This window comes from Mesoplodon mirus (assembly GCF_964341445.2).
Source record: "Mesoplodon mirus genome assembly, chromosome: 2".
Lineage (NCBI taxonomy): Eukaryota > Metazoa > Chordata > Mammalia > Artiodactyla > Ziphiidae > Mesoplodon > Mesoplodon mirus.
In genome coordinates, this window is record NC_138977.1 from 148319716 (window position 1) to 148391804 (window position 72089).

Below are 72089 nucleotides of genomic sequence, written 5' to 3' on the forward strand. Positions count from 1 at the left end.
CATGGGCCCAGCCCCTCCGCAGCATGTGGGATCTTCCCAGACCGGGGCACGAACCCGCTTCCCCTGCATCGGCAGGCGGATTCTCAACCACTGCGCCACCAGGGAAGCCCTAGGTTGATGATTATTGGTTGTCAGCTTGAATTTGCGTTAGAGAATACCTATTCCCTGTATGTGGGTGCAATTTCTAACAGAGAGGACTGCCTCCAGTGATTGTAGGTGAGGGAGCATAAAATCCTTCTGGAAAGGGTGTAACTATAGTTTATCTTTAGAGAATGATTATGTGCAACCCATTGAGAATGGAAGAATTCTCCTCAATAGAGACTCAGCCCTCCCCCATCCCCAGGATTCACACTCACTGCTTTATGCTAGAAGTGAACACAGCAGCTGTCTGTGCCTTGGCAGCAGAGCGGGAGAGAGAGGGGACTGTCAGATTCTGATTTTTCTATATAAAAAAATTACCCAATTATTATTTATCTCAGTCAGCTGTTTATGACGTGCATTAAAGTTACTAAAATCTATAATTATTTCTTTACTGCATTAATTCTAAGCACTATAATGGAATACGTTTCCTTAAGGGAATGATCATGGCTACCTTGTTCAAAATTCTACCTTCATTACCATGCACGTTGCAAGAAGTCATCACAAAACAGATTTTCCAGAAACACAAGTTATATGAGAATGAATTTATGTACAAGTGAGAAATCAGTAATGTTGCGAAGAAAGCAGGACAGGAAACAGGTCAAAGCCCAGCATGGGGGTGATTTGAGTTCAAGTCCCATGAGATATAGCATCACACTGATTTTGCAGAACTCTTCGATTTAGGTTAAGACCCAAAGTTTTTACTCACTCAACCCAAGGAAATGGGCTTTCACACTGCCACAATTGTCAGCCATCTATTAAGAGCCAGATATAAATTCTGGGGGATAAAAAATTCCCAGACACTTTCAGCTTTCTGCACATGGGGACAGAGCACTTCCAAGATGCTAAGGTCAGTCCCTAAGGTGAATCACAGGTACTGGCAATCTGAAGCAGAGCAACAGTTTAAGAGTTTGGAAGGTACCTGGACAAAGTACTTCAGATATCCCCTATATCCCTCCCCTGCACTGGTTGGATCCACTTGAATTTATTTTAAGTTTATTCCATCCTGCTATATTTCCTTTAAGATGTTGGATGATCATAATTTGAGGGGGAGCAATATGGAAGGAGAAGTTATTGGGATGCACTAAATCTCTGCTAGCTGCCTATAGTCCCAAGGTAATGTCCATTTTTCCTCCATCTACCATCCATTTTAGACTTTCCTCACCCTCAGCTAGCATTTCTTCCCTTCTAAGTAGCTTATCTGGTTGCATGATGCCCTGGTTTCCATGCCTTCTTCAGACCATGGCTATTGTAATTTCTCACTTAAGAGTTAAAATAGGTCATGAGATTACCATAATTGACCCTAATATATATCAGTCAATATATCAATTGGTCTCATTCATCTTCATGATGAACAGGGTCAATAATCCTACCAGTAATGCAACTCCCTTCTTTCCCTATTGGTTCTTGGCATGGGGATCACAAAATAACCAAGTGAGACTACTTCTGTGCCCCTGGTTCCTATATTGGGATGAAGATTTCTAGACTGATAGAATTTAAGGTTGCAAAATCAGGAAGCACAAATCCTGGGAGTAATGGTGAGTGGGCCACTGCTATGTCCACCCACCTATGGTTTCTCGATCTGTGTGTTCTACCTCCTAAGGACTCAGCATCATTAGTGTAAGATATACACTGGCTCCAAAAGGACAGTACCCGAAACTCACAGGGTTTCTCTCCAAATTGACACTTAGCCAAGCGATCAAGGAGCTAGTCCACTGATCTATAAAATCAGATTGTGGATAGTGTAATTATGTGGAAGGGTAAGTACTTCTCATTGTTATGTGTTCATTTTCACATCTCCTTTCCCATATAGTGAATCACTTGATCAGAGGCCATGTCATGTGGGATCCAATGTCAGTAAATCAGATACTCTGTGAGCATAGTGGTGTTAGTAAAGATACTGAGTCAAAGAAGTGAACTCACATTGGGAAAATTCGCTAGTCCCAGTAAAGACTAAATAAAATGATTTTTAGTTGTATGAGGTTTGATGTAACCAATTTGCCACCAATGTTCTAGTTGATCTCCTTGAGGGATTAAATTATACTAAGGCTCGACAATATCTCTGCTGCTGATATATCAGACACTCAGTAGTAGCAGTCACTAAATAAGCACTGGTGAGAAGAAGCTTATGGTATTGGACCCATGCACAGTTTTTTTCTCTACCACCATTTACTGTGGATCCACCATCCACCACCATGCATGGAGATCTGTGGACTCATTGTATAAAAACTAGGATGGCAGAAGCTGAAAGCTACTGAATCAATCAACCTGTTCACCTGGTTTAGTGCATCTTCTGTAAGGGATGTTTTCTAGTGGTCATTAATGAGACACATAGTGATCCTCATATTATACTTTAAAACCGCTCCCAAGGTTTGTTATAACAATTCTTCTCCATGTCCTCCTTACTTCTTCATCAAAATCTACCAATTTTTCTCCTTCCAGGCCCCTGACCAAATAGCCATACCATTCATCACAGTATAGGAATCCATTTGTAACCTAACTTCAGGCAGTTCTTTCTCCAATGCAGTGAATCATCATTGTTGCACACTAGAAGAATTTACCCTGACCACATTTTTTTTAGAACCAACAATGTATGAGGCTATTGTGTAATAGAAATTAACTGTCAACTTGTACAAACACATTGAATTGATCTATGCATAAATCAGACTGGGTTTATTTTCCTCCTGTAACAGCTGGTCATAGAGTACTCTTCATGATATCACAGGTGTGATTTTATGCAAAGACAACCTTATCTACCACAGATTTCTCTAGCAGTGTAAGATCATGCAAAGCCATATCAGCATCTATTTGTCTCATACCTACTCAAAAATTTCTTTCTTTCATTTTATCTGTTAAGTGCATCAGAACAGTATAATGTATCCTGAATCCATAAGCCAAAGAGACCTGCCAATCACTGTTCTTTCTTAGTGGTAAAAGATGGAAGTACAATAACTTGTTCATTATAAGGGATATCTAGTGGGTTAGTCCTGGACTTCTGTGACATAGAAGCCAAAATGGGATTAGAAGAACACAATATTTACTAGAAAAAATGCTGAGGAGGAAAATATAGGGAAAGAGGAACTAGACGGGGCTATGAGAGCTGTCAGATTGAAATGAAGATTTGACTCCTGTGAAGTAGAGTGAGAAGGAAAAGAAAAGAAAGGAAAAAGTGGATCAAACTATATATAAATGTATACCAGTTCAGTAACTGGATGCATAATACCCTAATATCATAAAATTAGAGTAACATCAACTGGTATTATAACACCTAGCTCTACATTAGGGATTAGGAGGAAGCAATTATATGATACCTACAGAGAGAAATAAGAGCAACTTTCTCCCATTAAAAAGGAATTTATAAATTAAGTCCCATCTAATGAAAAAAAATCTAATGTTAAGAAAGCCAACAATGTAAATAATCAACACATAATTTCAACATAGATTATGAATTATTTATATCTAACAATTTTAAAAGAAATTCATTTAAGATGTTCAAAAATATAAATTAGAGACAATGAGTAAGACAGAGAAAGGCTTCATGAAATAAAAACAAGTAAAAGTAACATGAGAACAGATGTCTATGAAAAATATCTCATTGGAAACATTGGAAGATATAGCTGTATATATCTATGTCTGTGTCTTTGTTTATACCTATATTTATATCTTTCTATATTTATATGTTTTGCAAATTAAAAACATACTGTCTCATTACAAAGACAGTAGAGTGGATGAAACACACAACTAAAAGAAACATAAATTTGAAGAAATGTATACATTTCAAAGGTCACATAGACACAACTATAAAGGGTGAGTTAAGAAACAGGGAAGAGAGCTTAAGATCATCTAATATAATTATCTTTGTTTTGAAAATGAAAAGAAAACAAACAAAGTAAAGAGACCTTGAGCACTATACCCTCTGGTCATAAAGCTAGTAAATGATCAAGCCAGACTCAGTGCAGGGCCACATTTTAACTATGACTAAAATATGGAATGTAGCTTACCACTCTAAAACCCTCAAAATAAAATACTGACTGCATCTTTCAATAAAAAGGAAACAAAAACATTGAGAAGACACCTGAGATACAAGAAAAAATAGGGCACTCAAATTGTTAAAATTGACATATTATTAATATTAATTGTAAAAGCAATTATAAATTTGTTAGAATATTCACAGTTAAATATTTGTTTTAAACTTTAAAGATTAAAAAAAAGAAAAATAAAATCAATGACCTCAAAATAGCAAAAAAAAAAAATAGTGAAATGGTAAAAACTTTATTCCAATAGAAATCAGGAAGGGAGAAAATATAAAAAGAGACATTTTTATTTTTATTTATTTAATTTATTATTATTATTAGTTTCTGCTTTATAATAATGTGAATCAGTCATACATATACATCTGTTCCCACATCCCTTCCCTCTTGTGTCTCCCTCCCTCCCACCCTCCCTATCCCACCCCTCCAGGCGGTCACAAAGCACCGAGCTGATCTCCCTGTGCTATGCGGCTGCTTCCCACTATCTATCTACCTTACGTTTGGTAGTGTATATATGTCCATGCCTCTCTCTCGCTTTGTCACAGCTTACCCTTCCCCCTCCCCATATCCTCAAGTCCATTCTCAAGTAGGTCTGTGTCTTTATTCCTGTTTTACCCCTAGGTTCTTCATGACATTTCTTTTTCTTAAATTCCATATATATGTGTTAGCATACGGTATTTGACTTTCTTTTTCTGACTTACTTCACTCTGTATGACAGAATCTAGGTCTATCCACCTCATTACAAATAGCTCAGTTTCGTTTCTTTATATGGCTGAGTAATATTCCATTGTATATATGTGCCACATCTTCTTTATCCATTCATCTGATGATGGACACTTAGGTTGTTTCCATCTCCGCGCTATTGTGAATAGAGCTGCAATGAACATAATTCTTTTTGAATTATGGTTTTCTCAGGGTATATGCCTAGTAGTGGGATTGCTGGGTCATATGGTAGTTCTATTTTTAGATTTTTAAGTAACCTCCATACTGTTCTCCATAGTGGCTGTACCAATTCACATTTCCACCAGCAGTGCAAGAGTGTTCCCTTTTCTCCACACCCTCTCCAGCATTTATTGCTTCTAGATTTTTTAATGATGGCCACTCTGACTGGTGTGAGATGATATCTCATTGTAGTTTTGATTTGCATTTCTCTAATGATTAATGATGTTGAGCATTCTTTCATGTGTTTGTTGACAGTCTGTATATCTTCTTTGGAGAAATGCTTATTTAAGTCTTGTGCCCATTTTGGATTGGGTTGTTTGTTTTTTTGCTATTGAGCTGCAAGAGCTGTTTATAAATTTTGGAGATCAATCCTTTGTCAGTTGCTTCATTTGCAAATATTTTCTTCCATTCTGAGGGTTGTCTTTTGGTCTTGTTTATGGTTTCCTTTGCTGTGCAAAAGCTTTGAAGTTTCATTAGGTCCCATGTGTTTATTTTTGTCTTTATTTCCATTTCTCTAGGAGGTGGGTCCAAGAGGATCTTGCTGTGATTTATGTCATAGAGCGTTCTGCCTATGTTTTCCTCTAAGAGTTTGATAGTTTCTGGCCTTACATTTAGGTCTTTAATCCATTTTGAGCTTATTTTTGTGTATGGTGTTAGGGAATGATCTAATCTCATACTTTTACATGTCCCTGTCCAGTTTTCCCAGCACCACTTATTGAAGAGACTGTCCTTTCTCCACTGTACATTGCTGCCTCCTTTATCAAAGATAAGTTGACCATATGTGTGTGGGTTCATCTCTGGGCTTTCTATCCTGTTCCATTGATCTATCTTTCTGTTTTTGTGCCAGAACCACACTGTCTTGATTACTGTAGCTTTGTAGTATAGTCTGAAATCAAGAAGCCTGATTCCTCCAGCTCCGTTTTTCATTCTCAAGATTGCTTTGCCTATTCGGGGTCTTTTGTTTTGCAAAACAAATTTTGAAATGTTTTGTTCTAGTTCTGTGAAAAATGCCAGTGGTAGTTTGATAGGGATTGCATTGAATCTGCAGATTGCTTTGGGTAGTAGAGTCATTTTCACAATATTGATTCTTCCAATCCAGGAACATGGTATATCTCTCCATCAATTTGTATCATCTTTAATTTCTTTCATCAGTGTCTTATAATTTTCTGCATACAGGTCTTTTGTCTCCTTAGGTAGGTTTATTCCTAGATATTTTATTCTTTTTGTTGCAATGGTAAATGGGAGTGTTTTCTTGATTTCATTTTCAGATTTTTCATCATTAGTGTACAGGAATGCCAGAGATTTCTGTGCATTAATTTTGTATCCTGCTACTTTACCAAATTCATTGATTAGCTCTAGTAGTTTTCTGGTAGCATCTTTAGGATTCTCTATGTATAGTATCATGTCATCTGCAAATAGTGACAGCTTTACTTCTTCTTTTCCAATTTGGATTCCTTTTATTTCCTTTTCTTCTCTGATTGCTGTGGCTATAACTTCCAAAACTAAGTTGAATAAGAGTGGTGAGAGTGGGCAGCCTTGTCTTGTTCCTGATCTTAGTGGAAATGGTTTCAGTTTTTCACCATTGAGGACGATGTTGGCTGTGGGTTTGTCGTATATGGCCTTTATTATGTTGAGGAAAGTTCCCTCTATGCCTACTTTCTGCAGGGTTTTTATCATAAATGGGTGTTGAATTTCGTTGAAAGCTTTCTCTGCATCTATTGAGATGATCATATGGTTTTTCTCCCTCAATTTGTTAATATGGTGTATCACGTTGATTGATTTACATATATTGAAGAATCCTTGCATTCCTGGAATAAATCCCACTTGATCATGGTGTATGATCCTTTTAATTTGCTGTTGGATTCTGTTTGCTAGTATTTTGTTGAGGATTTTTGCATCTATGTTCATCAGTGATATTGGCCTGTAGTTTTCTTTGTGACATCCGTGCCTGGTTTTGGTATCAAGGTGATGGTGGCCTCGTAGAATGGGTTTGGGAGTGTTCCTCCCTCTGCTATATTTTGGAAGAGTTTGAGAAGGATACGTGTTAGCTCTTCTCTAAATGTTTGATAGAATTTGCCTGTGAAGCCATCTGGTCCTGGGCTTTTGTTTGTTGGAAGATTTTTAATCACAGTTTCAATTTCAGTGCTTGTGACTGGTCTATTCATATTTTCTATTTCTTCCTGATTCAGTCTTGGCAGGTTGTGCATTTCTAAGAATTTGTCCATTTCTTCCAGGTTGTCCATTTTATTGGCATAGAGTTGCTTGTAGTAATCTCTCATGATCTTTTGTATTTCTGCAGTGTCAGTTGTTACTTCTCCTTTTTCATTTCTAATTCTATTGATTTGAGTCTTCTCCCTTTTTTTCTTGATGAGTCTGGCTAATGGTTTATCAATTTTGTTTATCTTCTCAAAGAACCAGCTTTTAGTTTTATTGATCTTTGCTATTGTTTCCTTCATTTCTTTTTCATTTATTTCTGATCTGATCTTTATGATTTCTTTCCTTCTGCTAACTTTGGGGTTTTTTTGTTCTTTCTCTAATTGCTTTAGGTGCAGGGTCAGATTGTTTACTCGAGATGTTTCCTGTTTCTTAAGGTGGGATTGTATTGCTATAAACTTCCCTCTTAGAACTACTTTTGCTGCGTCCCATAGGTTTTGGGTCATCGTGTCTCCATTGTCATTTGTTTCTAGGTATTTTTTTACTTCCTCTTTGATTTCTTCAGTGATCACTTCGTTATTAAGTAGTTTATAGTTTAGCCTCCATGTGTTTGTATTTTTTACAGATCTTTTTCTGTAATTGATATCTAGTCTCATAGCATTGTGGTCGGAAAAGATACTTGATACAATTTCAATTTTCTTAAATTTACCAAGTCTTGATTTGTGACCCAAGATATGATCTATCCTGGAGAATGTTCCATGAGCACCTGAGAAAAATGTGTATTCTGTTGTATTTGGATGGAATGTCCTACAAATATCAATTAAGTCCATCTTGTTTAATGTATCATTTAAAGCTTGTGTTTCCTTATTTATTTTCATTTTGGATGATCTGTCCATTGGTGAAAGTGGGGTGTTAAAGTCTCCTACACTGATTGTGTTAATGTCAATTTCCCCTTTTATGGCTGTTAGTATTTGCCTTATGTATTGAGGTGCTCCTATGTTGGGTGCATAAATATTTACAATTGTTATATCCTCTTCTTGGATCGATCCCTTGATCATTATGTAGTGTCCTTCTTTGTCTCTTCTAATAGTCTTTATTTTAAAGTCTATTTTGTCTGATATAATAATTGCTACTCTAGGTTTCTTTTGATTTCCATTTGCATGGAATATCTTTTTCCATCCCCTTACTTTCAATCTGTTTGTGAAAGAGACATTTTTAAATGATTTTAAACAAAAAATATAAATAGGTTTGTAGAAGTAAGTTCCTTCTCTGCCTAACTCTTAATTTTTAATATTTTTGTTTTTATTTTTAAGTTGCTTGGTTAATTATTTTGAGTTTATATAATGGAGTTAAATTTCTTTTATTTACTTTAACAAATCTATATAATTTGTATTAATTTCTAAATAAGAAAAATGAGATTATGGTACTGACACTCCTTGTTGCCTCTAACTTACAAGTGTTAATTCTCAAATTGCTATTTTTATGCTTACATGATTTGCACCATTTATATTTTTAGACCATTGTTTAGGCAGAATTTTATTTGTGAGACTAGATACTTTTACTAAAGTTGTTTTATTCTATTAGATGGCTAGATTTTATGAGTAGAGTTTCTTCTCTTTATAAGTAATTTTAGGTACTATGTTCCCTGAATTCTAGTATGATTGAAACTATTTGCTGTAGTTGTATTTTAAAGTCAGTATGATATGGTATAAAATTGTGTATTTAACTTTTATGAATTTTCGTAAATATTTCTGTTTTTACCTGCAATTGAATGATGTTGTAAAGGAAAAAGTATCAATTTGAATTTCCCCACCACTGGCTGAGAAACAGCTAGATTTATTTATTTGTCTGCCCCCTCCTCTGTCCTAGATGCCTTGAGATGACAAGATAACTTGAGAGTACAAGTCAGAAAATATTGGGTGAAAAATGCAAAACAAAAAAGAGTCCATATTGTATAACTCCCTATATAGAAAATCAAACACAGGCTAAATAAATTGATAGTTAGCTGTCAGGACATTCATTACCCTTGCTGGGGTAGTGACTCCAAGAAAGTAATAAAGGTTTAGGGAAAAAGTAATTTCCATTTCAACATTCCATGAAAGTACTAGGAATATTTGCTGTTCTGATCTGAATGTTGATTATGTGGCTGATTACATGAAGTTCATTTGGTCAAAATATATTGAGCTTTTTCATTATAAATTCAATATTTTCAAAATGAATATTACACTTCAATAAAAATTTATATTAAAAAGCCATATGTAGATTTTACTCCTTTCCAAGCAGTATATGCTAAGCTCATGGCATGCTGAAGCACTTTCAATACCCACAAAACTCCCATGTGCTATTTGCCATTATTATCCTCATCCTGTATGGTAAATACACACAGACACAGACAGACACCCAGACACATACACACACACAAACCGAGAGTTATTTCAATAGAGTGAGTTGCCCAATGTCACCAGTCAGGGAGTAGTGCATATGAGGTATGAGCCTGGACTGTCTGTTATTGGACTCTAAGCTTGCTCCTGCTGTGCTGGATATTGGACCATTTCTATGGCAAGAGAGGACAACTTCACTGTCCACAGAGTTCCATAGTCCCTCGGCATCTCCTCATTGGTACGTTCTTCAACTTAACATAATTCCTTTATCTGTCATGAGATCCTTAATACATATATATATATATATATATATATATATATATATATATATATATATAGTCTAGTGGGAAGGAGGACACTTAACTACCTAAGGAAAGTTTTATCTGAAATTTCTATAGTCAGTGTGTATCTTTTTATGGAAGTATGACTTTTTCTTTTTTAAGTATAATAATTGGGTTTTATAAGGAATGTAAACCCAAAGAGTTAAATTATTAGCTTCTGACACAAAAAAACTATCATTCAAGAATAAAGTAAAAGTTCCAATCTTTAGATCTTCAAGTTTTGCAGAGAGAAAGCATGTGTTGTCTCAATAGACAGTGTATTTCATAAGGGACAGTTTCTTAATGCAGATGAGACAATCTGTCTTTGCAAGGAATGTTCTCTTTGGGGAAAAAAAAGGTTCCATTTCAACACGCCACAAGTGATAAGTGAAGCATTTCAAAAATAGAAGCTCCTAGATGTGTTGATGAGACAATATGTCATTGCAAAAAAAAAAAAAAAAGAATCTGCTTGAAAAGGCTAAATTTCACCCTGTCCCCACATGCCAGTTATTTAAATTTCTACAGCTGTGCAGAGTTAGCAAACCTTATGGTCCAGGAGATGGAAGAAGAGGTGTTCATTTTCATACAGTTATTGATATTTAGTGAAAAATATGCGTTTTTAAAAAATACATTGAATTAAAATTTTCCTTTTAATATAATAATATAAATCACACTTCATAAAGAGGCTTGGGTATTAGAATGTATAAGGAAAAAGATTTAAGTCACCTGCGCACAGGTGTGCAAAACATAGGTCACCTGCAATCTTCACCTTGGTGAGAGTATAAAGATATTAGCCTCAGAGTCAAGAAACTTGAACATAGTTATAGTTGTTTTTCTGTATTGCCTATGTGTTATACGGAAGAATTCTTAACTGTCTGATTGTCAGTCTTCCCACTGAGGAAAATTGGGAAGTTAGCATAAATTCTCAAGTTTTTTCTAGCTCTGAAAATTTGGGATTCTATGATATGCAAAATTTTCCCACTATAACCTCCTTTCTGTTTAAGGAAGTCTACCTGTCAGAGAGTTTTTTCTATGTTGTTTCCATTAATTTAAATGCCTTGCTTATACTCTTGATCTAATTAGAGTCTAGTTATACTTCAAGCATCACATCTGTATGAAAGTATTCCCCCCAAATTAACGATGATCAATTTTCTTAATATAGTTTTTCATTGCTTTTATACCCACCTATGTAGTGCTATGAAAAATATAAAACAGGTTCCAAATGAAAATGTTAGAATAAAACCTGTGGATCCACGTTCAGCAATATAAGGAGGGACATGGGGTTTCTAATAAAATGTGATGGATAATATCTATTTCTATTCTCTTCATTTAGAGTAGGAACCACTGGATCGATCTGGACCGTGCTTCATTACTTACATCTGAAGAAAAGGACGGAAAACAACAAATTCTTTAGCTTTGTTTTTATATTTTTCCTTAGCCAGAGTTTTTATTTTTTTCAGCTCTGTATGTATCACATTCAAAATCTGACTGTTTAGATAAAACTTTGGTAATAATATTTCCCCTTACATTCTCTACAATTTGCTCCATTTTCATTTATTCATTTACTTTGGTACAGAAGCCACAAACTAATCATATGTATTACTTTGTACTAACCTCATGCATGCCACAGATATTTTTCTCTCTACTTGTAAGTTCTCATGAGATCACATTTATTTGTATATGTTTTTATATACAATTTCATATAAATTGATTTTAATTGTTTTTCTTCTCTGTTTGGAATTGTTATTTTATTTTTTTTGGATGTCATAAATGTGCTGACATTTCATCAGATCAACCTGTCTTTTGAGGGTTTTTTTATTGAGGGTTCCTGTATTCTAAGTCTTCTTATGTGTTAGGGTTCCATCCCTATACAAATATATCTACTATTATATGTAGTATCATAATTTTAAAATTCAACTATTCAAAATTAGGTGAAATCATTGTCAAAATTCAGGCTTTACAGAATAAAGAACTTTAAAGAATACATAGCAACAAAATGATTAAATCAGTCCCCTTTTACATTAGTTTAAGTAACCCTTCAACTATACTAAAAGCTCATATATTTAGTTTTCTTTTCAAGTTTCATTGAAGTATCAGGCTGTCAAAGAATTTGTATTTAGTTTAATACATTTGTTTAAAATGTAGATAACTTAAACTTGTTATTTTTAAGTGTTTAGATGTATTTATCAGTTGCTTATTTGTTTGGCAATTATGATAATAGAGTATGAAAACTGAGTTTATTTCTTAAAATAGATTTTTTATCCAGATTAGTAAAAACACAATTTGTGACAAAAGTAACATCTTTCCAAACATATAATTCCACATATTTCAGGACTAATAATTGAAAATTCAGGTTGTTGGGTTGTGGTCACTCCATAGATTACTGAAACTTTGGAAAGAAACATTCTGCCAGGCAGAATGTTTCTGTCTGGCATTCTTTCAATCAAATCACAAAAGGCTTTGATTAATTGTCACAAACCTTTATTCATCAAATTACCATTTTCATAATTACTAACCATATTCATCTTTAGAACTAGAATAATGGTTTCTTTATTTTCAATTTTTACTGATTAACTATGGTAGAAGAACAGACATTCAATAAATGTTTGCTGAGTAAATGAATATAAATAATTATGTGTCAGAACCATACTGGTGATTTTAAAAACATTATGTCATATAATCTCAGAACAATCCCATGAGTGAAATAGGATTATTTGTTCTATTGACCTGATGATACAGCAAAGAATTTTTCAAGGTTCATACAATGTTAAGAGCCAGGATTCACACTTTAAATGTTCTAACTCTAGAGCATGATCTTTGTTCCCGTACAATAATGTTTATCTGAACTATGTTACCCTACCTTCATATTTTATTTTACATCATCCAGGAAATTCCTACACTTACACACTATACAAACACAGTATTTTAAAATAATAGACACATTAAAAATAATTTTTGAATGTAAAACATATACATTATGTACTACCTAATTTTTGTGGAAATTAGTTTGATTCATAATAGCATATTTTTTGCATGGTGATATTGTTATTTAGTACATGAATTTATCTGATACTATCTTTCATATTTCAGTAATCAACATTTTTCTAACTAGAAGGAAACTATCAAATTTTATTATAGATGAACATAGATGTAAAGATTCTTAACAAAATATTATCAAATCAAATCAAATCAAATGTAGAAGACATATATCATGACCATGTGTGGTTTATTTCAGGAATAGGAGGCTGGTTCAACATTAATAAATAAATAAATGCAATTTGTGAGGTTAGCAGATTGTGTAAGAAAAATCATAAGATGCATAGAAAGTATTCAGCAAAATTCAACACGTATTTGTGATTAAAAACTCCCAAAATACTAGGAATAGACCTCCCTTACCAGAAAAACAGGTTATACACAAAAACCTATAGATACATGATACTAAATGGTGAGAGACAACTACTTTCCTTCTAAGAGTGGGAGAAAGGCAAGGATGCCTTCCTTCCTACTCCTGTTCAACATCATATTAGAAGGCCTAACTAGGGCAACAAAGGAAGAAAAAGAAATAAAAGGATGCAGACACGAAAGAAAATAAAATTGTGTTCATTTGCAGATGAAATTATTTTCAATTCATTTTCAGTGATTTCAGGGTAGAAAAACCTCAGAGAATATACAGAAAACAAAAAAACAAACAAAAAACACCTCTCCAAGTACTCTAATAAGCTTGTTTGGCAAGGTTGCAAAATATAATGCTAATATGTAAAAATGAATTGCTTTCCTATACAGTAGCAATAAACTACTGAATTTGCAACTTTTAAAAATAACATTCACAATAGCACCATGATAATGAAGTTTTTATGTACAAATCTAAGAAGTGTGCACAGGAATTACACATGGAAAACTACAAATCACTGAAAAAAAGAAATAAAAAAAGATCTAAATAAATGGAGGTATATTTTGCATAGATTGGAGCATAGATTGGAAACATAGATTGGAAGATTTGATATTTTTAGATGTCAATTCCCCCAAATTTGATCTATAAATTCAATGCAATGGAAAAATCCCAGGAAACTATTTTGTGGATATCCACAGACTGATTCTAAAATGTACACGGGAAGGCAAAGGACACAGTATAGTCAAAATCATATAAAAGAACAAAATTGAGGAACTTACTATCCAATTTCAAGACTATACAACTAGTGCAGTCAAGAGCACATGATATTGGTAAAAAAATAAACAAACAGATCAAAAAAACATGATAGAGACCCAGATATATACCCATATAAACATAGTCAACTGATTTTTGACAAAAGAACAGAGGGATTCAATGGAAAAAAGGAGATATTTCAACCAATGGAACTAGAACAATTGGATGCCTATGTATAACAATTGAACCTAGATACCTTACACCTTACATAAAAAATAACTTAAAATGCATTATAGTCCTAAATTCAAAATGTAAAACCATAAGCTTCTGGATAAAAACATTGCAGAAAATATGCATGACATTTGGTTGGCTGGTGAATTTTTGCACCACCAAAAATATTATCCATGAAGGAAAATTTGATAAGTTAAACTTTGTTAAAATTAAAATTGAAATAAGCCTCTTTCCTTCCTTCATTCCTGAGGGTATGGACCAATAACAGTTCTACCAGAATTGGGTTGTTGTAGTTTCCCACTGATTTTAATCACAAGGCATGGTAATGATAAGAGACACCCTAGGGGATTTCAAATATCCTAGACATATTCTTCCTTACCTCCATTGTGGAGTAACAGTTCAATTTCCCCTTGGTAGTCATCATCAATTACCCAGACTGTATAATAACTCCTTTTATCTACTGATCTAGAGGCATGAGAAGTCCAAAATTGCCTTGTGGCAGTCTTAACTTCCAGTTTATTGAAATAATTGCTCGTGGAATGCATTCCTGGTGGAAGCATTTCTCCCTTTGGAACTAAGACCTTTATGCCAGCAGAGCATAAGGTCACAGTGACAGGAAGCAAACATTTTGTTAGTGAGTCATTAGGGGTAATAGTGAATGGTGGCAATCCTTTTCTCACACCTTGATTCCTGAACCTCTGTATCTTGGCTATGGGAGAAACAGTACCATATATTGGACACTGCTTCAGAGCCTATACAGCCTCCTGATAACATTGCCCCAGGCTTGTAAGACATTGCCCCCTAGCTACCACTGTGACTGAGTCTTCAAAAAGCCCTTCCACAGTGCTATCAAGCCAGCTGCTTCAGGATAGTAATATGGTAAGACCAATAAATTCCACGAGCATGGGTCCATTCCTACACTTCACTTGCTTTGAAGTGAGTTCTTTGATTAGAAGCCAGGCTGTGTAGTGTTTTATAATGGTAAATAAGACATTGCGTAATTCCACGTACAGCAGTTTTGTTAGAAGTATTGCATGTAGGAAAGGAAAATCTATGTCCACAGTAAATATCTATTCCACTAAGAACAAAAGACTTCTCCTATGACAGAAGCAGTCCAATGTAATCAACTTGCCATTAGGTAGCTGGTGGTTATCCTGCGGAATGGTGTCAAATCAAGGACTTAGTGTTGGTCCTAATGCTGGCATATTGGGCACTCAGCAGCACCTGTGTCCAGGTACATGGAAGTCTACCTTCCTGAGTCCATGCATAACCTCCATCCCTGACACCATGGCCAATTTTGTCATCTGAGCAATGACAAGCGTGACTGGGGAAAAACTCACTGGTATCTAGAGAACAAGTCATCCTATTTACTTTATGATTAAAATCTTTCTCTGCTGAACTTACCTTTTGGTGAGCAATGACATGGGGCACAAATATCTTCACAATTTTTTCCATTAAGAGAAGTCTATCTACACACCTATTCCCCAGAATTCTTTGTCACCAAATATTCAGTCATGTTCCTTCCAAGTCTCTGACCATCCAGCTGAAACACTGGCCACAGCCCACGAAATTGTATTTAATCACACATCTGCCATTTCTCCTTTCAGGCAAAGTAAACTGTTTGAATTTCTGTCCACTTGCAGGAGGTCCTTTTACCGCTGTCCTTCAGGGAAGTCAGAAAAAGTGGCTATAGTGTTGAGGCTATTCACTTTTGTGTCATGCCTGCACATCATGCAGAACCATCTGTAAACCAAGCCCAAGTTTTTTCTTCCCTGTCAACTGATGGAAGGAATTCCTCATGAGGGAATAGGTGCAGGCTGTGTATTATGGACTGAATGTTTGTGTCCCACCAAAATTCATATGTTGAAATCCTATACCACGTTGTGATAGTATTAGGAGGTGGGCCCTTTGGGAGGTAAATAGATCTTGAGGGTGGAGCCCTCATATAAATGGGGTTAGTGCCCAAATAAGAAGAGACAGGACAGTTTAACCTTGCTTTCTGTTCTCTGCCACGTGAGGACAAAATGAGAAGGTGGCCATCTGCAAATCAGGAAGCAGGCTCTCACCAGAATCAAATCTGCCTATACCTTGATCTTGGACATCCCAGCCTCCAGAACTATGAGAATTACATGTTTGTTGTTTAAGCTACCCATTCTATGGTAATTTGTTATAGTAATCCAAGCTGATGAACACATTGGAGTAGAGAAGATGGTATGGCAAGCATGGAGACTATGGGCATTTAGGCCACTTTTTCATATAACTTACTTGTACCTTCAGTGTCTGCTTGGGCCCAGTCTCATATAGCTGACTTCCATTTGATGATGGGATGCTGCTATGCATGGTCAAATTTATGGCTTAGTGGGTCAGATAACACCTAGTTCATGAGGGGCAGCTCAAGTTTCATGGTAACTTGGTGGCCCACTGTTTAAGCATTTAGTCTCTACTGATGCCCACTAGCAGGCCAAAAGCTATTTCTCAAAAGGAGAATAATTATATGCAGAGGATTGTACAGCATTGCTCTCAAATCCTAAGGACTTGCACTCTGATTTACCTATAAGGGTTGGCCAAAGACTCCAAATAGCATTCCAGTCTGCCAATGACACTTCCAGCACCATTGGATGCACTATATCTTATGGCCGAAGTGGAGATCTGCTTGCATAGCAGCCTGGAACTTTTGCAAAGCTCTCTTATCCTGGGCCCCACTCAAAACTAGAAGCTTTTTATGTCACTTCGATAATGGGCAAAAAAAACCACATCCAAATAAAGAATACATTGTCTCTAAAACTGAAAGAGGCCCACTAGAGGAGTTCCAAGAAAAAGGAACTTTTGGTTGTAGGAGGGCCATCTAGAAATTTCGTTGAGGTAGAACACCCTCGAATTTTTGTCAGATTTATTTCCCACTCTCTTGGGTGCCTTAATAAGTCTGTAGCAGTTGCTGCTTCTAGCTCACTAGGTCTATTCAGCATAATATCATTCATGTAATGAATCACTCACGGTGATACCAGGGAAAGGTGGTCAAGATCCCTATGAATTAAATATGATATAGGACTGGAGAATTAATATACCCCTAATATAGGACAGTGAAGGTGTATTATTGACTTTTTCAGCTGAAAGCAAACTACCTCTAGCAGTCTTTACTAGAATCACTAGAGACTCAGGAGAGTCAATGGTGCAGTTTTACTATCATGCCCAGCAGGCAGAGACCCAAGAGAGTTGATGGTGCAAATGAAGGCTAAAATCCATCTGCTAAAGAACTCCTTCTTGCTCAGGGAGGCAGATCTTTTTGTTCTACAGGCCTTCAATTTACTGGAAGAATCCTTCCATATTATAGAAAGCAATCTGCTTACTAGTAGTCTACTGATTTAAATGTTAATCTCATTCAAAAATATTCTTCAAGTTGACACATAAAATTAACCACCACACTGCTGCATCTCTCTCTTCCTCTCTTTCAGAGACTCAATTACACTCATACTATGTCTTTGGAATTTCTACCAAAACTCACTAATAGTCTTTTTATTGTTTTTTATTTTCATTTTTTTGAAACTGTGTGTTTGATTCTGGATATTTTATATTACTGTCTTCAGGTTACTCATCTTTTCTTCTAAATTTCTAATGTACTGTTAATTCCAGCCTGAATATTTTTCATCTGCGACATTGTAGTTTTCACGTTTAGATGCCTGACTGGTGTGATTCTAACTACATTATTAAGGTAAAGCCAACAGAATGTATTGATGGATTCAATATGGGTGTAAAAGAAAAGTCAATGACATGTTTTTTACAGAGATGAGTAAGTAGCTAAACTGGACAACATTTTTTGTGTTTTGGTTTTTTAAGGAGACTGATAATCAGAGTTATTTGGACATTTTTTTCCAGATATCTACTAGACACTCAGAGAATCAAAAATCAAGAAAGATCTAAAGAAATAAGTTTGAGCTTGGAATAACTTAGCATACAAACAGTATTTAAAGTCATGAGCCTGAAAAACATCATCAAGAGAATAAACCTATATAGAAATCAGTAGCAGAGATTTAATCCTTATGTTGGGAAGAAGAGGAGAAACAATCAAAGAAGATTGTAAAGGATCAGAGTCTGTGGTACAAAGAAAATGAGAAAATGGTGGTATCTTATAAGCAAAGATAAGATATAAAAGAGTGAGTGAATTGCCCTGTTAATTTCAGAATACAACAGGACTGAAATTTTGCCATTAAGTTTGCCAACGCATAAGTCAATTATTAACTTAACTTTAGAGTTTCTGTTCATTACTTGAAAGGAGAGCCTGATTAGTGTGGACTTCAGAAAAAGTGGGTGATAAGGAATTGGAGACAATGTATATAGCAATGATGTTTGAGGAGCTTTGTAACATAAAGAACAAAGAAATAGAATTGTATATAATAAGGAGACAGTGTCAAGAGTATCCTAAGATCATGAAAAAAAACCTTTTTTTTTAATGTTGATAGGAATGCTCTAGCAGATAGGAAAAAAAAAAAAAACACATAGAAGAAACAACCTGATGATGGAGGAGACAAAGAAGGTAAGTGTTGGTAAGATGATTTGATTAGGTAAGAGGAAGTGGAATGGTATATATACATGGAAATCCTGCACAGAGGAATGGTGGGAAAATGTTGCTATCCATTTAAGAGATGAAGATAAGGTGTTTGCCTGTAATTGTACTTTATTATAAAATTGTTACCTTAAATATTTTAAGGCTATTTTGCCACATTTATATTTGCTCTTTATTGCAGTATTATGTGAGCTATTATTTTATTACAGATTATATCCCTCCCCCAACCACTTGCACTTTAGAGATATTTTTTTCCTAACATTTAATTTTCTTATTTTATGATACTGACATCAGTAACTTAGTCTTTTTTTAGGTCATCTGTCCTTGTTATATCTTGTCCATTCCTTCATATTTGAACCCCCCTATATCTTTTTTTTTTCTTTTTTTAAAGGAAGACTTCATTTTATTTATTTATTTATTTATTTTTACTTTTTTTTAGTTATTTCTGAGATATACATTTTAAAGTGATAACTAGAATTATGACTTATAACATTATACCAGAACATATAAGATTTTTTAGAAATTTCATGCAATGTCTGAAACATTTATATTAACATATTTCCATACAAATAAGCCAAAGAAAGATTAGTATTAGTTGTTTTTGTTTGTTTGTTTTATACGAAAAGTGCTTATTAGTCATCAATTTTATACACATCAGAGTATACATGTCAATCCCAATCGCCCAGTTCAGCACACCATCATCCCCACTCCACTGCAGTTTTCCCCCTTGGTGTCCATACGTTTGTTCTCTACATTTGTGTCACAACTTCTGCCCTGCAAACTGGTTCATCTGTACCATTTTTCTAGGTTCCACATACATGCATTAATATATGTTATTTGTTTTTCTCTTTCTGACTTCACTCTGTATGACAGTCTCCAGATCCATCCACGTCTCAACAAATGACCCAATTTTGTTCCTTTCTATGGCTGAGCAATATTCCATTGTATATATGTATCACATCTTCTTTATCCATTCATCTTTTGATGGGCATTTAGGTTGCTTCCAAGACCTGGCTAATGTAAATACTGCTGCAGTGAACATTGGGTTGCATGTGTCTTTTTGAATTATGCTTTTCTCTGGGTATATGCCCAGTAATGGGATTGATGGATCATATGGTAATTCTATTTGTAGTTTTTTTTTTTTTTTTTGCTATACGTGGGCCTCTCACTGCTGTGGCTTCTCCCGTTGCGGAGCCCAGGCTCCAGACGCGCAGGCTCGGCGGCCATGGCCCACGGGCCCAGCCGCTCCGCGGCATGCGGGATCTTCCCGGACCGGGGCACGAACCCGTGTCCCCTGCATCGGCAGGCGGACTCTCAACCACTGCGCCACCAGGGAAGCCCCTATTTGTAGTTTTTTAAGGAACCTCCATAATGTTCTCCATAGTGGCTGTATCAATTTACATTCCCACCAACAGTGCAAGAGGGTTCCCTTTTCTCCACACCTTCTCCGGCATTAGTTGTTTGTAGATTTTCTGATGATGCCCATTCTAACTAGTGTGAGGTGACAACTCATTGTAGTTTTGATTTATATTTCTCTAATAATTAGTGATGTTGAGCAGCTTTTCATGTGCTTCTTGGCCATCTGTATGTCTTCTTTGGAGAAATGTCTATTTAGGTCTTCTGCCCATTTTTGAATTGGGTTGTTGTTTTTCAATATTGAGCTGCATGAGCTGTTTATATATTTTGGAGATTAATCATTTGTCCATTGATTCGTTTGCAAATATTTTCTACCATTGTGAGGGTTGTCTTTTCGTCCTGTTTATGGTTTCCTTTGAAGTTTCATTAGGTCCCGTTTGTTTATTTTTCTTTTCATTTCCATTACTCTAGAAGGTGGATCAAAAAAGACCTTGCTGTGATTTATGTCAAAGAGTGTTCTTCCTATGTTTTCCTCTAAGAGTTTTACAGTGTCCGGTCTTACATTTAGGTCTCGAATCCATTTTGAGTTTATTTTTGTGTATGGTGTTAGGGAGTGTTCTAATTTCATTATTTTACATGTAGCTGTCCAGTTTTCCCAGCACCAGTTATTGAAAAGACTGTTTTTTCTCCATTGTATATCTTTGCCTCCTTTGTCATAGATTAGTTGACCATAGCTGCATGGGTTTCCCTCTGGGCTTTCTATCTTGTTGTATTGATCTATGTTTCTATTTTTGTGCCAGTACCATATTGTCTTGATCACTGTAGCTTTGTAGTATAGTCTGAAGTCAGGGAGTCTGATTCCTCCAGCTCTGTTTCTTCCCTCAAGTCTGCTTTGGCTGTTCGGGGTCTTTTGTGTCTCCATACAAATTTTAAGATGATTTGTTCTAGTTCCATAAAAAATGCCATTGGTAATTTGATAGGGATTGCATTGAATCTATAGATTGCATTGGGTAGTATAGTCATTTTCACAATATTGATTCTTCCAATCCAAGAACATGGTATATCTCTCCATCTGTTGGTATCCTCTTTAATTTCTTTCATCAGTGTCTTATAGTTTTCTGCATATAGGTCTTTTGTCTCCATAGGTAGGTTTATTCCTAGGTATTTTACTCTTTTTGTTGCAATGGTAAATGGGAGTGTTTCCATAATTTCTCTTTCAGATTTTTCATCATTAGTGTATAGGAATGCAAGAGATTTCTGTGCATTAATTTTGTATCCTGCAACTTAACCAAATTCATTGATTAGCTCTAGTTGCTTTCTGGTGGCACTTTTAGGATTCTCTATGTATAGTATCATGTCATCAGCAAACAGTGACAGCTTTACTTCTTCTTTTCCAATTTGTATTCCTTTTATTTCTTTTTCCTCTCTGATTGCCATGGCTAGGACTTCCAAAACTATGTTGAATAATAGTGGTGAGAGTAGACATACTTATCTTGTTCCTGATCTTAGAGGAAATGCTTTCAGTTTTTCACCATTGAGGTTGATGTTTGCTGTGGGTTTGCACTATATGGCCTTTATTATGTTGAGATAGGTTCCCTCTATGCCCACTTTCTGTAGAGTTTTTATCATAAATCGGTGTTGAATTTTGTCAAAGGCTTTTTCTGCATCTATTGAGATGATCATATGTTTTTTATTATTCAATTTGTTAAATGATGCATCACATTGATTGATTTGCATATACTGAAGAATCCTTGCATCCCTTGGATAAACCCCACTTCATCATGGTGTATGATCCTTTTAATGTGTTGTTGGATTCTGTTTGCTAGTATTTTGTTGAGGATTTTTGCATGTATATTCATCAGTGATATTGGTCTGTAATTTAATTTTTTTGTAGTATCTTTGTCTGGTTTTGGTATCGGGGTGATGGTGGCCTCATAGAATGACTTTGGGAGTGTTCCTTCCTCTGTAATTTTTTGGAAGAGTTTGAGAAGGATGGGTGTTAGCTCTTCTCTAAATGTTTCATAGAATACACCTGCGAAGGCATCTGTTCCTGGACTTTTGTTTCTTGGGTAATTTTTAATCACAGTTTCAATTTCATTACCTGTGATTGGTCTGTTCATATTTTCTGTTTCTTCCTGGTTCAGTCTTGGAAGGCTGTACCTTTCTAAGAATTTGTCCATTTCTACCAGGTTGTCCATTTTATAGGCATAGAGTTGCTTGTAGTAGTCTCTTAGGATGCTTTGTATTTCTGCAGTGTCCATTGTAACTTCTCCTTTATAATTTCTAATTTTATTGATTTGAGTCCTCTCCCTCTTTTTCTTCATGAGTCTTGCTAATGGTTTATCAATTTTGTTTATCTTCTCAAAGAACCAGCTTTTAGTTTTATTGATCTTTGCTATTGTTTTCTTTGTTTCTATTTCATTTATTTCTGCTCTGATGTGTATGATTTCTTTCCTTCTGCTAACTTTGGGTTTTGTTTGTTCTCCTTTCTCTAGTTCCTTTATGTGTAAGGTTAGATTGTTTACTTGAGATTGTTCTTGTTTCTTGAGGTAGGCTTGTATAGTTATAAATTTCCTGCTTAGAACTGGTTTTGCTGCACCCCATAGGTTTTGGATCATCATGTTTTCATTGTCATTTGTCTCTAGGTATTTTTTGATTTCCTCTTTGATTTCTTCAGTGATCTCTTGGTTATTTAGTAACGTGTTTTTTAGCCTCCATGTATTTGTGTGTTTTACATTTTTTTCCATGTAATTCACTTCTAATCTCATAGCATTGTGATCAGAAAAGATGCTTGATATGATTTCAATTTTCTTAAATTTATTGAGGCTTAATTTGTGACCCAAGATGTGATCTATCCTGGATAATGTTCTGTGCACACTTGAGAGGAAAGTGTAATCTGCGGTTTGGGGATTGAATGTCCTATAAATCTCAATTAAATCTATCTGGTCTTCTGTGTCATTTAAGGATTCTGTTTCCTTATTTATTTTCATTTTGGATGATCTGTCCATTGGTGTAAGTGAGGTGTTAAAGTCTCCCAGTATTATTGTGTTACCGCCAATTTCCTCTTTTATAGCTGTTAGCAGTTGCCTTATGCATTGAGGTGCTCCTATGTTGGGTGCATATATATTTATAATTGTTATAACTTCTTGGATTGATCCCTTGATCATGATGTAGTGTTCTTCCTTGTCTCTTGTAACATTCTTTATTTTAAAGTCTATTTTATCTGATATGAGTATAGCTATTCCAGCTTTCTTTTGATTTCCATTTGCATGGAATATCTTTTTCCATCCCCTCACTTTCAGTCTGCATGTGTCCCTAGGTCTGAAGTGGGTCTCTTGCAGATAGCATATATATGGGTCTTGTTTTTGTATCCATTCAGCAAGCCTGTGTCTTTTGGTTGGAGCATTTAATCCATTCATGTTTAGGGTAATTATCGATATGTATGTTCCTATGACCATTTTCTTAATTGTTTTGGGTTTGTTTTTGTAGGTCATTTTCTTCTCTTGTGTTTCCCACTCTGAGAAGTTCCTTTAGCATTTGTTGTAGAGCCGGTTTGGTGGTGCTGAATTCTCTTAGCTTTTGCTTGTCTGTAAAGCTATTGATCTCTCCTTCAAACCTGAATGAGATCCTTGCCAGGTAGAGTAATCTTGGTTGTAGGTTCTTCCCTTTCATCACTTTAAGTATATCATGCCACTCCCTTCTGGCTTGTAGAGTTTCTGCTGAGAAATCAGCTGTTAACCTTATGGGAGTTCCCTTGTATGTTATTTGTCATTTTTCCCTTGCTGCTTTCAATAATTTTTCTTTGTCTTTAATTTTTTCAAATTTGGTTACTATGTGTCTTGTCACGTTTCTCCTTGGGTTTATCCTGTATGGGACTCGCTGTGCTTCCTGGACTTGGGTGGCTCTTTCCTTTCCCATGTTAGGGTAGTCTTCAACTATAATCTCTTCAAATATTTTCTCTGGTCCTTTCTCTTTCTCTTCTCCTTCTGGGACCCCTATAATGTGAATGTTGTTTCATTTAATGTTGTTCCAGAGGTCTCTTAAGCTGTCTTCATTTATTTTCATTCTTTTTTCTTTATTCTGTTCTGCAGCAGTGAATTCCACCATTCTGTATTCCAGGTCACTTATCCATTCTTCTGCCTCAGTTATTCTGCTATTGATTCCTTCTAGTGTAGTTTTCATTTCAGTTATTGTATTGTTTATCTCTGTTTGTTTTTTCTTTAATTCTTCTAGGTCTTTGTTAAACATTTCTTGCATCTTCTCAATATTTGCCTCCATTCTTTTTCCGAGGTCCTGGATCATCTTCACTATCATTATTCTTAATTCTTTTTCTGGAAGGTTGTCTATCTCTACTTCTTTTAGTTGTTTTTCTGGGGTTTTATGTTGTTCCTTCATCTGGTACATATCCCTCTGCCTTTTCATCTTGTCTGTCTTTCTGTGAATGTGGTTTTTGTTCCACAGGCTGCAGGATTGTAGTTCTTCTTGTTTCTGCTGTGTGCCCTCTGGTGGATGAGGCTATCTAACCCCCCTATATCTTTTAAGTTTAAATGATTCTTTATTGCTGCAGCAACTTCTTGTATCATCAATCTGAGATTTTCTTTTCTTTTGTAAGTTTTATCACATCAATATTTATTATTAGAATTAATTTAGGATTAATGTCAACTATCATATATGGCATTTTTTATAAAATTTCCTGCTTTGTTCCTTTTTTCCTGTCTTCCATTTGATAGATTGAAGGTTCTTTCAATTATATGTTTAGATAACTTATGTACTATGTTATTTTTTTCTTGTGTTTAACTATAAGTTTTTTAAGATCTGTATTTATGTTTGCTGTTTCTTGTTCCCAAATGCATTAATACTCATATTCTTCTTTGAAAAATACAATACCCCTCTTCTTCTCTAAGTTCCATAGTACTGTATATGTGGATATTTTGTGAAACATAAGTTATATATTTTAATTTTTATTATTATTTCTGGATTCTGTTTTCATCACAGTAGATTTGGGGAGGAGAATTTGGCACTTGAGGTATATAGTGGCTAAGAATGCATTTCACTTTATCACTTTTTTGGTCCTATTTAAATTTTTACATCATGGGATTTACTATCAATTCATAAATTACAACAATTTCAAAAAAATATTTGTGTATGAAATGATTAAGATATATAAAAACTTGTTACCTAATTACAATTATTTTCTCATTTTAATTATAGACACTTCACTTTTCTATTCTAGGTAAACTTCTGTCTTTTGTGCATTTGTAGTGCAAAGAATAGTGTCTAAGTGTAGCCAGATCAAAATTATTAATTTTTATTTTATATTAGAAAATTAAGTTTATTTACATTTCTATAAATAAATTTCTTCTTTAAAAATATTTTATTGAAAACATTTTTTAGCTATTTCTTGGTGTAGATCTTACTATTACTAATGAATTTAGTTACATGTAATATTTAGTTAATAGCAAGAGTTATAGTTATTTTAAATACTTTTGTTGAAGTTTAAGAATAATTTTGGAAAAGAAGTATGAATTCCACATTGTTAGAATGTTGTTTAGGCACAAGTTAATCTGTTAAGGAGGGGTGAACTTTCCAATATCATATTATCTAAATTTAATAGACAAAAAAGGTTTATTCTCTCTAAGACTTTGTTTCAAAATTGATTTCCTTATTTTTTTTTTTTTTTTTTTTTTTTTTTTTTCCGTACGCGGGCCTCTCACTGTTGTGGCCTCTCCCGTTGCGGAGCACAGGCTCCGGACGCGCAGGCTCAGCGGCCATGGCTCACGGGCCCAGCCGCTCCGCGGCATATGGGATCCTCCCAGACCGGGGCACGAACCCGCATCCCCTGCATCGGCAGGCGGACTCTCAACCACTGCGCCACCAGGGAGGCCCTGATTTCCTTATTGATTCACATTATAATCAAAGCAAAAACTGTATAGAGCTATACCCTGCTGCACACACTAAAAGCTGTCATGTAGATTTCTCACCTCAAATACATACTCTGAGTTTCTGAAGAATTTTCCCCCAATGCATTAGCTAATTAAGTAACTTTACCTCATATATTTCACTTTTATAAAATTAATTATTAAGCTATAAAACCAAATTGTTACTGATAATCATTTTCCAAACCTTCTTTGCTTGTGTTTAACTTTAAGGGAAGATTTAGATTGAATTGCAACTACATTTTTGTGATTTAATTCACCATTTATAACTTTGCTAGTATTAAGGAGACTTCAATAAATAAAAGAATGAGCTATGAATATCATATTATGGTTGTAAATTCTCACAAAGGCAATATTTCACTGTTGTATGAGCTGAACCAGAAAGGTGTCCATGTGATAAATATATCAATGTCTAAACTCCCTGTTGAAATATGGCTGTTTTTGCCCTTAAAAATGTGGTTCAATCAATGTTATTGAGGACTTTTCACCGCTGAAAAATTTTTATTTATACTTGAGACATTGATGAAGTTTCAAAATAATTTAGTCTTCTTAGATTATTGTTGTAGTCAGAATTTCTTTCTCTACTAAATTTTAGAAATAAGAACTTACATCTATATGTCCTATTTGGTATATTATTTTTGTCATAAGTTCTTTCTGTTTTGAGTTTACAATCATTAAAGAATCACTAAAAATAAATTCAAACAATTGTTAAATAGCAATACATGACTCTCATCCCGATTTGCTGTGGTTATGTGTAATCAGTGCTAAGACATAAATGTCAATAGTATGACGTGTAAAATAAATGTCCTGCTTAAATAATTCTAGCTTTATAAGGAAAACATATGTAAGTGTACTGACAAGTGTTTGCCACAGACTCTAGAGTACACATCTGTGTAAAGTAGCAGAACAGACTACTCTGATAACTATATATTGAGAAAGTAGGAATTTATGAATATACTTAACATTTTTAAAGATTTTAAACTTGCTGGATTCTTTCTGCTTTTACAAAGACCTGGTAAGAATGAATTTGTAAAACATTTTTTTTCTGTAATTCCATTTCATGTACAAACATGGAGTATATATTTTTTAAAATCATATTTGGGGTAGAAACAAATGTAAAAGCTAAACTCCGATTTTTTTTCTACATTAATTTTGTCTTATACCTTAAACACTTTCATAGTCAAATGGAATGTGAAAAAAAGTATGTGAGGCCTTGAAAGCGTATATATATATATATATATATATATATATATATATATATCCATAATTAGACAAATATTAAGTGCTAATTTATATTCTTGTTCAAAATATTCATCCTCTTTTGTTTGAGGTCCAAATTTTACTTTGCAATTTTTATGTAGCTATGATAACACTTGATAATAAATATAATACGTGATAAAAATTCATGAAAAATAGAAAGAGTGACTTAATACAGGCACCATCCTGCATTGCATGGACAGCTAAATAATGGTTACACTAGACCAAAAGGGAGAAAACGTAGAAATTGTCCACTTTCACCGAAGAGTCCAGGGTAATCTTTTACATTATTCCCTCCTCTACTCTTTAGTTCATTTTTTTTTTTTTTTTTTAGCTCTGCACCTAACTGATGATGGAGCTGACTTCATCAGTGCCCAACATCATGTCCCTCAGTCTTTAATTTGGGCTGCAGCTGTTATGGACAGGTCCATTCTCTCACTGACAATGTGTCAGGAATGCCATGCATCTTTCTACATTCTCCCTCAAAGCATTCTGTATCAACAACAGAACTATTTCTCCTTGTGTATGAGTGCAGCTTAAAAACGTGGAGCAGTTAATCCCGCCTCCCCAACTGTAATTCTCAAGATTGGAGAATGAAAAATTATTCAGCTTCCAATACATCAATTGAGCCCCTGTTGCCTACAGCAGCAACCTTGTTGATCCATCCTTATATGGCTACTTCTCCTCTTTCTCTTATTGATTAATTTTGCTTCTTTATATATTCTGCACAGGATATGTTATCAAACATATGTATTGCAAATATTTTCTCTCACTCTGTAGTTTGCCAAATCACCCTCTTAATGGTAATATTTGAAGACCTAAGTTCATGATTTTAATGCAGCTCAATTTATCAAGTATTTATTTTATGGTTAGTACACTTATTCCCTGTTTAATATATTGTTTACTACTCAAAGTTAATAAAGGTATTGACCTATGATTATATTTCAAAACGTTATTGTTTTACCATCACATTTAGGTCTATGATCCATTTAAAATTGAGGTTATGTCTGTTGTAGGGGTTAAGATTCATTATTTTTCTAATGGATATCCATTTGACCTAAATTCATGTTAAAGAAAGCCATAGTATCTTCACTATGTCACTGCCTGGTGGGGATAAAAGTCCCTGGCTCCCTACTCAGCTTCCTTTGACATCACCTAGGCAGTGTAGGATGGTTCTAAGTTTCTCAGTTGGCCTTTCGTGGCATGGGTGAGTATGGAGCCAGAATTTTTTGTGTTTGTGGTATTTTGCATTTACTTTCTAAATTATTTTTGTCTTGCTAGTTTTCTGTATTTCTTGTCATTTGACTAGAGAAAGTAGGCTCTTGTCGGGACACTTTTATCTACCTCTGTTTGCACTTCTGGGTTGCTGGCTTCTTCCACTGCAAATCTAGTGTATATGAGGCAAAAATCCAACCAAGGAAATTTACATTTATGTTTTTCCTTGGGTCCTTAGTTCCTTAGCTGGTCTTCCTTCTTCTGTCCAAGTTTTAGAGTCATTCTATGTTTGTTTTAATGTATAATTCCCAGGGTTGTTCATTGCCAGAGAATTCAGAAAAGTATGAATACTCTGTCTTCACAGAGGCAGAAGTCTGACCTCTTTTCAGATTTTTTAATGCCTAGCCTTACACATCTTTGAGAGAAAAATATTAGAGTGGTATGTTCTTCACATCTCCCTGTGTTTCCCTTATCCCTAAAATCTAGGCCCATCATGCTTTGCTACTGTGGCAAATCTAAGCTTCATTTTTTTTTTTCCTGTTCCAGCCCACATTATTCCTGAAAGCTCAGTTGGATTATCACCTCCCATTGGCAACTTTGACTCCATAGCTTCTTTCCTCTGCAGCTTAAGAATTGGCACATGGAGCCAAACCAAAACCAGCATGTACACTCAATGTGCATTGGTTTTCTAAGTTATTTTGGTCTCATCAAATGATGGCTTCCTCAAACCTCAAAAAGTCTCCAATGCTTCAAATAAGTGTTTTACTTTAGTTATATTATTGCCAGAATTTTTAGCCATTAACTACAAGAGAGTTGGTTTTCTATCAATTATTGCATCACAGTTGAAAACTGAAGTACAGTGTTTATATTTTAAAAGAAAAAATTAATAAAGATAACTGCAAACATTTACAAAGTATATTTTAAAATGTCAGTTTCATATAAAAAAAGCAATATATACTTATATGAAAAACTAGATTTCCAAAACAGACTTTAAACCATAAAGTCTATGTTGAAAGATAGACTTAGAAAGATAAAGACAGACACTATATGATGATAAAAGGATCAATACAAGAAGGGAATACTACACTGGTCTATATATATGAACCCAATATAGGAGCATTCAAATACATAAAACAAATACTAACAGACATAAAGGGAGAAATTGAGGAGCCTTTAACACCCCATTCACATCAAATGACAGATCTTCTAGACAGAAAATCAATAAGGCAACAGAGATCCTAAAGGATACAATATAACAGTTAGATTTAATTGGTATTTTCAGGACATTACTTCCAAAACACCCCCAGGATACACATTCTTTTCAAGTGCACATGGAACATTCTCTAGGATTGACTGCAATACTAGGGCACAAAATTAGGGCACAAAACAAACCTCAACAAATTTTAGAGTACAGAAATTATTTTAAGCATCTTTTCTGACCACAATGGCATGAAACTACAAATCAACCACAGAAAAATAAATGAGAAAAAAATGATTACATGGAGACTAAATAACATGCTACCAAAAACCCCAGAAAAACAAGAAACAAACAAACAAAAACAATGGGTCAAAGATGAAATGAAAGAGGAAAGCCTTGAGACAAATGACAATGAAAACACAGCTGTACAAAATCTTTGGGATGCAGCAAAAGCAGTTCTTAGAGGGGAGTTCATAGCAATACAGGACTTCCTCAAAAAAAGAGAAAAATCTCAAACAACCTAACCTGCCACCTAAAAGAAGTAGAAAAAGAGAAATAAACAAAACCTAACATCAGCAGAAGGAAGAAAATGATAAAGATCAGAGAGGATATAAACAAAATAGGGTTTAAAAAAATAGAAAAAATCAATAAAACCAAGAGCTGGTTCTTTGAAAGGACAAAATTAACAAAGCTCTGTCCAGGCTCACAAGAAGAAAAGAGAGAGGATGCCATAAAAGAAAATAAGAAATGAAAAAGGAGAATAACAACTGATACCATAGAAATACCAAAACAAAACAAAACAAAAAAACAACACTATGAACAATTATATGCCAACAAATTCAACAATCTAGAAGAAATGGACAAGTTTCTAGAAACAACAGCCCACAAAAACTGAATCAAGAAGAAACAGATAATTTAACAGACAGATCACTAGAAGTGAAATATTGGGTTGGCCAAAAAGTTTGTTCAGGTTTTTCCATGTTACAGAAAAACCCAAATGAACTTTTTGGCCAGCCCAATAGAATTTGTAATAGAAAAACTCCCTATAAAGAAAAGTCCAGGACAAGATGACTTCACTAGCAAATTCTACCAAATATAGAAAGAAAAACTTATACTGATCCTTCTCAACCCCTTACTCCCAAAGACATTCTAAAAAGCCAGCATCACCATGATACTAAAACCAGAAAAAGATACTATCAAAAAAGAAAATTACAGGCCAATATTTTTGATGAATATAGATGCAAGAATTCTCAATAAATTACTAGCAAACCAAATCCAACAACACACAAAAATAGTTACACAACAACCAAGTTGGATTCATCACAGGGTCACAGGGATGGTTCAACATATGCAAATCAACCAATGTGATACACTATATCAACAAAAGAAAAGACAATAACTATATGATCATCTCAATAGATAAAGAAAAAAGCATTTGATAAAATTCAACATCCATTTATGATACAAATTCTTACCAAAGTGGGTATAGAGAGAATATATTTCAACATAATACAAGTTATTTATGACAGATCCTCAGCCAATATAATTCTCAATGGTGAAAAACTGAAAGCCTTCCTGCTGAAATCTGGAACAAGACAAGAATTCCCACTCTCACCACTTCTATTCAACATAGTATTGGAAGTCCTAGCCACAGCAGTCATACAAGAAAAAGAAATAAAATATATCCAAATTGGAAGGGAAGAAGTAAAATCATCATTTTATGCAGGTAACATGATACTATATATAGAAAACCCTAAAGACTCCATGCAAAAACTACTAGAACTGATAAACAAATTCAGCAAGGTAGCAGGATACAAGATTAACATACAGAAATCAGGTGCATTTCTTTACACTAACAATGAAAGATCAGAAAGGGAATGTAAAAAAAAAAAATCCTTTTAGAATTGTATCAAAAAAAAAGACAACAAAAAAAAAAATTTAGGAATAAACCTGTCCAAGGAGGTAAAACACTTATATACTGAGAACTATAAAACATTAATAAAGGAAACTGAAAATGATTCAAAGAAATGGAAAGATATCCATGCTTTTGTATTGGAAGAATTAATATTGTTAAAATGGTCATATTACCCAAAGCAACCTACAGATTTAATGCAATCTCTATGAAATTACCCATGACATTTTTCACAGAAATAGAACAAATAATCCTAAAATTTATATGGAATCATAAAAGACCCAGAATTGCCAAAGCAATCCTGAGGAAAAAGAACAAAGCAGGATACATAACCCTTCCAGACTTCAGACAATACTACAAAGCTACAGTAAGCAAAACAGTGTGGTGCTGGCAGAAAAGCATACATATAGATCAATGGAACAGAATAGAGAGCCCAGAAATAAACCTACATACCTATGGTCAATTAATCTTCAACAAAGGAGGCCAGAATATACAATGGAGAAAAGACAGTCTCTTCAGCAAGTGGTGTTGGGAAAGTTGGACAGCTTCATGTAAGTCAATGAAGTCAGAACACACCCTCACACCATACACAAACATAAACTCAAAATGGCTTAAAGAGTTAAATATAAGACATGATACCATAAAACTCTTAGAAGAGAACATAGCCAAAACATTCTCTAACATAAATTGTACTGTTTTCTTAGGTATGTCAGCCTCCCAAGGCAATAGAAATAAAAGCAAAAGTAAACAAATGGGATTGAATCAAACTTACTAGCTTTTGTACAGCAAAGTATACCATAAACAAAGCGAAAAGATAAGACAACTTACAGAATGAGAGTAAATATTTGCAAACCATGTGACTGACAAGCACTTAATTTCCAAAATATACAAACAGCTCACACAACTTAATATTAAAAAACAAAACAAAACAAAACAAACCAACTAAAAACTGGGCAGAAGATCTAAATAGACGTTTCTCCAAAGGAGGCATACAGATGGCCAACAGGCACATGAAAAGATGCTCAACATCAATAATTATTAGAAATGTAAATCAAAACTACCATGAGGTACTACCTCACACCAGTCAGAATGGCCATCATTAAAAAGTCTACAAACAGGGCTTCCCTGGTGGTGCAGTGGTTGAGAGTCTGCCTGCCGATGCAGGGGACATGGGTTCGTGACCCGGTCCGGGAAGATTCCACATGCCACGGAGTGGCTGGGCTCGTGGGCCATGGCCGCTGAGCCTGGGCATCCGGAGCTCCACAGTGGGAGAGGCCACAGCAGTGAGAGGCCTGCGTAACACAAACACACACATACACACACAAAAAGTCTACAAATAAAAATGCTGGAGAGGGTGTGGGGAAAATGGATTCCTCCCACACTGTTTGTGGGAATGTAAATTGGGGCAGCCACTAATGAAAACAGTATGGAGCTTCCTCAGAAAATGAAAAATACAGTTGACATAGGATCCTGCAATCCCACTCCTGGGGATATGTCCAGAGAAAACTATAATTCGAAAAACTACATGCACCGCAATGTACACTGCAGCATTATTTACAATAGCCAAGACATGGAGGCAACCTAAATGTCCATTGACAGATGAATGGATAAAGAAGATGAGGTGTGTGTATATATATATATATAATATGGGATATTACTCAGCCATAAAAAAGAATGAAATAATGCCATTTGCAGCAACATGGATGAATTTACAGATTATCATACTAAGTGAAGTAAGTCAGAAAGGAAAAAACAAATACCATATGATGCCACTTCTATATGGAATCTAAAATATAACACAAATGAACTTACCTACAAAACAGAAACAGACTCACAGGCATAGAGAACAGACTTGTGGTTGCAGGGTGGAGGGTGCGGAAAAGGGCTAAATTGGGATTTGGGGATTAGCAGATGCAAACTATTATATATAGAATGAATAAGCTCTAAGGTCCTACTCTACAGCACATGGAACCACATGCAATATCCTGTGATAAACCATAATGGAAAAGAATATGACAAATAAGGTGTGTGTGTGTGTATATATATATGTCTATATATATATATATAACTGAATCATTTTGCTGTACAGTAGATATTTACACAACATTGTAAATCAACTATACTTCAATAAAATAAATTAAAAAAACACAAAGATCTCATATATAAAAATAAAAGATCAATAAAATTAAGATTTTTTTTGTAATTCTGACCCAGATAAAAATTAAAATAAAGTAAGAATTATATAGACAAAAAATATATTAGGAGTATGATGTTTTATACTGATACACATAGCTGGAGTTAAAAAATATATTTGACATTACTATGAAGAATTATTCTTACAATAAACTTTAAAATTGAGTTCAATACTAACTCATTTTATATATGTTAGACACATACAGTGTTTTAAAGAAATTACAATTTGTTTCCAAAATCACAGTCCAATAGATTCCAAATCAAAGTAAGAATCTTTGGCTTATCTTTAAAAAGAAGTAAACAGTTGCTGCATATTTTGCATGGAAAACATAGTTACTTGTTTGTCACAGTACTTTCCTTTCCCAATTTGTCTTTGACATTGTGGTCAAGTAAAAATGTAGAAATTATTTTTTTTTTTGCTTTTTGTTTTTAATTTTAAGAAAGACTAAAGTGAGAAATCGCTCAGATTTATAAACCTCTGAAAATAAAAGTTTTGCATAGAAGTTGTATGCTATGGAAAGAAATGCTCAGGAATGTAGTAGATTATAGGAATACAGGCATTGATAAACTCAGGCCACTCTACTTGATTACATTATCAACCTACCTCCTGTAGACATTTTTAATTGCCAAATTGGTCTTAGAAAAATAATAGTTTTCCTGGAAAACCAAATCAAGGAGTGGTTAATAAAACCTTAGTGAAGTGATGATGCATGAAGGAAGAAAAGTACTAGGAATAAAAGTCATGAGATTCAGTCATCTTTAATGTTTTACTTCTGTATAAACATCAAGAATATATAATTTCCATCTAATGTAAAGCATTCTAGAATCATTCCAAATATATTCAGACTGATGGATGATATATAGAGAGATGGAGCTGCAAATTGTTAAAGATCTTGAAGGTATTTTTTGGGAGGGAAGGGGACAGGACAACTTCCTTCCATGAAGTAGGATTGGGGTTAGGAATATTTTTAACTCATCACTTTCCTGTTCCCTTGTTTAAATTTTTAAAAATATACATTTTTTTGTTTTGTAATTAAGAGAATTCAAAATAATAAAAAATGTTAACATTTTTGATAAATATATTTAAGTGAGCCTATACAATCCAATTAAGATATATATCCCCTAATAAATATACAAAGTAATATTTCTGTAAATATATCTTTTAATTACAGATAAATGATTGCATTTTTAATATGACTATTCAATTCAGAGGTGTGTGATCTCAAGTTTAATATCTAGGTCCTCATTTCTAACATGAATGGCACACAGAGAATTTTATATAGATGGAATAGGTAGAGAATAATACTTAATTCTTGTATTTAAACCCAGGATTTTAAAAGATATGTCACACATCTACAAAAGAAACAAAATCTTTCTTGGAATTTAAAATTTTTGCATCACAGATAATGTGATTTGACATGTTCATTACTCATTGGGGTGCAAATAATAAATCATATAACAGATGTATAAATGCATTACTACATGACAGAAGGTTACTGATTAAAATTCAGGTACTAACTGGCAAATATGAATGTATTATTTATGAGTCCTCTTGGCACACAACATAAAGAAACATTTCTCCCTTTATTTAAGTGTTAATCTCGAAGGACCTATCAGTAATTAAAATAAACATAATAATGTATAATCACTGTTGAGATTCCCACGCAATTTATTAACTCCACACCACTCTGATATCTTCTGGAATTTTTATTACTTCATTTCTCTTTCCTGGAGCATAATATAGTTTTGCTAACAGAGATTTCTAAAGGTAAATAAAACAATCTTTTTAAAGGGATAAGTAAACAAGTAAACTGTTAAGTGCTAACTGTGGTTAATGTGAGAAATCTTATGAATGCGATAAGCAACTGCAGGTAAAGTGTATTTCCTCATCATTTAAAAGAACAAATGTGATTAAATCATTTAAATTTTCCTTCATTCTTAAAAAAAAAAACTACTGTTTTTCTAGATCAGTATATAAGTGTGTAAAGTACATAGTCAGGGTTCTAAGATTTTGTAAGCAGGTACACTTCATCATTTTGTTTGTTTTGTTTGGAAACAGCATGAGAAACCTCCAGTCCCTGGTCATGTTTTGTAGTATAATCTTCCAATTGGGTTTTGAAAGTCATTTTGAACCAGCACTATCTTTCAAAATTTATGGTCATCTGATATAATGAAAACTAAAGATGACCCATATCCTCCAAATATGAAACCCCAAGCTAATGAAAACAAAAAAGCAGGAGACATGTATATGTAATGTGGATAAAGAGAAATTACAATTATGTCAATGTTCTTAGAGAGAAAGAATACTTGCTCTAATATTTTTCACTCCTTTGGTTTTATTTTTGTGATAAATATTTTGTGTTACATTTTGATGCAAAAGTCTTACAAGTTTTTGTTATTTAAGTAATTATATTTATAGGCTAAAACATTGTTTGCATATCATTTTTTACTACATGATTCAAGCAAACAAATTATTTCTGTGCAGTTGACTGACTCAACTAGGTAGATGCTTAGTACACATTAAGACTATTTGAATGGAATACAGACTAAACAAATCATGATCAATACTCTATTTTTAAATAAGCTATGATTTCTTTGCAAGTGTGAATAGAATACTGCAATTCTCAACAATGACACTGACAAATATAAAACTAATTTATTCAACCATCATCAAATAGTATAAAATATCCAAATATTTACACATTATTTAAAGTATATAAATTTAATTATAGTCTTTTAAAGTATTTTATTAGTGCCTTATTTTCAATATACTTAACAGTTCTTCAAATCATTTAATATGCTGATAATTCTTTTCCCACTGTTTTTATATTCCTTTAGGTTATGTCTTTTGGTTTTGAAGAGTAGTAATGATATTCACAATAAACCAGTGCCTAAATGTTAGGATTCTAATTATTATTTTATTCTTTACTGTGTTTTCCCTTCTAAGCTTGAATTCAAAATGTAGACTGGTCTTCAATTAATTTCTTTCTAATATCTGTATGATCAAATCTTTACAACTGTATGCTTCCTATCATCTGGAGATCTACTAATTTATTCATTTAAAACTCACTGATTTCCTATTATATGACAAGACATATAGTGGAGAACAAAATATAATCTCCACCCTCATGAAGCTTAACTTATGACAGAGAAAGAGAGTGAGAATACAAATAAGAAAATAAATACATATAAATCTAATATAATGTATTCATGTGTTCTAGGAGTATAATGAGGAAAGATACGGTAATAGGAAATGAGGAATAATGTATTTTAGACAGGGAGACTATTGAAGACCTCCTCAAAGGTGTTTAAATTTGGGTACATGACAGCATGAATGAGGGAAACAGACAAATATCTAAGTGTAAGAGGTTTTCAGACAGAGGTAACAGCAAATACTGATCCCCTGAGGCTTGAGTGTGTGTGAAGGTTTGAAGGATAAAAAGATATTTAGTAATGCAAATAATATTGAAGAATAGTGATTAAAAAAAGATAAGTTAGCGAAAAAACAGTGTATTTTATATATTTATTGGTAGGCTCAGCTGAAGTCTTTGGATTTTATTAAGGATGGTTTGAATAAACAATCTGATTGCTGAGTGGAGAATAGAGTTGAGGGTCAAGTGTAAAAGCAGTAAAACCAATTGTAAGGCAACTGAAGTTGCATAAATGAGAGATGATTGTGGCTTGGGCTAGCATGATACAGGTGGAGGTGATGAAAATGACAATTATTTATATATATATATATATAATTATATACAGTATAGTATATAATATATATCTCATATGCATATATATTCAATTATTTATATAAATATATGCTCATAAACACATACATCCATATTGAACAGTGACATTGGTGTAGTCACTGGGTTAGTGCTGTTTAAATTGTAATGACAGAGGCCTAGATAATATAATGTATAACAATGAGGAGTTCACATTTTTGAGCAGAAAATTTTGAAAATACAAGTTCATAGGTAAAGAAAAATAAAGCAATCTTTACATGGCTCCATATACTAACGATGAGTTAAGTGAAAATGTGAACAGAAAATCTATAAAGTTAATTAAATATAAGATATGGGAATGTTGTTAGGGCCTATTTTTTTGTGGATAACAATGCCTTAAGCAAAAACTCAAAAGCACAAGCATATTACAAGAAAAAAAAGGAAGACTACGAAGAAGACTTCTGTTCATTAAAGGATACTATAGACAAAGTTGGCAGAGAAATAACAAATAGGAGATGAATCCAAAAAAGAAGTAGAAAAAAAGATATAAAAAGAAATGTCAAAAGACTAACAAGCATATGAAGAGATGCTCAAAGTCATTTATAAGAGAGACACAAAATTACAATAACAATGACTGCACACATTAGATTGGTTTGCATTTAAAAGGTGGTTAATGCCAAGAAATTCCATGGATTTGGTGTGGAGGAAAACTGTAGACTGGTATTGCAATTTTAGAAAGCAAACCTAATTTCCATCAATCCAGTTTCTGAATGTATTATAGCCCAGAGAAATTTTCCAAAAGATCAATGAGACTCCATATACATGAATGTGCAAAAATAAATCTTCTCTGGATTTCTCAGTGTTCTTATAAAGTCTCAGCCTCCTGAGGCATAGGAATTGATACATGATGAAGATAGAGAAAGGTTTGTTTTTACTTCCTAGAAACATTTTGCATTTCACCTAAGAAAAGAGTTGATCTGTAGCCACTTGTCTCTCTAATAATATATCTAATTGCTCCCATCCTCTGGAATAAAAGAGTTCCAGACTATGGACCTGGCTTTCCTCAAAAGATGGCTGAGTAACAAGAACTCTGGAGGGATTCAGAAGTTATCTTAATAGGTATTACATTTCAAAAGGGATGGACATCTGGGTTGTAAGTCTAGAGAAGCTAAACCTCTCTCATTTAGAGATTTATTTATATACTAAAGTGTGATAATAAAAAGCCAGGACAACTTATTACTACTTTGCCAAGGAAAACTGCCTCAGAGTGTGAATGCTGGCAGCTGCTTCTTTCCCCCATGTAAGCAAAAAAAAAAAAAAAAAAAAAAAATATATATATATATATATATATATATATATTTGTGGGTTCGTTGCCTAAAATATGGACCTCATATGTGTAGGGTGAGAGCTACCTTTCATTGTGTTGTCCCATGGATGAAAATTGGTGTTCAGGGAAACCAAGTGTCTATGATTTGTCATAAATAATAATCTACTTTGGTTCAAAGACCTCATGTGTGCTTTCAAAATAATATTAATAAATACAGATATTAAAAAGTTAACAGTGAATGCTCATTGTAGTATTGTTTGTGTTAAAATAAAATTGAAGGTGTCAACCTCAGATATAAAATAGTGAGTTACTTTACCAGCAAAATAGGTTTATTCGGGAATAGCAGAGACAAACATAGTGAAACATAGGCAAGTCTAGAGAACAAAGGGTAGGGGGTTCCTTTTATTAGGTCTTAGGAGGAAATTGGAAGGGTTGTTTTGAACAAAAGTTCACTGGAAAAGAGCAAGAGTCTGAGGTTGTAGAGGTTTCTAATTGGTTGCAGGCTATGGCTAAAAGCAGAGGATGAAATTCCCACATGATCAATATCCTCCCTTATACCAGAAGAAAAGTAACATTCTTATCTTCCTTCTATCTGCTGCTTATGCATGCTGCGAAAGTGGTATGCCCTTGAGAGCTCAAGCACATATCACTGATTCCATTTTAAAATGTGGTTTTCCTTTACTTATTTTCATAGAGATTACCAAGGTGTCCAAACCTAGTATATGAATTATACTAGTATATCAATTAGGTGCCACACCTGATGTTTGAATGCTGACAGATTCTGTCCTTGACCAAACTCTACTCAGGCTCCTCCGAGCTCATTTTAAACAAGGCTTCAACTTTGGACTTCTGTGCACATCCCTGCATTGTCCAATTTTTAGCAAGAATAATGCTAAGTCAGTTTAGCCAGAATCCTCCAGCCTCCATATCTGATCACCCTCAATATCTAACTGGGTTCCTTATCCTGCTCCATTTTCCAGGTGATATCCTGCTGTCAGCAGGAGTCTTGTTAGGTCAGTTTAGCCAGAACACCCTTTTATCCCTGATTGCTCTTCTTAGTAATTTTCCATCCACTTACCCTCACTCATAGACTCTTGACTATAAATTCCTTTTCCTGGTATTTGGAGTTGAGCAAAATCTCTCTCCCCCACTGCAAAACCCATTGCAGTGGTCCCTACACCTATCACAATAGCTCACCTTGAATAAAGTCTGCCTTACCATCTTTAACAAGTATCATGAATAATTTTTTCTTGAATAATGCTGTGAAATACTGATTGGCAACTTGAAGTAATGGACATCAAACTACATGGATGGACATAAAACTGAGATGAGAGGAAAAAGGAATTTAAAAAAATGAAGTCATTTCATGATTCCATTTATATAAATTAAAGATACATAGAGAGATTCCTTAAAAAACTAAAAAAAGAACTACCATATGACCCAGCAATCTCACTCCTGGACCTATACTCAGAGAAAACCATAATTCAAAAAGATACATGCACCCCAATGTTCATTGCAGCACTATTTACAATAGCCAGGTCATGGAAGCAACCTAAATGTCCACCAACAGAGGATTGGATAAAGAAGATGTGGTACATATATAGAATGGAATATTACTCAGCCAAAAGAAGGAATGAAATTGTGCCATTTGCAGAGAGGTGGTTAGATCTGGAGACTGTTATACGGACTGAAGTAAGTCATATAATATCACTTATATGTGGAATTTAGAAAAATGATACAGATGAGCTTATTTGCAAAGCAAAAATAGACACACAGACATAGAGAACAAACATATGGATACTAAGGGTGGAAGGGGTTAGGATGAATTGGGAAATTGGGACTGACATATATATATATTACTATGTGTAAAATAGATAACTAATGAGAACCTACTGTATAGCACAAGAAACTCTACTTAATGCTCTGTGGTGACCTAAATGGGATGAAAATCCAAAAAAAAGAGGGGATATATGTATACATATAGCTGTTTCACTTTGCTCTACAGCACAAAGTAACACAATGTTGTAAAGCAACTATATCCAATAAAAATTATTAAAAAAATATATATATAGAGAGAGAATAACCACACATGTACAAAACATATACCCTCAAAAAGTATAGCTATCAAATACATTAGAATCACTGCCTAGGATAATGGGGGATGGGCAGGGTGGGAACAGGAAATAGAATAAAGGAAATATATATATTTTAAAGGAGAAAGTGGTATATTGATGAAAATTTGGCATGTAGTGAGAAATTAATGCATCCTTCTGCCCTTGATGAAGAAAAAGTGAAAATATTTCTTTCTGAAATACTTAAAATACTTGCTTAGGTTAATCACCATCATACATATTAAAATTATATTTTACATTTGGACTATCATAATTGTATAGCTTTATACCATTTTAAAATTGCAGACTTTTAAAAATAGGATGATATTTATGGAGATGAAAATGAAATGTTGTCATTATCATACTTTGCAAGTCCTTACTGGTAACTGAATAATCTAAAAATGGTAATTAGCATTTTCTCTGAACCTATGATTATTTATTAATGTTAATAGTGCTAAAAAACAAGACATGTTCAAAATGGAGTTGCTTATGCTAAACCCCACATCACCAAACTGATAATTTAATTACAGTTTTGGCTCCCCCAGAAATGAAATCTTAAACCAGTCAATCTGAAATGACCTGATCAACAGCAGTTAGGTAATCAGCTTGATAGATCCTTACCATCCCCTAAAGGAAAGTAACCATGAAATAACCAACACTCTTCTTTGCCTAGTAAAACTTCCTTTTTCTTGCTCCCTCTGTCTATAAAAATCATTTTGTATAGCTCCTCAGAGCTCCTTTCTATCTGCTTGGTTGGATGCTGCTGGATTTGAATCGATTTTTGTTCAGATAAACTCTTAAAAATTTTAATATGCTTCAGTTAATCATTTAACAGTTCTGGAGTTAGAAGAGGAAAACAGGAGACCCCTGACATCCTGGGAGGAACAATGAGCAACCAGTTTAGGCTTGAGTTGAGCCCCTTGAGTTCGCTGCTTTCTCCCTGCTTCTTAAGGTGGAGGGTCAGTCCCTCTTGGTACCTATCTCCACAGTTTTTGCATTATAAATTTGATCTTTCCCCCCACCCCCCAGACTGAGTCTGGAAATCACTGGAGTCAGACTGGGTGTCACTTGGAAACAAGACTGGGTCCAGAGTTGGACTGGGTCCGACTTAAGCTGGACTGGGTCCAATGTGAGCCCTCAGGTGAATAAAATTTTAAGGCTGAACAAGCAGGTTAATCCTACCAAAGAAAATCTTGAATTACAGTAGCCACAGTGGAGAATTATTAACTTAAATAAACTTATCCATTTACAATGTGCCCTAAAGAAAAAGAGGTCTAAGCCAAGAATTCACCATAAAAGGTAGAGAGAAAATTATTTTTCCTCCTCGACAGTTTCTGGTGACTAGGATGAGACCCACTGGGAAAGGCAGACAACTTTTATTCTACCTAGGTTTTAAAAAGTCAAATAAGCTTATGTTATATCTGTTATAGGATTTTTGAACAGAAAGATAACTTAAGATGATGGATATCTGTTTAATGTCATTATTTCATAAAGTAATTTTATAAAGGGAAAATAAAGTCTTTATATTTACCACATTCTTACCATTTCTGGTGACTTTATTATTTTAAGTTGTTTCGTATGTTGTCATTTTACTTTGACCTGAAGAAATTCGTTTAATTGTGTTTTATATTGTATTTGTCTGCTGGTGAAAAATCCCCTCCATTGTTGTTTGTCTGATTCTGTTTGTTTGTTTTTGCTTTATTACAGCAAGATTTTTCAGTATAGAATTTTAATTTGTCAGGGTTCCCCCCCAAACCCATTTTTATCAGCTTGTTAAAGAAATTGTTAAATATATTGTTCTATTGTGTTCTGGCTAACATTGATTTTGATGAGAAGACAATGATTTTTCTTTTTTTAAAATTCTCTTTGGTAGGCGATGAACCTCTCTCTTTCTCTCAGGTTTGAATGCTTTTATAATTTTCTCCTACATTAATTTTCACTGATTTAGGTTATGATGTCCCTTGCAGTAGATGTCTGTCCTGTTTATTGTGCTTGAATTTTGCTGCTAGTTTAGACCTGTGGTTTACAATATTCATCACATTTAGAGTATTTTGGGCTATTCTATCTTAAATATTTTTCTGCTCATCACCATCCTTTGGGGATCTGAATACATGTATGTTACACTACTTAATATTGTCCTATGGGACACTGAGACTGATTTTATTTATGCATTTACTTATTTTGGACATTCTCTCTCTGTGCTTTAATGCAGATCAGCATTTTCCAGTCGGACTCTGAAATTATAGAAATGTTTTACAATATGCAGTATCTAAAGCAGCATCTCAACACCATGTGTGGTTATTGAGTACTTGAAATGTTGTTTGGTGAACTGAGTCTATCATATTGGAAAGCTCATGTTAGGATGGTTTACATGTCTGTGTCTTCATATTTTCTTTAATTTCCCGTGTCCAATATATTGCTTAGCCCATTTAGTAATTTTTAAAATATAATTTATTGTTTTCTATCTTTAAATTTCCTTTAAAAAGCCTTACACTACTCTCCTAACTTTTCATGTATTTTTTCTTTAAATACTTGAACATATGTTGATTGTTGATTGTTTACGTGAACATCACTATCTTTTCAAGATGTGTTTCTATTGACTAATATTTCTCTTAGGACTGCATTATCCTGATTTTAGTATATATCTAGTAATCTTACTGCATATAGACAGTGCCAAATTTTGAGTTTCTGATTATGTTGTCTTGCTTTTAGAAGTTTTGAAATATACTTAGGCAGGCAATTAAGCTACTAAAGATTAGCTTGATACATTTATGACATTTTTATATTTGTGGGTACAGATCAATATTTTAGTCTTTATGCTAGGGCCAGTTTAGTTCTTCTACTACTATATTGATACATCTAGAGGTCATTCCTAAATGTCAAGGAGTATATTTATTCTTGCACATTGACACTTGAATGTCTCTGAAACTTGCATGACATTTTAGAATTGTTTAGATTATAGCTCCTCTGTATATCTTTGCTGGTCTCGAGAAGTTTCAATTTAATGTCTAGTCCCAGCAGAGGCAAGGGACTACATTAGCGGATTTGCAGAGCTCTGTCTTTTCATGCACTGCTCTTTCTATTACTCTGCCCCATGAATTTCAGCTGCCTCAGCCTTTCCAATATTCATACTGTCTCCAAAGCTCAGTGCTCTGATTGGGTCCCTCTGACTGTGCTGCAGTCCATAAAGTGCTTCCAGGCAGACAGCAGTATAACTATTGGGGCGCCTTGTTTGTTTTTTATTTTTTATGGAATCAGAGTCCTGTGCTACGTGTTGTTTGGAAACAACTGAAACCAGAATATTATATTCATCTCCAATACAAGAGCATAATAAAATATTATCTGGTATACAAAGGCTCAGAACACTGAAGATACCTCTAGAGGTAGTACTCAGACAGGGTGAGGGCAAGTCTTTTTATACTGCAAGAATAATGGACATAGATAGTTATTGATCCTGGACAATGATATAGTCTACACATAACAATATACAGCAAGAAAAATGAATTAGTGTCATGAAGATAAAAAGGGAGAAAATACTGTCATTATTTATAGGTGATACAATTACCTACTTAGAGAAGCAAGTGAATGAACAAATAAACTAATTAAATAATGTAGCACATATGCTGGATACAAGCTCAACCTACAAAAATCAATAGTAATTGTCTTCTCATGTGACAGCCAATTAGGAAAAAAAATAATATGCAATAAATACTTGCAGTAAATATTGTTTTCCAAAATTTTCTTAAGCAATAATGCAAAATAACTCTATACTAAAACATTTACTTCTGATAAATGTACTTGCTCATGTACCTCAAGCCCAATATTTTTAGCATATTTAGCTAGAACAGTTTGGAAATTTTCAATGATGTCTGCTATTTATCATTTTAAATGACATATGTGTTTAGAAGTGAGATTTTATTCTCTTTTTAGATAAATTTCTTTTAGGTACTGAACAGATTTTTAATGGTGCAAAGAGAAGTCAATAAAAATATTTAAAATTTAAAAAAATTCCTGTATTATAAAAAGAACTTGCATTTTTCAAGTTTTGAGCAGTGAGTTTAAACCACAGGGTTGGCAGTTTAACAAGAAATACAGAATATATTTCGATTCAAAACTGACACAAACAGACTGTTTCTGGATCATTGTTTTAACACACTGACCAAGAACAGTTTGTGTTTGTGGCAAAGGCCCAGATATGAAATAGACTAAAATAGAATTTGGTGGAATTGAACAGCTTAGAAAGAAACATGTTCTTGTTGGAAGAGTTGTGACTCTTGGAAAAATGACTGGGGACAATTTACAGAGCTTTAAAAAAATTCATCCTTTCCTTTCTCTTTGTGCCAGCATACAACCAACCACCTGTTCTTCCTACTACCTGGGGAAAAATTATAATAAGAGAAAACAGCTGGGTGATTTAACTAAGATACAAGATTGCTTATTACACTTCAGAGATTTTTTTCTACAAAATTCTGACAGTAGGAACACAAAAAGTTTGGTATTATGGGTTTTCTGCACAACTACATAAGCTTGGTTAACTTGGAGTTCAGTGTGAGAAAATATTTATGCTTCAAATTTAGAAATTTATCTTTATTGATAGATTTATTGTCTTTTTTATTGAAGCCATTTGCAATTAAAACCTGTATAAGCATATTCAAGAAATCTCCAGCAATTATATATATTATCTAAGAAATGCAATTAATGTTTAACAAATATATTAAAACTCATGCATATAAGTGAATATATTAATCAAACATCCTCATGGAAATTAGTTTACTTATTGTAAGTCCTCTCTGGATTATTTAGGCCCCAATGTTGAAATTGTTCTCAGAGTCTGACACATTGTTTAAATATATTTAGAAGAATCAAGGGTGTATTTTATTTACTGTGTATTTTATATTGGAAAAGAGCAACAGCAATTTAGAAGTTAAATCTAGTACCTAATATATAGATTGAGTTAAGTACTATCTCAAAAATGAATCTCAATGGGAAATAAAATACTTAAAAAAAAACCTTATACATCAAATTAAATGACTTCAGGTAATATTCATGGCAGGTACTATTGCAAAGACACACCAATTCTCCAACACTAGCCTACTTAGCTATATACAACATTGCTGCTTTCTCATGTCCTTCTAGCAATTAGTTCAGGCATCTCTACTTTCCCATATTTGGATTAAAATTAATATAACTTATCTTATTGCAGAAAGGCACACTTTAGTGACCAGACTACTGAAACTCCTTCACCATGTTACCTTCCTGTCTTTTTTTCATTGAGTTTTAGCTATGGAAGTATCCCAAGCATGAGTGTGCTCACGGTTATGTATGCTTACAAAATTCTAAATATATGTTGTTGTTTCCTGAACAGTGCAGTATAGTAAAAGAAAATATTAAGATAAAGAAATAATTGGCTTTAATATTTTTGTTTAATAGATGAGCTGTGTCTTTAGTTGATATATGCACACACATATACACATATATAGTCAATTTTACAATTACTCTGGCATGGATTTTCTCTATACAGGTAAGAAGCAAGTGACAGAGATAGTCTTGCTTATAGCATATGGAAAGAATAATAGCAAGTGTATTTTAAGAAATTTATGTATATAGTTAATTCAAGAGACAACACTAATTTTAGAATTTAAAGGAAAGTTAAAGATTATTCTTACAATCCCTCCTTTTAAAGTCCCAATAACAGATTCAAAGAAATGAAATTTCAGACTGTTTTTGAGTCAAAGATAAATATAATCAAAATATGATCTCTCTTTAAGGAATATTTGACACTACATATAAATTCAAAATAGAGTGGCAAGTGATGATTGAAAATCAGTAAGAGAAATAATGGTTTTTTGTGATCACTAGTACACACTTATCTAAGCAAATTCTAAGGCATATATAGACATAGCTTAGATTTTATTTTACAACGTTAAAAAATGTTTCCCTATTCACAAACATTAATTACTAGCTACAACAAAACAAATAAAGCCAAAGAGAAGAAGAAGGTAAAGATTAAAAAATAGAAGGAAGGGCTTCCCTGGTGGTGCAGTGGTTGGGAGTCCGCCTGCTGATGCAGAGGACACGGGTTCATGCCCCGGTCCGGGAAGATCCCACATGCCATGGAGGGGCAGGGCCCGTGAGCCATGGCCGCTGAGCCTGCGTGTCCGGAGTCTGTGCTCCGCAACGGGAGAGGCCACAACAATGAGAGGCCGGCATACCGCAAAAAAAAAAAAAAAAAAAAAAAAAAAAGATAGAAGGGAAAATGGCATGGGAAAGGGAAAAGAGGCTAGAAAGAGGAAATAAAGTGAAAAGGATAGATATGAGTGAAAATAACAAATTTAAAAAATAATCTTTTTCAATCCTAATTCTTCCCTGGTAGAGAAATAAAGACACCAAGGTAAGAATACATACATACATATGCATATATACATACCTAAATGAATATATTAGTTAAGTGTATAATTAAAAATTACATTCCTTAAAGGTATAAAATTTTAAAATTTTAAAAAAATTATATACTCCAAGAGACATCAACTTAGTGATGTAGGGTAGAATGCCCAACTATACAAACCATACTACAATACAAATAATATGTAACATAATATTTATGTTGTAAGTGTTCATATTTTTTCATCTTTAGAATAAAACTTAGAAAAAAAGGTGACTTTTATTTCATTTATAGGGAATATAATTTTTAAAATATTGACAATATAAAAAGTATAAGAATTTCTAGTTTCTGTAATGGCAAATAAGATGCTTTTGTGCCATTAGGTTGCTACCAAGAAGACAAGGATTTGTAGGACCAAGTAATGAGAGAAAGGGAATGACAAGCTCATTGACATGGACCCACACTGACCCTTGAAGCACCTTCCTAATTTATAGCTGTGGCAGAGATGCTAAGAAGTTGAGGAGAGTCTTCAGCAGGCTCTTAAAATAGTCAAAATATTATCAACTGAGATTTAAGTGCTGCCAAGAAAGAGGAGACATAGCTAACACTCAGAATTTGTGTTTGATACAAGGGGTGAGGGTGAACAAAAAATGAATCCAACATTCACAAAATTGAATACTAGCTTCCAGTCATCTCACTTACTGCTTATTCAGCCAGGATGGCCTATCACGACCCTAATATCTGGTCAGAAAGAGTAGAAAGACTTCACTGTAAGAAGAAAAATGTCATTCAGAGAGATATAAAGTTTCTCTATACTTTTTCATATATGCTGTCTGTTACTTAATCACAACTAGAGATACAGAGATGGTTTGAATAAAAGCAAGAGAAAACAAATACAGAGAGGAAGGAAGGAAGGAAGGAAAGAAAGAAAGAAAGAAAGAAAGAAAGAAAGAAAGGGAGAGAAAGGGAAAGAAAGAACAAGACCATGGGATATTCAGATATTAGGGTTATGCGATAGTTAAAATAATTCATATACATATTCAAGGAAGTTATAAAATATTGAGACACATTAGGAAACTATAAAAATAGAAAATACAAAATAAAATATATTAAAAAAATTGAAAATTTTAACCAATCTTTGGATACTACAAAAATAATCAAATGGACATTCTGGAACAAAGATATAATGTCTGAAATAAAAAACTTAATGTATGGGTATAATAGCACTTTAGACATATAAGATCAAATTAAACTGTAAGGCAAAATAATAGAAAGGCAGAAGCTCCAAAAAATGGCACATCATTGCAAGCATTAAAAATAATAAAATTGGTATAATTATATTAGTACAACCATAGCAGACTTTAGAGCAAGGAGTATTCTAAAAACTATTAGTCATAATGATAAAGTACTTAATCTGACAAAGAATGATATTATAAGCCTAAATCTATATGCATGTAATAACAAAACTGATTAGTCAGAGACCAGCGTCAATAAGACTAGAACAGCAAAACATAAATGTGTTACATGTATAAATACCTGAACAATACAAATAACAAAACTAACCTTACTAAAATCAAATAACTACTAGGTTTTATTATGAACACCTTTTTCTATCAACTTGCTTGCCTCAGCACAGTATTTCTCAATCACCTACTGATTAGGATTACTTGGCAGAACATGTCAAAATATTGATGGCCTCAAACTGCTCCAAAACATTCAGATTTAAATGGTTTGGGGCAGAGCTTGGACATGAGATTTCTTTTCTAACTTAAGTGATTCTAATGTAAAGTCAGTGCTGAGAACTCTGCGTATCACTTGCCAAATCCAATTTTTACTACACATTTGTCTTTCCCCTCTACTAGGCTGTGAACTTTTGAGGATAGGACTGTTTTCTACATTTGAAGCCTACTACAAATGTATTTTACTACATCGAAAATAGTGCCCAATACCAAGTATTTGCTCAAAAGTTAGTTGGTGATAAAAGGCTAAGTTTCAGAAGATGGTTATTTCAGTTGAACTTAACCGCTACTAATCAAATTTCTACTGTGTGCTGGACTTTATACAAGGAGTTGGTGTACAAAGGTATACAATACAGTGCCAGCCTTTAGGGGAATCATTCATTATTCAATCTGGTGGTCACAAATTATCAATTACTACCATATTGATAATATCTTTAGGCCACTACATCCAGAGCTCCAACACTCTCAATCTAATATAGCAAGTCATTTTTTCCTTGAATAGGATTCCATTAAGTAATTGAAAAATAAAATAAAATAATAAATAGAACACACATCAATGACAGATTATGTATACTTTACATGTGTACATGGAACATCAACAAATATTGACCATATTCTAAGATACAAAAATTCAATATATTTCAAAAACTTTTAATTATACAGAACAGATTATGATCTCTTTAGCAAATCTGGAAAAAAATGACACAAAGATAATTGGAAAAATCCCTATATGTTTGAAAATTATGCATTTTATTCCCAAACTTCCCATTAGTCAAGGAAAGGATATAACTTGAAATTAGAAAAGATTTTGAACTAAACAATAATGAATATATAACATATAAAAGTTTGATGGGGCTTCCCTGCTGGTGCAGTGGTTGAGAATCTGCCTGCCAATGCAGAAGACACAGGTTTGAGCCCTGGTCTGGGAGGATCCCACATGCCGTGGAGCAACTAGGCCCGTGAGCCACACTACTGAGCCTGCGCGTCTGGAGCTTGTGCTCCGCAACAAGAGAGGCCGCGATAGTGAGAGGCCCGCGCACCCTGATGAAGAGTGGCCCCCGCTCGCCGCAGCTAGAGAAAGCCGTCGCACAGAAATGAAGACCCAACACAGCCAAAAATAAATAAATAAAATTAAAAAAAAAAGTTTGATGATGTGGTTAAGTATATTTTAGAAATTTATAGATGTAAAGGAATATACTACAGAAAAGAAAGTTGAAAATGAATTAAGTATACATCCATATCAATAATAAGCAACAGCAAAATAATGAAAAATATGAAGGAATAAGACAATAAAGATATGAAATTAATGATATAAAATGAATTTGAAGTAAAGAAATTCAACAAAGCCAAAATTTGGATTTTGAACCCCCCACCCCCACAAAAAAGTGATGATGAACACTTGACAATACTGGTTCAGTGACAGAGAAAAGATACAAGTTGCAAATGTTGGAAAGGACAAATGGATCTTGCCGCTACAAGATCTTTACAGAAAAAAAAGGCAGATAAGCAATCAGGATTGAAAAATAATCAAGGTTGCTGGATTCAAATACAAAATTTAAAAACAAATGGAGTTCTTATATTCTACCAATAATTGAATAGAAAATATAAAATGACAAAATATGCTATTTATGATAGCATCAGTGAAACATAAAATATCTCATTAAAATTTTCAATACATCTATGTTGAAAACTACAAAACATTATTGAGAAAAACAAATAACTATGTTAAGTGGATGGGTATAGAATAATAGATGATATACTCATTTTTATGAGACTCAGTTCTTCCAAAATTTGACATCTAGATTAAATGCAATATTGTTCATAGTCTAAATAGTAAAAGGAAAAACAAAAGTTTGATAGTTTATTGTCAGCAGACTGCAAGTAATGGCAAAGGAAGTTTTCAGTCAGAAGTAATAGAATACAAGACAGAAAGCTATTTCTACACAAAGAAATGAAGAGCACTGAAACTGAAGTAAAGAAGATAAAATATTTTAATTAGTTTGTGCTAAAAGACAATGAGCTATCTAAACCAAATTAATTGCAATATATTTTATCTTTATAGCATATTATAAGTATTTCATGCTTGCTTTAAAATTTAATAAAAATGTACAAATATTTAATACAGGAGATAAAATAGAGTCATATAAAAGACTCACTTAAGCTAAGAGAAGTCAGAAAAAGTGGAAATACATAGTAAATTGGAGGGATTTATTCCAATCATATCAATCATCACAGTAAATTTGAATTATGTAAGCAAACCAAGTAAAAGAGATTGATTGGGTTAAAAAAATACCTAATTAGCTGCTACCTACTGATAACCTACTTTAAACTTAGAGAAACAGTCATGTATAAAGTAAAAAGATGAGAAAAAGTCATACCATTCAAATACTATTCAAAATAAAGATAGAGGGGGCTTCCCTGGTGGCGCAGTGGTTGAGAGTCCGCCTGCCGATGCAGGGGATGCGGGTTTGTGCCCCAGTCCGGGAAGATCCCGCATGCCGCGGAGCTGCTGGGCCTATGAGCCATGGCCACTGAGCCTGCACGTCCGGAGCCTATGCCCCGCAACGGGAGAGGCCACAACAGTGAGAGGCCTGTGTACCACAAAAATAAATAAATAAATAAATAAATTAATAAGCTAGAGAAATATGTGTACATACTTAAAAACAGTGTTTCAGTACACAAGGTAAAAAAAAAAAAAGACAGAATTTAGAGGAAAATAAATAAATCTAGAGTTATCCAGACTTCAAAACTTCTCTTTTAGTAATGAATGAAACAAGTAGGCAGGCAAACCTATACAGATACAGGAGACCTGAACAATACTATCCACCAAATTTACCTAATTGGCACACAACCGATCCTCAGCAGAGTGTACATTCATCCCAAGTGAACATGAACCTTTCACTAAGATAGACCAGATTCTGGGTCCTAAAACAATCCTCAACACATTTAAAAGAAAAGAAGCCATACAACGATGGTCTCAGACCATAAAAAATTTAAACTCTGAATCAATAACAAAAAGATATCTAGAAAATTTCTAGGCATCTGGAAATAAAACAACCCACTTCTAATTAATTAACTGGTCAAAAAGAAAGTGTATAGGAAGATACAAATACTTTGGGCTAAAGGAAAATAAAAATATATCATATTGAAATATGAGTGATGAAACAAAGCTGCAATTAACGGAAAATGTAAGCAGAAAATGCTTACATTATTTAAAAAAAGGAAGACCTCAAATCAATATAAGATTTTACCTAAAGAATCGAGAAAAAGAAGATCAAATTAAACACAAAACTAGCAGAAGAGGGACTTCCCTGGTGGGGCAGTGGTTAAGAATCCACCTGCCAATGCAGGGGACACGTGTTTGAGCCCTGGTATGGGAAGATCCCACATGCCGCACAGCAACTAAACCCGTGAGCCACAACTACTGAGCCTGTGTTCTAAAGCCCGGGAAACACAACAACTGAAGCCCACGCACCTAGAGCCCGTGCTCCGCAACAAGAGTAGCCACCACAATGAGAAGCCTGCACACCACAATGAAGAGTAGCCCCCGCTCGCTGCAACTAGAGGAAGCCCATGTGCAGCAACGAAGACCCAGTGCAGCCAAAATTAAATTAATTAATTAATTAAAAAAGAAAAGTTTGCAAAGAAAAAAAAATAGCAGAAGAAACTAAATTCACAGAAAAATCAATGTGATTTTAGAATGGTTGCAGAATAAAAGCATCAATATACAATAATTAATTGCATTTCCATATAATAACAACAAACAACTGAAATCTGAAATAAAATACCATTTATATTAGCATCAAATAATGAAACACTTAGATATAAATCTAACAAATATATGCAGGATATGTATAATGAAACCTGAAAACGTCGATTAAAGAAATCAGATAACACCTAAATAAACGAAAAGATTTATAATGCTTATGGATTGGAATACTCAATATTGTTAGGATATAAATTCTCCTCAGTTAGATCTATAGTTTTCAATGCATTCTGAGTTAAAATTAGGTTTTGTAGCTATTGACCAACTGATTTTAAAATTTATATACAAAGATTACAGAAACACAATAGCTAAAACAGTTTGAAAATAAAAAGAACCATATATGTGTAGGACCCATTCTAACTATATCACAACTTACAAAAAAGAAAAGATGGCATTCAAGAGAGTATTGTTGAAAGGATACACAGATCAATGGGACAGAGTAGAGACTTCATAAATAGACCCAAGCAAATGTATTTAAGTGATTTCTGACAAAGGTGAAAATACAAGTCAACAAACAAAGGATAGTATTTTCACAAGAATTTTACTGGAACATTTTGACTTCTATATATTGGATTGGCCAAAAACTTTGTTTGGGTTTTTCTGTGAGATGTAATGGAAATAAACCTATATACATTCCTCACACCTTTTACACAAATTATCATTAAATGGATCATTGCCTAGACATAAATACCAAAATTTCAACTACAAAACTTCTAAAATTTAGGTGAAACTCTTGTTGATCTTGAGTTTGCAAAGAGTTTATGATCTGACATCAAAAACAAAACAATTAAAAAAAGGACTTACTTCGTGAAAATTCAAGTTTTATTCTGTGAAAGATGTTAAGAGAATGCTGACAAAAGTAAGGTACAGATTAAGAGTAAATATTTCCAAAGCATATATCTGATAAAGGACTTAATACATAGAGAAAAAATAAAACACACCAATAAGAAAGCAATCAATCAAATTAAAGATGAGCAGCAGATCTGAGCTAGCAAATTAATGATGAAGATACATGAATGGCAAATAAGCATATGAAATGGTGCAAAACACCTTTCAGTATTAAGGAAATGCAAGTTACACCCGTAAAGAAATACCAGTATATATTGCACTTAATAGAATGGCTAAAATCATCAAACCTGACACTATCAATACTATTAAGGATTTAAAGCAGCTGCAACTCATTCATTGCTGGTGAGAATGCAAAATGTCACAACCATTCTCAAAACTATTCCTTAGATATACAGCTACCATGCAACCCTAAAATCCCTCTCCAAGGTATTAACCCAAGTGAAATGAGCACAGATGTTCACACAAAAAAAGTCCATGAATAGGGCCTCCCTGGTGGCGCAGTGGTTGAGAGTCCGCCTGCCGATGCAGGGGATACGGGTTCGTGCCCCGGTCTGGGAGGATCCCATATGCCGCGGAGCGGCTGGGCCCGTGAGCCATGGCCGCTGGGCCTGCGCGTCCGGAGCCTGTGCTCCGCAACGGGAGAGGCCACAACAGTGAGAGGCCCGCATACCGCAAAAAGAAAAAAAAAAAAAAAAAAAAAAAAGTCCATGAATATTTATAGTAGCTTTGTCCACAATCACCAAAATCTGACAACAATCTATGTGTCAACTGTAGTACCTCCAAGCAATGGAATAATAACATTCAGCAATAAAGAGAAACAAATTATTAATTCACACATCCAGGACATTAAATGCATTTTGTTAAAGGAAAGAGGTTAAACCCATAAAACTATTTATTATATGATTAGATTTATATGATATTCTAGAAGACAAAAATACAGAAATGGAAAAGAAATCAGTGATTACCAGGGATTGGAGGTACAGATGAGACCAACTGAAAGGGGCAGCTTAAGGGAAATTTCCAGTTGACAAATCTAAGCGGTATGTTATTGTGGTGGTAGGTAAATGACTATTTGTATTTGTCACAACCTACAGAACTACACAACACAGAGTGAATTGTAAGTGTATATAAATTTGAAAAGTTCAATAATGATGTGCAGGGAATTCAAAATGGAATGTAGATGGGTAAATAAATTTACCTGTGTTACAAATGAATTACATATAGTGCTTGTGGAGATGGAGAGGAAAAGAGTTCACCTAACTAACTGTGGCAAATAAAGACCAAAAGAACTGTACATAAACATTATTTTCTGGTAAATTTGTTTCTCACAAGTCTCAAGATATCTCCCCCTAAATGTGTGTTGATTTTAAAATTGAAAAATGGTAGAAATGGAGAAAAGTAGCAGATACTATCTAAACTAAGTGATCAAAGTTTATGTCACCAAAATGAAGAGACACTGAAATAATATTTTCTGTGATATGATGTATTGAAAAGGACACATCATCTATGTGGTATTATTTCCAAAAAATATAACTTCAATTTAATCATGAGAAAACATCAGATATTGAGGGACAATGTCAAGTACACAATACTTGACAAATACTTTTGAAAAGTGTCAATGTCATAAAAGAGGAACTGTTACAGATTGGAGATTAAGAAGATAGGACAACTAAAACAGAGTGGAATCCTGAATTGGACCTTGCAATCCAGAGCTTGCAATCCAATATCAGAAAAATGACATTAGTGGAAAAACTGGTGAAATCCTAATAACATACATAGTTTAGACAGTAGTATTGTACTGGTATTAATTTCTTAGTTTTTAGTTTTTGTATTGCACAATTGATATTAACATTAGGGGCAGTGGCTGAGGATTAAATGAATATGTCCTTCTAATCTTTTGCAATGTCTCTGTAAGGTTAAAATTATTTCAAAATAAAATTATATTTATAAACAGCATATTCAAAAAATGTTAAAACCACTTGCAATATTTTAATTCTTCCTTATTGGGTGTTAAATAGGTCTCTTGCTATTTTGGATGTGAAATAATTGTTGAGAAAATTATGTAATATTTTCCAACATTGCAATCAATTTAAATAATACTTATTTTATGCTAGAGTTTTATTTCTCATTTTATTTCTGTCACTCCTTGCTAATTTGATTTAGCACTAAATTTATAGATGAGACAATTTTATAAACTTTAACATTCAGGATCCATACATAAATCACAGCTACTTAATCTATCAAATGCTCCAAAACAAGAACAAACATAATTAATTTTAAGGAAGTATGGGTGAAAAGTCAAAGATTTGTGTAGACAACAAAATGTCATAAGCTTTAACAAAAAAAGTACATTATAGTTGGCTGTCATATCCAGAAACAAATATGTATCAAAGTCTTAGCAAAAAACACAGTTCATATAACATTTTAAACTTTAATTTTAAAGGAATTACATTTTCATAATAATGATGCTAGTTTTACTCTAAATGGTACATAATCTAGGGTTATCCATTACCCTCATTATTCACCATGATATGACATTTTATTACATAATTATTATAATCATTTAAACCAAGAACAACATGGTTAACTATTTCTTTGAAACACGTAGAAACTGGCTATAATGGGAACCATGACTGGTGATAGCCTATTATTTGGCCAGAAATGGCTAATATCCAATATAAAAAACAATAAAAATCGAGAAAATTTATTTTGCCTGGGAAATTGCAAATAGATGTATCCTGTGCATTGTGAAGTGTGTTGTAGAAATTTGACTAGGACTTTGCAATATATGTATCTTTTTTGAACCTCAAAATAATGATTGAAATAGTTATACACAAAATATATTTCTAAACTATAGAATGCTTAATTTGAATAATTCAACTAGACAAACATTTACAAAATCTGGGTATAGTGGGTATCACAGTCAAGTGAACTGACAAAATCCCTATAGTCATGGAGCGTACTTTTAGAAGAGGCAAGACAGACAACACACAAATAAGTAAGAAAATCAAGATGGCATGTTGTCTGGATGACCCTTCTATACCATGGAGGAAAATAAAGCAGGAAAGTAAAATAGGATGTTTGTGAAGAACAGAGTTGCAAATCATTCTCTTTCTCATGAATGTGAATGATGTGATTGTTGTAAACTTTTTTCTATGAAATAATTTTAGATTTACAAAAAGAGTTTCAAAGATAGTATAGTTTCCATATACCCTTTAGTCACCTTCCTGTAATGTTAACGTTTATGTAACCATGGTGAACTTATAAACTTCATGAAATTAACATTGGCACAATATTGTAAAATAAGCCTTAGACTTTATTCACCAGTGTTTCAACTAATCCTTTTTCTGATCCTGAATCTAACCCAGAATGTTACATTTAGTTGTCATGTCTCTTTACTTCAGTTTGTTACAGTTTCTCAGTCTTTTCTTATTAGGCCCAACCTCAGTATTTTTGAAGAGTGCTGGCCAGGTATTTTGTAAAATATCCTATGTCTGATGTTTTCTCATGATTACTCTGGGATTATAGATTTGGAGGGAAAATATCACAGAGGTGAAGTGACTTTCTTGTCATAATATCAAAGGATATGAATATCAATATGACACATTATTGGCGATCATAACCTGAAGGCTTGATTAAGGTGGTGTCTGCAAGATTTCTTCAAAGTAAAAATATTATTTTCCCATGTTATGTTCTAGTCATTCATCTGTGTCCTGGTATTTACTGTTCTGTTTTGTCACAAGTCTATTTTTAAACTTTTTTGATTTTGTTCTGTAGCTATCCAATTATATTTTTTCTTATTTTAATTGTACAATTTAATGAATTTTTAATAAAGATATACACCTAAGTGCCAACACAAACAAGATACAGAATATTTCTCTCACCCTAAAAAATTCTGTTGTGCTACTTCTTAATTTCTCATTCCACCCCTAATTTAGTCAACCAATAATCTTTTTTTTTTCTATCTATAGATTAATTTTTCATTACTAGAATTTCAAATAAATGGAAGCATCCAGTATATATTTCTTCGAGCGTCATTTCTTTCTCTCACCATAGTATGTCCTAGGCTCTTTCATGTTGGTTACAACAGTATTTCTTTCCTTTTTTTGGTAGATCAATATTCATTGTAGAGACATAAAACAATTTGTTTATTCAGATATTTTAGCTTGTTTTCAGTTTTGAACTATTAATAGTGAAATTACTATGAACATTTCTGCCTAAGTGTGTGTGCAGACCTGTTCTCTTTCATTTTGGGCAACTGCCTAGTAATACAATTGAAAGGTCATATATTAAATATATGTTTAATTTTCTGAAGTACTGCAAAACGGTTGAGAGTATAGTGTCAGTCATGAGTACCCATTATCAAACTTCTTAGCTGACATTGTGTCTGTTCCTCCTATTAATATCCACCACTTTGGAAAACAGCCAACTTAAAGCATGATTTCCAGCATATGTCTCTAAACATAATGGATGTGATATCATGCTTCATGCCAACCCTTCTTCTTTTCTATATTTCTGAGAATTTCTAGTAAAATAAGATAATTAGTTATTTTATGCAGTTACAGTTTTATAAGTTTCTATTTATAATTCATGCCATTTCAAAGATTTTGTACAGGAGTCTATAAAACATGTTCAGTCTCCACCAAATTTAGTTAATTAGTTAATTTTAGTGACCAAAAAGAAAACTACAGAATAAGTAATCATATGTTAAGGCCAAAACTGAGACACTGCAATGGTAAAACTATTAATAAATATAATTACATTAAATACAGTTTTAAAACTTTTATTTGAAGACTAACACATTTGCTTTATTATACTGGTAAAATTAAACTATTTTAACATAAAATATATTCTAAGAAATAGAAGCATCTTTTGTTTATATTGATATATTAAGATGTTTTTAAATAACATTAGGTAAACTTTAAATTATGTCATGCGCAGAAAAATTATTTTTGGTACAATTTAATGACTATAATAAGTTTCATGATATAATTTTCTAAAACCACATTACTGTTTTTTCTGTAGAATGTATTTGTCTAGTATGATTATATTTTTATTCTTTAATGGAATTACCACATATTTTTAAAGTTATATTTTATGAATAAAATATGTCAAATTATTGATATATTCAATTGGATCTACTCCACAAACCATAATAATTTCCTGCTTGGATATATTGTTACAGTAGATAATAAGGTACTTGGTAAGCTTAAATTATATAAATGAAGATTATTCTTAAATCTAATTTTTGATAAGTATAAGTCAAAGATAAGACATTGTTTAATATGAAAAAATAATCTGGCATGAATATGAAACAGTATGAAATGCTGAAACAACACAGCAGCCTGGTAGTAAAGTAATTTATGGTTTACATTTTTTTTTTTTTTTTTTTTTTTTTTTTTTTGCGGTACGCGGGCCTCTCACTGTTGTGGCCTCTCCCGTTGCGGAGCACAGGCTCCGGATGCGCAGGCCCAGCGGCCATGGCTCACGGGCCCAGCCGCTCCGCGGCATATGGGATCCTCCCAGACCGGGGCACGAACCCGCATCCCCTGCATCGGCAGGCGGACTCTCAACCACTGCGCCACCAGGGAGGCCCTATGGTTTACATTTTTAATTTAAGCTTTACATCACTGAGAACCTACTAGTGTTACTCTCATACAAGAGCTTCATAAAGTGTTCATAATTTCAACCATCCAATTCTGCCTCCTCTTTATCACATAGCTATAATGTATTTCTTACATCTTGTGATTTGGTGTCACATCAAACTACGTATTTCAAACTACAAAGCTGTTGAAAAATTTAGAAACATTCATTCAAATGCCAACTTATGGTTGCACCCTCCCATAAAGTATTATCTGCATAGTGCCAAACACTCAATGTGTGTTCCTTTATTTTTGTGAATGAGCTTACATTTTTCAAGTCTACAAATTTCTTCCTCACTTTACGCAAGGCATATGTAAAAATGTTCTTATCTGATAGGATCAGTATTGTGGTTGCGATGCTAATTTCACCCAAAATTCATTTTTCACTCTTAGATGACATTGGACTACACCCAAGCATAACATAAGGAAATATTCATGCACATATGCATAAAGACTCCATGGCAGAACCTTCATACATTTAAATTAGCATATGGAATCATTTTACACGCAATATATTCAATACACCAACATCATCACACAGAATGAATAGCAAAATGATTTCACAAAATCTGTTCCTTTATAAATTTGAGTGTGAATTCTTGGCAGAATATTAGATTCCTTACTTTAGAACTTGTGTCTTTAGTTAAGATTTGTGGAAATGTCTCAGAATTTTGAGTCAATTATTTTTTATGGATCAAAAACTTTTAAAAATTATATTCACATCTTGCATCTGAATACTTTATAACTGCATAAGATTCACTGAAATCTCCAGTATCAATAGATTTTTTAACCACTTTATTGAAGTATGATTGACATACAAAAAGCTGTATATATTTAGTGTATACAACTTGATGATTTTGGATATAAGTATACCCATGAAACCATCACCACAATCAATGCCATAAACATAACCATCACCTCCAAATATTTCCTCTCCCACTCTCTTTAGTTATTTTTGTGTGTGTGTATGTGTGTACATGTGTGCACGTGTGCATATGGACACAACATAAAATCTATCTTCTTAGCAATTTTTTAAGTACAGTTAAGTATTGTTAACAATAGTCACTATACTGCATAGTAGATCTCTAGAAGTTATTCATTTTGCATAATTGAAACTTTTTACTATGTGGCCAATACCTCCACATTTTTTCCCATCCCCATGTCCTGGCAACTACCATTCTATTCTCTGCTTCTATGAGCTTGACTACTTTAGATTCCTCATACATGTGGATGATGTAGTATTTGTCCTCCCGAGTCTGGCTTATTTCACTTAGCATAACACCCTTCAGATCACAAATGGCAATATTTCTTTCTTTTAGAAGGCTGAATAATATTTCGTTGTATGTATATACCACATTTTCTTTATTCACTCATCCGTCAATGGATATTTAGGTTGATTCCATGCCTTGGCCATAGTGAAAAATGCTGCAATGAACATGGGAGTGCAGGTGTCTCTGTGAGATACTGATTTAATTTCTTTTGGAAAAACATCCAGAAGTGGGATGGCTGGATCATATGGTAGTTCTATTTATAATTTTTTGAGGAAAGTCAATACAGTTTTCTCTAGTGGCTGCATCAATTTACATTCCCACCAGTAGTCTACAAAGTTTTCCTTTCTCCACATCCTTATCAATACTTATTTGTGTGTGTGTTTGTGGTGTTTTTTTGTTTTGTACTGTACTGTATTATTTTGTTTTGTATTGTACTGTATTATTTTGCTTTGTTTTATAATAGTAGCCATCCTAGCAAGTAAAAGGTGATATCTCATTGTGGGTTTGATTTGCAATTCTCTGATGATTAGTGATATTGCATACCTTTTCACATACTTACTGGCCATATATATATATGTGTTTTCTTTGGAGAAATGTGTTTTCAGTTACTCTGCTCATTTTTTAATTGGGTAGTCTGTTTTTCAGCTATTGGATTATAGGTGCTGGGGGTTACAGGCCAGGTTTTGAGATCCCTGCACTTGTTTTTGAGAACTCCCTCCTTTCTTTGTTCTTAGTTACCCCTAACAACCTAGTCCAGCTGATTCCCTTAGTCTCCTGGGTGAGGTGCATTAGAAGCAGACTTTGTGGGTAGTGCTCTGAAATGCTGGGAGGTCAGGTGTCCACTCTGCCCCCTATTTCCTCCACAGGAAATTCCCCGAGGGTCTCTCATTTAATGCTGAACTGTGCTGGTTTGGGGGAGAGGTGATGAGGTAAAGTGAAACTTCTCTTACCCTTTTCAATGCATCTTTTCTCATTTCTGTGCTCAAGTGGGGTGAATTTGGGAGGCTCATAAAGGTATATTTATCCATGGATGATTGTTAAATTGATGTTTCTATTGGGACATGAGGACTGGGACCTCCTAACCCACCATTTTGCTGATGTTACTTGCAACAGAATTCTTAACAAGTTAGTTTTGACCCCTTTGATTACTTATAATCATTAACATTGATTATAGAGATATTTAAAAGTTCTTCATTGGATATAATGTATTCACAGGAACTGAACAGTTTCCTACGAATCTTTTACTAAATTTCATCATTTATCATATTTTTTAGAGCCTCCTTCTGTTCCTCTGAAAGAACACACACACATAAACACACACACACACACACACACACAAAGGATGACTTAAGGTTAAAGAGTTAACATCACATAACCTGGATTTTAAAAAGCCATTCTCAGACTCAAGCTATCTACTCATTGATGCTAAAGTCATAAAAATTGTCCAGAAGATCTATGAAGATATGTCTACTCATACATTATATCACTTGTAATACCCCTGACATAAAAAATATCAAGTAGACAAGCTGATCAAAATTAAATTGTGAATTTCATCTACTAAATGAAAAATCTACATGTTATTCATATTACTAAATCAGTTTATGCTTGAGTAATAACAGACAGCTGGCACCTTGGCGGGGGGGATATATATATATATATACGGTTGAACTAAAGAGTCAACATCCCTGAGATCTCTGTTGGAACTTCCTTCAGAAAGTCTTAAAACTCAGGAGGCATGTACAGTCCATTTCCATAATTATGTTATATCAAGAAGAAGCAAGTGTTAAGCATTTTCAAATGATGCTAAGAGGTTAAGTGAAACAAGACAGACAAGGTCTACCGGATTTTTGTCATGTAGCAGCCTTTGATGAGCAAAGCAGGAGTCGCTTTGTTGAAATAATGAGAGAGGGCTATATTGGAGTATGAGTAAAATGAGTATATCACAAAGCAATTACAATTATGTTTAAGGACATCTGATATAAGTAACCAGCAAGTAATTCAAACTAATAAAAAAGGGTGATCTATTTCTTAATATTACTAAAATTTCAGTGACAAATCTTCTGGTAAAGTATTAATACAATTCAGGCCTTCATATTATGAGATCAAATGCTTATCCTTCTCATTTTGACTCTGCTCTCCTCTATTATTACTTGATTTCTTCATAGCCAGATCAGCAGCTCAGGCTTACATTCTCTAAAGTTTAAGGTCTGGTAGGAAAACAGAAAGTGCCTCTTTTTAACCTGAGGAAATATCCACTGTTAGTTTTGAAAGTCTCTGATTGAGACAGGTAGCCATTTCTAGTCAAATACTGTGAAGAGTATACAATGCTTTGACCCATCAGGCTGTGTTCACATGTTCAACTCTGAAGTCAAAGAAAAAATCAACTCCACATGAACTATATTAATCAGAGTAGAGGAACAGTGATTCTCCGAGGAAAATTCCAATGCTGTTATCAACAGCAGGAAAAATGGATATCAGTCAGGCAAACAATATATTCAATAAATTGCCACTGCAGTTATATATACAAATCTTTCTGTAGATTTGAATGTGAAAAGAAAGGAAGAGATAGATTGTGAGATTCAAAACAAAGATATATATATATATATATATATATATATATATATATATATATATATATAGTTTTTAAATGTTGGATTCTTGAGTATACTATTTATTTCAATAGACAAGATATAATTGGAAGAGGTGGCATTCAAAGGATTGGAGAAGTGTTTGGCCTTAGTATGAGAGGCATAGCCTTTAATATATTGATAATTGAGAGGCAGAAGAAATAGAGTGAATCCAATAAAAGTAGTTTAACACATTTGTGAACAGAGATTTGGCAGTAGATCAGAACTTCTCCTAAGTGGAGTAAGGGAAGTAATGGGGGTGAGGGCTTTGAGGTTTAAAGAATGTGAGAAAGACTTGGTACATTTGAAGATTATAGCAGAGTTGTTTGCACACAGACAGCAATATGTTTCCCAGGAGCTGTTGAAGGTTCAATTAAGACACTAAATTATGATTTTTGAGTGACTTTCCTCTTGCTTGTTGTGTGACTCTTTCCAGCAAAACTCCCCTGCTCGAGTGCAAGTGAAGAAAAACAAGGCTCTTCTGTAGTATAAGGGTTTGTGAGGCACAGAGGAATAAGGTAACTTAGTGAATATATGGACATGATATAGCAATCCCAGCTACAGATTATAAACTGGATAAGCAAGAATGTGAATAAAGTATTAGGGCTACTTGATAGGGTGAAATGTACCCAATGAATTGGAGTCTAGCTTTTATAAATTATATAAACATTTAAAGTTACTGGAGAAAAAAATCACAGAAAGACAGGAGGTTGTGTTTAGAAAACAATAAGCTTTGGTTAGTGACTTTGAGATTAGTAGACTTTCTGTTGAGTAGTTTTTCATGTTCCTGCAAGTTGATGACTGAAGAGGACAGGGGGAATAAAACTGAAGATGTGGATAATATGGCACCTTCATTTGAGAGGGATGCTGGAAATGATGCCATACAGGAGGGCCAGGTTTTAGGTACTGCAAAGAAGAGTTTGAGAATTTAGGATAATTTTCTGGTGACATACCAGGAGGAGAAAGTAGAAAAATTTGGGAGGTAAGAAGGAAGTGACAGATGGAGTCAGAGGCAAGTCAATACTTATAATTATGAAGCTGATGATAAAGTAGAGCAGAGGCTGGCAAGCTACAACCCTCAGGAGAGTTGCAGCCTGGCACCTGTTTTTGTAAATAGAGTTTTATTGGACGACAGCTATGTTCATTTATTTACAAGATATCTATGGTTGTTTTTGCATTACAGTAACAGAGTTGATTAGTTATGATGCACACTGTATGATCCACAAAGCCTAAAGTATTTACTATATGGCCCTTTAAAGAAAATAAGTTGCTTTTTTGTTTTGTTGATGGTTTCCTTTGCTCTACAAAAGCTTTTATGTTTAATTAAGTCCTTTTTAAATTTTTGCTTTTATTTCCTTTACTTTAAGAGATGGATCCAAAAAAATATTGCTGTGATTTATGCAAAGTGTTCTGTCTATGTTTTCCTCTAGCAGTTTTACAGTATCTGCTCTTATATTTAGGTCTTTAATCCGTCTTGAGTTTATTTTTGTATATGGTATTAGAGAATGTTCTAATTTCATTCTTTTACATGTAGCTGTCCAGTCTTCCCAGCACCACTTATTGAAGAAACTGTCTTTTTTCCATTGTATATTCTTGAATCCTTTGTTGTAGATGAACTGATCATAAGTGTGTGTGTTTATTTCTGGGCTCTCTATCCTGTTCCATCGAGCTATGTGCCTGTTTTTGTGCCAGTATCATACTGTTTTGATTACTGTAGCTTTAATCATAGTCTGAAGTCAGGGAACTTTATTCCTCCAACTCAGTTCTTCTTTCTCAGGATTGTTTTGTCTGTTTGTGGTCATTTGTGTTTCCATGCAAATTTTAAAATTATTTGTTCTAGTTCTGTGAAAAATGACATTGGCATTTTGATAAGGATTTCACTGAAGGAAGACATGTAAAATCTTAATAGAATTATAACAAATGCAAAAATTGAATGAATAATTTTAAAACTTTCCATAAAGTAAAACCCAGTCGCAAATGTCTCCATCATGAATTCTACCAAACATTTAAAAAATAATTGACCAATCTTTCATAAATTCTTTTAAAAAAATAGAAGAGGAAGGAGCATTTCCCCACTCATTTTAAGATACCAGTATTATCCAAAGAAAAAAGACAATAGAAGAAAACAAAAACTAAACAACAATATCCTTTATGAATATAGATGCAAAGATTCTCAATGGAATACAATAAACAGAATCAAATCAAACAATGTATACCAAATATTATGCACCATGACCAAGTAGGATTTATCCCAGGAATGCAAGTTGCTTGAACATTGTAAAATCAATTAATGTAGTATACAAGAATAAAAAAACACACAGGAACATCACAATAGACACAAACAAAGCATTTGACAAAAATCCAAAATACTTTCATTATAAAAACACTCAACACCAAAAATAAAAGGGATCTTCTTCAACCTACTAAAGGGCACATTAAAAAAAAAATTCCACAGTTAGCCTCATACTTAATAGTGTAAGGCTGAACGCTTTTCCACTAAGATCAGGAACAGTCAGGGTCCTTGCCACCTCTATTCAACATTGTACTACATGTTCTAGTAAAGGAAATTAGGCAAGAAAAAGAAATAAAAGGCATTCAAATGGGAGAGAAAGAAGTGAAATTATCTCTATTCACAAATGGCATGATCTTGCATACAGAGAATCTTAAGGAACCCATTAAAATTATTGGAATTGATCGATTAATTCAGCAAGCCTGCAGGGTATATAATATTGAAAAAAAATCAATTGTATTTTATACACTAGTAATGAACAATCCAAAATAAAATTAAGAAAACAATTCCATTTATAATACATTAAAAGCAATAAAATAATTACTAATAACTTTATCAAAAAAGTATAAACCTAATACATAGAAAAGTATAAAATATCATTGAAGGAAATTTTTTAAAATTTCCATAAATAAATTGAAAGACATTTCATGGATTGGATAAATTAACATTGTTAAGATAGCAATAGTTTCCAAACTGATCTACAGATTCAACTCAGTTCCTATCAAAGTTTAAGCTGCTTTTTTTTTTTAACAGAATAGACAAACTGATCCCAAAATTCATAATGGGAGATGAGAATTCAAAATGATGCTAGTACAATTGGATATTTACATGCAAAAGAAGGAAGGAAGGAAGGGGGGAGGGAGGGAAGGAAGGAAGAAGGAAGGAAAGAAAGGGGGGGAAAGAAAAAAATAGAAAATAGTTCGTTCCACACACCATGCACAAAAATTAACTCAAAATGGATGGAAAACCTAAATGTAAGGAGTAAAACTATAAAACACTTAGAAGATAACATAGTAAATATTTGTGGTCCGGAGTTAGGCAAAGTCTCCTTTGATGTGACAACAAAACCACAAGCAACAACAATAAAATAGATAAATTGGACTTAATCAAACTTGAAAGTGTTTGTGCTTCAAAGGATATCATCAAGAAAGTAAAAAGAATACCCATAGACTGGGGGACAGTATTTGCAGATCATATAGGGACTTGTATTTAGAATATTAAAAAACTTAATAACAATAATAAAAAGACAATACAATCAAAAATTGGCTATAAAGGATTTAAATATACATTTATCAGAGTAGATATAAAAATGGCCAATAAAAATCTGTTGCTCAACATAATCAGCCATCAGGGAAATGCAAATCAAAACTAAAACAAGATACCACTTCATACGTACGAGGATGACTACAATCAACAAGACAGATAGCAACGAGCATTAGCTAGGATATGGAGAAATTAGTACCTCATGTACTTCTGCTGGGTGGAATGTAAAATGATGAAGCTATTTTGAAAACACTCTGATAGTTCCCCAAAATGTTAAACACAGAGTTACACTATTACCTAACAATCCCACTCTCAGATATATATCCAAGAGAAATGATAGCATATGTCCATACAAAAACTTGCACATGGATGTTCTTTGCAGCATTATTCATAACAGCCAAAATGTGGAAACAACACAAATTCTTATCAATTGATGAATAGATAAATAAAATGTGGTATATTGATATAATGGAATATTATTTGGCATAAAAAGGAATAATAATAAATAACATGCTACAACATGGATAAATCTTGAAAGCTTTATGCTAAGTGAAAGAAGTCATAAAAGCCAGATACAAAAGGTGACATATTGTATGCTTCCATTCATATGTTGTGTACAAAATATGCCTATAGAGAAAAAGTATAGTAGTTGTTGTCTAGAACTCAGAAGACTAAGGAATAATGGGGAGTGATTACAAATGGGCATAAAGTTTCTTTTTGAGAAGGTAAAAGTTTTCTAAAATTGATGGTTGATTGATGATGGTTGCACAACTTTTTTAACATAATATAAACCATTGAATTATCCAATTTAAGTTGGTAAATCATACTGTATGTGAATTATCTCTCAATAAACTGTTATAAATTATGTTGACATTTAAAGTGACTGAATTTAATTCATCAGTAGAGATTTATTAGAAAGAAAAGGGTGAGTATTAAGATGTGTTTGCTTATATTTTTTCATTGAAATACAAAGTAAAATCATGCATCAAATGTAATACTGGAGTTTTGCAAAGAATTAAGATACAAAATATAATTCTTGAAGATTAAAAGAGACAGTTGATTTGAGAAAGTAGAAGCATCACAGGGTATTGTGGATTTGCCTAAGATTTGTGGAAATTTATATAAAGAAGAAGAATTATCACAGTTAAGGGTCTTTTCTCCATCCACTTACTTTTGCTCAATTTTATGCATGAAGAATGCAAAAAAAAAAAGAATTAAACATAATATTGTTATAATTATCATACTAAATCATTAATTCAAGGATTTAGAATTTAAATATGTAGGCAGATACATGTTACAACCAGGTTATTGGATGGGTAACTGCCCACTTACTTTTTAAAAAATCTCATCCCAGGAATTAGTAAATATTTAGTTTGACCTAAAATTAAAGAAGGTATAGGAGAAAATTAACTTCCCTATGGAATATAAAGAGTATTTAAGATAAAACTTAGGTAAAAATATACTTTAGATGATTGATTCCAATATTCTCCTTGATCTTTTAGGTAACTATAATCAATCATGTAACTGTAATTATTGAAAATTATGAATTATTGTGGCCCTCGAAGAATCACTTGAATACTAAAACAAGCTCATCAGTTTCACATTTCCTATCAATATTTAAGCAATATTAAATACTAATATTATATAGTAAAAGTGTTCTTAATGTGACAATTAAACATTGGTATATGTCATTTATAAAATATGATAGTCTCCTGTTTTTAAACATCTTTTTATGAAAAACATTGATTTTAGTGTTCAAACGAAATTTACATCAATTAAAAATCTTAATGGCTGATGAGACCTGGAGCCACCCCTTGAAGCCCTGGGCCTGAGACCCTCCCACAGCAGGGGTTGCTGTCACTTCCCTGGTGGTCCTGCCTCCTGGCATCCTGTCCTGTGGTGCTCCTGGGATCCTCTCACCTGGACCTGCATCAGGAAGCCTACACAAGCCCCTGGACAAACCTCACCCACCAGGGGACAGAAAACAGAAGCAAGAGGAACCATGACCCTGCAGCCCATGGAATGGAGACCACAAACACAGTAAGTTAGACAAAATGAGAAAGAGAAATATGTTGCAGATGAAGGAGCAAGGTAAAAATCCAGAAAACCAAATAAATGAAGAGGAAATAGACAATCTATCTGAAAAATACTTCGGAGTAATGATAGTAAAGATGATCCAAGCTCTCAGAAACAGAATGGAGGCATGGATCAAGAAGATACAAGAAATGTTTAACAAGGAGCTAGAAGAACTAAAGAACAAATAATCAGTGATGAACAACAAAATAACTGAAATGAAAAATACACTAGAAGGAATCAATAGCAGAATAACTGAGGCAGAAGAACCGATAAGTGAGCTGGAAGATAGAATGGTGGAAATAACTACCAAGGAGCAGAATAAAGAAAAAAGAAAGAAAAGAAATGAGGACAGTCTCAGAGACCTCTGGGAAAACATAAATGAACCAACATTCTAATGAGAGGGGTCCCAGAAGAAGAAGAGAAAGGGAAAGGATATGAGAAAATATTTGAAGAGATTATAGTTGAAAGCTTCCCTAACATGAATAGGAAATAGTCAATCAAGTCCAGGAAGTACAGAGACTCCCACATAGGAAAAACCCAAGGAGAAACATGCCGAGACACATATTAATCAAACTAACAAAAATTAAATACAAAGAAAAAAATATTAAGAGAAGCAAGGGAAAAGCAAACAAATAACATAAAAGGGAAACCCCATAAGGTTATCAGCTGATTTTTCAGCAGAAACTCTGCATGCCAGAAGGGAGTGGCAGGACATATTTAAAGTGATGAAAGGGAAAAACCTACAACCAAGATTACTCTACCCAGCAAGGCTCTCACTCAGATTTGACAGAGAAATCAAAAGCTTTACAGACAAGCAAAAACTAAGAGAATCAGCACCACCAAACCAGCTTTACAACAAATGCTAAAAGAACTTCTCTAGGGAGGAAACACAAGAGAAGAAAAAGACGTACAAAAACAAACCCAGAACAATTAAGAAAATGGTAAAGAAGCATAAATATCTATAATTACCTTAAATGTAAATGGATTAAATGCTCCAACCAAAACACACAGATTGGTTGACTGGATACAAAAACAAGACCTGTATATATGCTGTCTACAACAGACCCACTTCAGACTTAAGGACACATACTGACTGAAAGTGAGAGGATGGAAAAAGATATTCCATGCAAATGGATAACAAAAGAAAGCTGGTGTAGCAATACTCATATCAGACAAAATAGGCTTTAAAATAGAGACTATTACAAGACACCAGGAAGGACACTACATTTGGATCAAAGGATCAATCCAAGTAGAAGATATAACAATTATAAATATTTATGTACCCAACATAGGAGCACTTCAATATATAAGGCAAATGCTAACAGCCATAAAAGGGGAAATCGACAGTAACACAATAATAGTGAGGGACTTTAACACTTCACTTACACCAATGGACAGAACATCCAGACAGAAAAGTTATAAGGAAATACAAACCTTAAATGACACATTAGACCAGATAGATTTAATTGATATTTATAGGGCATTCCATCCAAAAGCAGCAGAATACACTTTCTTCTCAAGTGCACATGGAACATTCTCCAGGATAGAACACATCTTGGGTCACAAATCAAGCCTTTGTAAATTTAAGAAAATTGAAATCATATCAAACATCTTTTCTGACAACAATGTTATGAGATTAGAAATCAATGAGAGGAAAAAAAAAACTGTAAAGAACACAAACGCATGGAGACTAAACAATACTCTACTAAATAACCAAGAGATCACTGAAGAAATCAAAGAGGAAATCAAAAAAATACCTAGAAACAAATGACAATGAAAACATGATGACCCAAAACCTATGGGATGAAGAAAAATCAGTTCTAAGAGGGACGTTACAGCAATACAATCCTATCTCAAAAAACAAAAAAAAATCTGAAATAAACGACCTAACCTTACACCTAAAGCAACTAGAGAAAGAAGAAGAAGAAAAAAAAATAGTAGAAGGAAAGATATCATAAAGATCAAGGAAAAATAAATGAAATAGAAATGAAGAAAAGAACAGCAAAGATCAATGAAACTAAAAGCTGGTTCTTTGAGAAGTTAAACAAAATTGATAAACCTTTAGCCAGACTCATCAAGAAGAAAAGGGAGAGGACTCAAATAAATAAAATTAGAAATGAAAAAGGAGAAGATACAATGGACACCAGAGAAATACAAAGGATTATAAGACACTACTACAAGCAGCTACATGCCAATAAAATGGACAACCTGGAAGAAATGGACAAATTCTTAGAAAAGGACAACCTTCCAAGACTGAAACAGGAAGAAATAGAAGATATGAACACACCAATTACAAGTAATGAAATTGAAACTGTGATTAAAAATCTTCCAACAAACAGAAGTCCAGGACCAGATGGCTTCACAGGCAAATTCTATCAAACTTTTAGAGAAAAGCTAACACCTATCTTTCTTAAACTCTTCCAAAAAATTTCAGAAGAAACACTCCCAAACTCATATTATGAGGTCACCATCACCCTGATACCAAAACCAGACAACAATATCACACACAAAAAAAATTACAGGCCAATATCACTGATGAACATAGACACAAAAATCCTCAATAATATACTAGCAAACAGAATCTCAAAGCACATTAAAAGGATCATACACCATGAACAAGTGGGGTTTATCCCAGGGATGCAAGGATTCTTCAATATATGCAAATCAATCGATGTGAAACACCATATTAACAAATTGAGGATGAAAATCATATGATAATCTCAATAGATGCAGGAAAAGCTTCTGACCGAATTCAACACCAATTTATGATAAAAACTCCCCAAAAAGTAGGCATAGAGGGACCCTACCTCCACATAATAAAGGCCATATATGACAAACCCACAGCAAACATTATTCTCAATGGTGAAAAACTGAAAGCATTTCTTCTAAAATCAGGAACAGGACAAGGGTGTCCACTATCAACACTATTATTAAACATAGTTTTAGAACTCCTAGCCAAAGCAATCAGAGAAGAAAAAGAAATAAAAAGAATTCAAACTGAAAAAGAAGTAACACGGTCCCCATTTGCAGATGACATGATACTATACATAGAAAATCC